Source organism: Zalophus californianus, chromosome 4 (assembly GCF_009762305.2).
Source record: "Zalophus californianus isolate mZalCal1 chromosome 4, mZalCal1.pri.v2, whole genome shotgun sequence".
In the NCBI taxonomy this organism is placed as follows: domain Eukaryota; kingdom Metazoa; phylum Chordata; class Mammalia; order Carnivora; family Otariidae; genus Zalophus; species Zalophus californianus.
In genome coordinates this window covers 85,716,280-85,788,368 of record NC_045598.1, presented here as the reverse complement: position 1 = coordinate 85,788,368, position 72,089 = coordinate 85,716,280, and the positions used below count along the sequence as shown (strand labels likewise).

The 72,089-nt window shown below is 38.1% G+C and overlaps 1 long non-coding RNA gene across 1 annotated transcript; it reads right to left on the bottom strand.

Annotated features, from left to right (window-relative positions):
* Positions 1-16,753: 16,753 nt before the first annotated feature.
* On the bottom strand, positions 16,754-68,539 carry LOC113924406. Its single transcript, XR_003520664.1, has 3 exons — positions 68,424-68,539; positions 21,720-21,833; positions 16,754-16,843 (listed from the first exon to the last, which is right to left on the bottom strand). It is a non-coding gene; the product is annotated as an uncharacterized LOC113924406 (long non-coding RNA).
* Positions 68,540-72,089: the final 3,550 nt, after the last annotated feature.

Here is a 72,089-nt window from a genome sequence, read left to right as displayed (position 1 = left end):
GTCTGTGATTCAACAGTCTTGCACAAATCTGACTCTAACAACACTGTTAAGTAAGATTAAGTAATATATGCAACATACTTAAAAGGGTGCTGAGCACACAGTACTATAAGAATGTTAGATGCTACTGTTTTTATTTTTATATTAATATGTAGCTCATAGGGACTCTGAGGATGAATTTAGATGACATCTTTACATCATTTAGTCTGATGTGTGCCACATATAGTAAATTTTTCATAAAGGTTAGTCTCTTGTTACTGTCATTATTACTATTTCCATTTTAAAGATGACATTAGGGCAGACTCTTGCTTAAAGTGGTATAAGTACCAGATTGAAGATTCAATGCCCAAACTTGCATCACCTGACATCTAGCCAGTTCATTATTTTCTTTTTAGCACCTTCTTCCAACACTTCTATTCTTTCAGGTGCTTTGGCCGTAAAGGGAGAGTTGGAGTTTACACTTACTATTCTAGAAATTAAAGAATGGAATCTGAAATGTGCTCACTTAACGCATTCAGTCACTCATTCAAATGCTATTTTTTTTTCTGCTAGCAACTCTGTGCTAGATGCTGTGCTAGGTGGTGAAGCTAGACAGCAATAAGAAATTGAACAGGGTTCCTATTCTTCTGGACCTTACCAATTAGGGAGAAACTTTGTCAAGGATTCAAGTTGCATAACTGCTGGTTGACAACAGCCACCAATGCTATGACAGAGATATACACTGTACCATAAGAACTTTCAATAGAGACAACTGATCTGGCCAAGTAGATCAGGAATTACTTTTCTAACAAAAAACTGAAGAAAGGAAGTTAGCTAGGCTAAGGTTGAATAGGGTGAGGCAAGTATACCAGGCAGAGGGAACAGAATATAGAAGAAGAAAATCTGCACTAAGAAGAAAAGAAAAGAAAAGAAAAAAAAAAAAAGATTTTAAAGCTAGTGTAGCTGTTCCAAATATAATAGGAGAAAGTGTGGTACCAAAATGGTCTGGAGATATACTTAAATGACATACCATGCAAGGCTGTATAGAAAATGTTAAGAATTCTGTTGTTCATCCTAACAGCTATGGAATTAAAAAGTGATTTAATGGGACAGGGGTGAGAAGAAATCAGATTTGCATTTCAAAAACATTATGCTGGCTTCCATGTTTTGAATTGGAAAAAGGGCAAGAATAAGTGTAGAAGACCAATCCAAAACCTACTGCATGATCCATGTGACAGTTCATGGTAACTTGGACAAGTATGTGATGGCACTGGAATTAGAAAGAAGTGAACAAATTCATCAGTGAAGATGAGAAGATATCATGTCAGATGAGGACCAGATTGGTATTTCTAACTCTTCTGCCTGCCTGTTATAACCAAAGTCATACACATGAATGTGTATGAATGAGATTGCCCACGGCAAGGTTTAGTGAGAGCCAAAGATGAAGCCCAGAAGAACTGTAATATTTCACAGTTGGCTAAATTACGGTTGTAATATTTCACAGGATGAGCTTGCAAAAGAAAACAGAAATTAGCCAGAGAGGGAGGAAGAACTCCAAGCCTGGGAAAGATAGTGTTTCAAGAAGGAGAAGACATTTAACAACGCTAAATATCCAGTAGATTTAATGGTACAGAATTCATTGAAAGAGCTGGTTCAGCAATGTGATGTGGAGAGAATGTGATGAGAGATGATAAAGACAAGGAGACAAAGAAGAAAGCACAGTTGATCATCATGGGAAGAAAACATTCTTGAAAGACTTGCATAACTCAAGACTGCTGTAACTCAAGACAGATTCTGACAAAGCATGATAGACATTTATGTATATAGCAAAAGTGGTATTGACGCATGAATAATAGAAGAAACTTATTTCCAGTTTTATTGAGATGTAATGGGCATAAAACATTGCATTAAAGTGTACATTATAATGATTTGATATATGCATATATTGCAAAATGATTCCACAGTAAGTTTTGTCAACCTCCATCACCCCACATAGTTCAAATTTTTTTCTTGTGACGAGAACTTTTAAGATCTATTCTCTTAGCAACACAAGATTTTACAACTAACTCCACACACCAACTTTGGATTAAAGTGATTCCTGACTAATATTTCATTTGTAGTGATTTGCATTATTTCAAATTTTGTGCACATACATACATTAGTAATAAATCATACCATACCATTAAAATTTGCCTGTTGTGAATTTTGTATAGGCAGCACTTTTGGAAAACTGGGCGATGAAGGGGATGGGTATTTTTTAAAAGTGAATGGAGTCAACTGTATAGGCAGCACTTTTGGAAAATTGGGCGATGAAGGGGATGGGTATTTTTTAAAAGTGAATGGAGTCAACATCAAACATATGTTATAGGCGCAACATCACTCTGTAAACTAGATGTTTGAGTTCATCTGCCTCCCTAGTTCTCCTGAGTTCAATGTTTATCAGCATATAAAACTGTCTTTCTGATAAGAAATCAGTGCCAACTTTTTTGGGAAAAATAATTCTAGGCACATTGTAAAGGATACCTCAATGCTTAGTAACTAGGTGATTGCTGGGTAGGGGGAGAAGGTCCAATTCTTTGAGGGGAAAAAAAAAACAAACAATAAAATTGAGAGAAGATTGCTCCATTAACAGCTTTTAAAAAATAAAACAAGTTTGGCCTAAGTATACCACATAATCCAATGAGAGATGCTTCCTTAAAAATTACAATAAAAGGGAGGGGTAAAAAAGCCCACACTTTTAAATTCCATCCTTTGTGGATTTTCTACAGTTAGTAAATAAGCTGGTTTCAGTGTACATGCAAGTTTTTTAATTTTCAATCCTATTTTAATATCAGTAACCACCATTTTTTGAGCACCTACTGCAGGTATGTACACACACTCTCATAAAACACTGAAATAGATATCATTTCTATTGGAGATGTCAAAACTCAAAGTCAACAAAACCAAGTAAAATGCCCAAAGCCATGTGGTTTGAAAATGGCAAAGCTGGCAAAGCTGTAATTCAACCCAAACTCTATCTCATCACAACGCTTCATCTTACAGTGCCAGTCTAGAGTTCTGGGTTGTGACACAGGACTTGATGAATTAGGATGAAGGTAGAGGTAAAGGAGAAAGAGGAAAGCAAAGAAGATATAAAATATAAGTAGAATCCTCATTCCTAATGATACCCCACCCCCACTCCATGATCCCTGCATTCATTTCCAGCAAAATTTTCACAAACACAGCCCCAGGAAGTCACTGTATATGTATGAAAACCAGCTCATGTTCAAAAAGACCCCTTCTTTGGGCTTCCCAGGGGGCAAGGAATGAACCAACACATCTGAATCTATGAATCAAAACTAGGCATATCTTCACAACATTAATATGTATTAAGACTTCCAAGGCAGAAGAAATTGTTGAGTACCAATAATGAGAAATGTGATGGCAAGTTATTCAAGAAACTTCAAAGTGGCTTTATCTCAGAGAACAAGTTATTGAAATCGATTCTATTTTAGCAAGACATCATCTCTAATGGAAACAGAAAATGTCTACTTCCTGATCCAAGTCCCAACACGCAGAACAAGCATAAGAACTTTACAAGGATTAGAGATTAGGAAAATTACCATCGCTGGAAGAGTTTAATAATATGGAAATGCAGAACCACAAAGAGTGCTTTATTTGTGGAAAGTGAATCATCCAAAATAGATTGATCAGATATAAACTGAAAATAAATATTACAGAAAAAGAAAAATGATCTTTGTTCCCATATGACTATTATTAACTCAGGAGCACAACTTCCTTTCATTTTAATACATGTATCATCATCATATGAATTTGTGAAGTTAAAAAAAATTCTTTTTTGACAAATTAGGTTGATTTTCAACTCTAGAGTAAGACATGTAAAGAATTAAAATAAAATGCTTGTAATCCTGGTATACAAACATTTTAAAAATTCTGTGTTTGAGATAACTTTTTATCATTTTTACATAAGCAAAATAGAGCCAATTAATGAATCTGGAGAATTATCACCCCCCTCCCCAAAAAAACCCAAATACACCTTCATAACAAATTACATAAATTTATTATTTATGTGTCTCTTAGGAGCCAGGTACTATTTTAGGCTAGATCTAGGTTACTTAGGACAGAAGGATAAACAAAACAATCAAATATCCTTATGCTCATGGAGCTTACATTTCTAACTGGGAAACAAACATCGTAAAGAAAGAAATTATATAGTAGGTTAGCAGGTGATGAGTGCTACGGACAAAAGAAAAAGTGGAAAAGAACAGGAGAATGTCCAGCCCATCTTCTCACCCGAGGTCCACCATCAGATCTTTTTCTATGGACCCCACTGGAAATCGCCACACAGAGACAATCACTTTCCTTAGAGTTTTCCACGAACAACCCCTTCAGGTTCGCGCCAGTGGTTGGGTGTGCTTGGTTTCTCAGATTTCCTCACAGAGCTCCCTTTCCAGATCTTTTGGTCCCTGGTTCTCCCACATTTGTATAACACTTATTTCCTATAGCAAATCTCTAATCCTATAAAATCATCATAGCACTGCTTCCTCAGTTGAACTCTGACCAATAAACAAACCATTCTTCACAGCGCAATCAAAATGTTCTAAGGACAAAGTGTGCTCATGTTCTTTAAGTGTTAAAAGCAGTCTATGATGCCCCATTTCCTTCAGGATAAAGTCCTTTTTTTTTGAAAAATGGGCTTATCAGGCCTTCAGGATGTGACCTCAACCTATTTTAATAGGCTTATCTCTCTCAAATCCAAAGGTAGAGACTTTCTACCCTTTCCTCAAACTCTCTCATCTCTAGGTCATCAAACATGCCTTCCTCTTCCCTGGAACATTTCCTTCATTTATCATTTGATGTATTTCTTATTCTTCAGTCCTCAAATGAAAGGTCAGTTTCTTAGATAAAGCCTCCCAATGCCAACATTACTAGTCAGGTTTTTCTGCCATATATACACAAAGTGTCCCACAATCCCCATTCTGTACCCTTTTATCATACTACCTGACAGTATGTCTTCACTAAATAATAAGCTCCAAAAAGGCAATAACCATGTCTGCTTTGTTCACTGTCATATCCTCAGTGCCAACATGGTTCTTAGCATATAATAAACAGTCCATCAACATTTGTAGAGTGGATAAACAGATGGGTGAATGAATAAATCAGAGGTATTTTAGGTAACTATTTCTGTGTAAAAAATTACAAACTTAGAGGATTAAAACAACACACATTTATTATTTCACAGCTTCTGTGGGTCAGGAGCCACATTGGGTTTGCTTCTTCAGGATCTCTCTCCCACAGCTCCAGTCAAGGTGGCAGCCAGGACTACCATTTCATCTGAAAGCCTGACTGGGATGTATCTGCTTCTAAAATCACATGGCTGTTGGCAAGATTCAATTTCTTGCAGCTTGCTGGACAGTCAGACTCAGCTACTTGCCAAGTAGAAGCTCTCCATATAGCTTGCTGATTCATCAAAGCTAGCAAAGGAGAGGGTCTGCTACCAAAACGGAAGTGAGAATCTTCTGAAATCTAATAGCAGAAGTGGCATCCCCTCAAGGTTGAGGTACAGTGCTGGTTAGAAGCAAATTACCTTAGGAAATGGAATTACACAAGGCTATGAATACCATAACAGGTGTGTGCCAAAAGTTGTGTTAGAACATTTATGATGAGTCTCTATTGGCTATCAAGTGTATGTATATGGGTGGCTCAGGCTGGCCTAAAAGTTTAATGACAAAATGATTAGAAGACATACCCTATGAATTGAGGTTGCCTCACATAGGTCCTAAGTTCACCCAGGTGCCCCACGGTTCAGGTATTTTAAATACATTTAGACAATACAAACTCATCATTAATGTTCTAACACAACTCTTGGCACGCACCTGTTATGGTGGGCAGGCCCAAAAATTGATGTCCAATAATCCCTATCTCCTGGTATTCATAGCTTTGTGTAATTCCAGAAAGTCACTACATTAAATTTTCCTGGAAAAAGCTCTATATTGGGAGATCACTGGAGCTAGATACTGACTGATGAATAAAAATGTGCTAAGTAATTAAGAGTGTAGTGTGGGCATTCCAAGAAGGGAGCGCAGCATGTGCAAAAGCATAGAGGCAGTGATGAGCATGAGACAGTTACAGTTTTAGAGTAGATGCAGCACAGGGTGATGGAGTCAGTGGAGCATATGAAGAGTCCCCACAATGACTCCCTGTATCACACATATATATATATAAAATGTTTAGTATTGCTGGCTTTCAGAGGATAATAAGACTTCTGCTGACTTTTTAAAAGTAAATACATGCTTAGAACCAAAAAGGAACAAAAAAAGATGTTTAAAGAATGAAAAAGTCCATTGATTTTTAGTGATATAAGCTTAAGCTCTATTTTTTCTTCTTAAAGATGTCTAATTATGTGCAAAGATTACATGCCTTAAAGTCCATGATCAACAAAAGTATGTGGGGAAAAAAATCCATAAATTACAGAAATATAAATTTGTGACCAAATATCATTAAAAGTCGCAGAGCAAGTGTGTTTTCTATACCAGAAAGGTGTTATATTTTTCAACTTAGTGAGTCTCGTCCACTAGACTAGCGGGGGCAGATAGAAGTAAGATAAAATGGTATGTCTTTATTGAAATGTGCCATATACAACCCAGAGCTGCTCTACAAATTCGTAAGGATTCATCCTAGAGTAACCAGATCTACCACTTTGACAAAACTTACACATTAAAATCAAGAAAGCAGTAGGTGACTTTTTCCTACTGGGAATTTAAGCAGTAGTTGACTTATTGCTACTGGGCTAACCAAACCAAAATAAGCTGATGCTATGCAGACAACTTCATTGGAAAAAGTGTTCCTCTAATGTAAGACAAAATCTCACAGGCCACTGCTAGATATATTCAAAGACTATAAAATAACTCCAGAATACAAGACTCCATTTCTGGCTCCCAATCTTAAGCCTGGAGTGGGTCAGTGTTACACTGGGAATTTGGACTTATATGACTTACATGTTTTTCGTAAAAAAAAAAAAAAAAAAATGTGTCTTACAGCTTCAAGGATCACAACACTTGTGAAAATGAGAAGTTCACATTTATTAGTGCTCTCTGGTATTAAGCTTTTCCCAAGGGCTGACTCCTTTAATCCTGTGAAATAAACTTTATCATCCTCATTTTACAAAGATAAAAACTGAGGGTCACAAATGTTCACTATCTTGGTTAGTCACAAAGTAAGTGATGATGTGTTGATGTTTTTAAAATCATGAGCCATGATCTCTTCATTCCATGATCTTTCTGTTCCACTGAACTATCATAGCTCTAAGCTGCAGGGTGAGGGAGGTGAGGCCAAAGAATACTTAGCTGCTTACTAACCAGGATGGCCAGCTTGCCCCCAGACTATCCTGATTTAACACCCAGGTTTCCTGCATCCCAGGAAATTCCTCAATCCTGGGCAAACAAGGACTGTGAGTCACCTTAACACGTCATCTTCTGACACTCATGTTGGATTCCATGGAAAGAAGCAGCACAGAGGGGCGCCTGGGTGGCTCAGTTGGTTAAGCGACTGCCTTCGGCTCAGGTCATGATCCCAGGGTCCTGGGATCGAGCCCCACATCGGGCTCCCTGCTCAGCAGGAAGCCTGCTTCTCCCTCTCCCACTTCCCCTGCTTGTGTTACCTCTCTCGCTGTCTGTCTCTCTCTGCCAAGTAAATAAATAAAATCTTAAAAAAAAAAAAAAAAGCAGCACAGAGCTCTAGATCCCCTATAAACACAAGTGGCATAAATGGTAGCCAAAGACACAAGAGGGAAGATTATGGCTTTTTCTGCAGGGCCTTTTTCTGACATGAAGTTATCTTCACATTCCTCCTTTCACCATTCACCTTCAGTTCTCCTGGCAGACCAGACTAAAAGACTAACAGACTAACAGATTTCAGGTGGGACACCTTAAATAGTTTCATTAGTGCATTTATCCAATAAAGGAAATTAGCTACCACTAGCATAAAAGTTACTTGAATAGTAAGGCTGCTGGTAAAATGGTGCTTGTAGACAGCAGTATGGCCATCCATTTAAAGTGGGCTTAAGAGAGCCTCCTTGTTCAGTCCCACCTCACAGTAGACTGAAAAGGTGTTGATATTCAGAACATTGGTCAGGGCTCCAGCTCCCAAGAATTTCCATCCCTGCCTTTTAACGTGCCTGAAATGCTACCATTAGTTGGGAGTTTTAAGAGGATGGTATAGGACAGAAGAAGTAGGCACACTGAGGGGTGGAAGAGAAGCTTCACTTGCAGTCTGACAGAGTGGCAGCCCCAGGCCTGTTGCAGATGCAGCAAATGTGCTTTTCTAGCAGTTTCTGCAAAGGTGAACTACTAGCCAGTGAGTCAAAGATACAACAAAATCATTTGTTTTATAAGGTTTTGGGTCTAAGCTCACTTAAAATTTTAAGGCAGTACTTGGTAGAAAAAATCATCCCAAGCAGAAAAAAAATATATATGCTTTTTATTTTAAAACAACTTTATAGAGTGGGTCAATTCACTGGAGACATTATAGCTGTTTTCATTGTTTAAGTCAAAGGTCTCTGTTCCCACAGGAGCTATTTTATCAACTTCAGATGACCTCTGTTGGGCTGGTATATACTATAAAATAATTATCCTGATCTTTGGCAATGTTTATTGCCTCCTTGTATAACTGAAAGAACAGTTATATTCTAGCATAATGAAGACATTTTCCAAATCTCAAGTTGAATATCTGGCCTTAAGGAAAGAATGAAGCCAAAGCAGTAAGAGAATTAAAGACAGCTTTGTAGTAATATTTTGTACCAAATAGTTCATTACAAGAACACTTTAATATGGAAAATTTGTTGCTAACATTGTGGTTTGTAGTGCTTAAACCACAGATGCACAAACTTTGCTTTTGTCAATACGTGAGATCATGAATTCTTTATTTTCCATGCCTTGGAAATCTGTAGCTGAGAAAATGTGCTATGTATACAGCCAACCTACTGCCCGCATCAGAAGTAGAAAAGAATATTTACAGATGAACTTCCTAAGTAAATGGATGATCTTAATTTAAAAAAATAAAATATAAAGATCTATAGTCAAATAAGGCTTGGAGAATCACAATGTATATGAGCATAATAAAGCTCTCAGATTTCTGATTAAATATTCACACAACCAACAACAACTTATTATTTGACCTCGGAATCCTATTTAGCATTTTTACTTCAGAACACACCTGGAATATATTTTTAGGAATCAAATATTTGCAATCATCCTTGTCTTATAAAATCACTTATAAAGTCACTGTGGTTATTAACACGGACTTATAACCGTTCTATGAGTGTGGCAGGTGTCCCTGGAAAGATATAGAATTAACCAAGACTTTAAATTGTTTTTATATCAAATTGTAGGACACTGATCTTAAAGTGTTGAAGCAACTCCCCAGGCTTCCAAAGGTGGCTTACTTTGGGCATCATAGTGACTTAACTATGGAGCCTCATTAACTCTTTCAGATAAATAGAACCCGTTTTCTTCTAGTCTATTAAACTGAGTTAGTGTAAGACACTTGTGGAATGTTGGGAAATTACCAATGAAAATAATCAATGATGGTTGGTTAATTTGGGGCCACAAGGCAAAGAAGCGGTGGCTCAAAGAGCACTAGGTTCCATTAAGGCTGGTAATGGGTACTCCCTGAAGGTCATCAGGCATCTTTCCCAAGAGCCTGATGGGGAAAATACCACCAGTCATGTTATCAACCTTTTCTACCAGAGAAACACCTTGAAAAAATGGCTGTGGAGGAAGATTAATATTCGTTTCATAATCCACCTGTGATTTGGAAGGGCTTTTACGAAACCTAGTTTTGTATTAATGTTATGTTTTAATGGATATAATTCTATCTGTAATCCGTCAGAAGATGTACAATAAGACAAACAAGAACAAGGTTCAAACCTCCATTCTCTAGGTGCTAAGGAACTCTGTATTACTGAATTAGAAAATAAAAATCACTGAGCAGAAAAACAGCTATAAATAATACCACATTTTACTCACATTTATTTATTTTTTAAACTCATTTGTCAAACATGACAGAATTCTTATATGTGACTAATGGCCCTCTAAGGAAATACTCTCCTATAAACTTCATTAAAATTATAAAAATTCTAAAACTCACTACAGGAGAATGTAATGACTCACAGGAAGAATTTTCTCATCATAAAGTGGCTCAGATTCCCTCAAAATATACTTTCTGTGTATTTTGGCACAGTCTTGAACCAGTACAATAACTTCAATAATCAATCAGCTATAATACTGCACTATCAGTGAGATCCACTTGGTGACAAATATTCTAAGTACAGCTCTAAGATCAGAGGTAAATAACTCCTTTTTTTTTTTTTCTTTTGAAATATATATCTCAGCACATTAGGAAGAAAAGATGCCAAATAATTATTTGTCTGGGTAACTTTAATGAATCCACAGTCAATAATTTCCTAATAGGTAATTTCTTAAATTTGCAAATAATGCTCAAGTAAATTTTACTATAAAATTTTATTTCACTATAAAATGGTGCTCATTTTATACTTAACCTATGACTAGATGTCTAAAGTCAGAGAGCTTTCAAATTTGTCCAGTTTGGTGCAAATTTACTGAAAACTTACTATGTAGTTAGAACTATAGTAGACAAGGCTTACTACAAAAATTAATAAACAAGATGCCTTTAGGAAATTATTTTCTAGGAACACAGCAAAGTGTTTCAAATACAGCAAAAGAGTTTTGATGCATGAGACGTCTTTACCAATATTTGACTTATAAAGAGCAAATTGGCATAATAGTGATGGAAAACATGTTTAATTCTACTGGTTTTTAACTTATGCATTTTTTCTACACTGCATGATATAAAATATATAAATATATCATAAAACTAGAGTGTTGTTTTGAAATCCACAAGAGACATTTTAGACTCATGTTTTGGATTTAATATCAATTTTATGGCTTTCTATAAGCTTTGTTTTCTTTTTTGAAATTGAAAAAAAACTTTATATCTGAATTCATTCAAATAAATGAGTTATAAAATGGACCGTCGGTAGTTTTTAAAGCCAATAACCTTCTTTTTCTTTCCTTGTGGTCCTTTTTGCATACAGCCCAATCTTATTTCAGTTTTCGCGAGCAGCCAAAAAAGCAATATGTTGGTGGGAACACTGCTGGGAACAATAATTGAATGAATCAAGTCTGAATCCTTACCCAGTTCAGGTCCAGCAAATAGACGACATTTAAGAATAACTGTTTCTGGGGCGCCTGGGTGGCTCAGTTGGTTGGGCGTCTGACTTCGCCTGGGGTCATGATCCCGGGATCCTGGCATCGGGCCCCGCGTCGGGCTCCCTGCTTGGAGGGGGGCCTGCTTCTCCCTCTCCCTCTGCCTGCCTCTCTGCCTGCTTGTGCTCTCTATCTTTCTGTCAAATAAATAAAATCTTTAAAAATAATAATAATAATAATAACCGTTTCTCCTTTGTAGCTATATTAGCTGCTGTACTTTCTTTTAGCAACATATACAACATTCTGAAGACAGTCTCCTGAATTTCCAAGCAACATCTGGCTGAAAAGCTGTTGCTAAGGATGACTGTTCTGGGTTTTGTTGCCTTTTTTTTTTTTTCCATTTTTCAATTACAAATTTTATATAGGAATTTGACCACGTCATTCAAGGCTGTCTAAAGTCTGGCAAGCAAATAAGACTTCAAATACCGATTTGTTTCTATTGTGGTTAAGAGTAAGAATAGAATTTATTCTAGCTTAGAGAATTCATAACTAAGTTAAACTCACAGACTACGACCAAACTTTGAGTTTACAAACCCAATCTATATTCTCTAATAGGATCTGGGGACTCAATCCTCTATTGAGAACAAGAGATACTGAAAATTTATACAATATGTACCACAGGAAATGGTATTTTGTTTCCTTTTATATCCCTTTCTAATTTATCTCCTTTAGTAAAGTGTATCTAATATCTTACAAAAGAAAACCAAAGTAAATACATACAAAGTTCTGACCAATTATCCTAGCCATGAAAATCCAGTATACTGCCTTGTCTATGGAGCTGCTCCTACACAAAAGAACAGATTAATCTCAGTATCTTAGGCAGGAAGAAAGAAGAAGCTACATATTTCTTCTAGAGGAGAAGTGAATAAGCTGGACCATGCAGAAGGTTTAAGGATAGGGTGCATACCTCACTCCCTTCTGGTTTGCCTAGGCATCAGATGAGGTGGAATAAAAACACCTCTACCATTCTTAAACTAAAATTGTATTTTGGAAATTTCATAAGTCAGCTGATACCTCTTAGAAAGAGGAATTAAATCTGTAAAAGACATTACCCTCCTGTTTTAATATGGAAATATTTCCTAAAAAAAGAAGAACTCTGGTCCAATGAAAAGAACATTATTTCCCATATATAAGAAGTCTTTCTAGGTTAGAGATACAGTTAATAGCTCCTAGAATTAATGTATAATTACTCTCTTCATTACCCTACATATATTTCTTAGTTAATACACCCCATAGTTGATATGAAATGTATAGTCACTGTATACATCATCCTACACAGATCACGTAGCTTAGAGGACAAGATAAACTAAGAGATAAGCAGCTTTCCATTTATTTCTTGGTTGTTTTCTATTATGGGCTTGGGGGCCCACTGGGAAAGTTATGATCTTAACCAGATGACAGTGTAGCTACTGGCAGGTAAGAGAAAGCAGATTCAGGCCAAGCACAGAAGCCTGCTTCAGGATTTAGGTCTTCAGAAGGACAAGAGCCCTCCCTTCCAGGTGGAGAAAGAATACATTCTTTAGCATGGGTGTTCCTCATGGATTTTTAACAGCACTAGGTATACCAAGAAATTTACATCTTTATCTGTTATTTGTGGCTTTATGCTTTTTTGCTGAACAAAATTTTGTCAAAAAATATTTATGTGGTTAAGGTTTTGCAATTTTTCTTCTGATTTTCATGTCTAGCTGAGAAAGTCTTCTTTGCTAAAATAGTAAAGAGTTCTAACATGTGTCCATGTTTGTTGCCTGCATCTTCTCCACTACTGGTCTAATAAAGACTCTCCCCCGGGTGCCTGGGTGGCTCAGTTGGTTAAGCAACTGCCTTCGGCTCAGGTCATGATCCTGGAGTCCCGGGATCGAGTCCCGCATCGGGCTCCCTGCTCAGCAGGGAGTCTGCTTCTCCCTCTGACCCTCTTCCCTCTCGTGCTCTCTCTCTCTCTCTATCTCATTCTCTCTCTCAAATAAATAAATAAAATCTTTAAAAAAAAAAAAGACTCTCCCCCTCTCATCAGGAATTCACCAAGCCTCCCCTTTTATGTTCCAGTGACACTGAAAGGCTGACTTTCCTGGCTTTGTGGGGCCATATCTAATCTGCATGACTTTACTCATATCCTAACTTTACTCTTTACCCTTAATTAGAACATCATTCCCTCCTCTCCTCCATTCTATCTGGTTAACCTTATTATCCTTAAAGATTCCACGGAAGTGTCACTTCCTCCAGGAAGACTTTCTTATCCATCAACAGTGTTAGGCCTTATTTTGTATTACCTAATACCAAGTGCTTAGTAATCTGTGTCATAGCTGTCTCTCCCATGTGACTGTTAATTGCTTATCACAGAGAACTCTCCCTTGGTCAATCTTGTATCTGAGCCCTTTACACAATACCTGGAGCCTAAAAGGGGATTGAGAGATAATTGACAAATCAACGAATAAATTAACAAAATGAAGAGTTTGTAGGATTACCATAACAACAGCTTGAGCAGAGGTAGAATTTCTGGGGCAGCTAAGCTTACCAGCTCCTACCCCTATAAGATGATATGAAAGCAAATCCCAGCTTCATAGATCTATAGTGCTCACGTTTTCCTTTTTATTATAATTTTCTTCTGAAATAATGTGCAGGAATTGGAGCTTGAATCCATCAGGACTTCAGTGGATCTCTTATTATATTACTCTGAAAAAGATTTGCTTTGTGCTTTATGCTTACATACAAAAAGGGCTTTTCCCCCCCTCCTCACTAAAGTCCCAAAAGCATTTCTAGAAAAGCCTGCATAAACTCAAATTTATCAAAGACACCAAAGGGAGTTTTAACATATTAGAAGCACGAGTGAAGATTTCTTAAGTATAAACTTTTGGAGGAATTATTGTATTAGAAACATAAGGCATGTTAGAAAAGAAAGCACTCTTCTAGAAATTTGTATTTTTATATACCCAAAATAATGTTTAAAACCAAAAAGAACATAGTGCCTTCTAGTGCAATGACCCTAATTATGACCCACATTATAGTGTTTAGCCTAACCCTTCTTCCTGGCTTCAGTATCTTTATCTTTAAGTCTCTAAAAAATAATTTCACCTTAAATGCACATGTCATAGCATTAATAATAGTAATAATATTAGCAGACACTTACCTAGCACTTGGCACATACCCAAAACTGTATATATTATATATATCTATATACATGTACTTATACATATATGCACGATGTACAACTGACACACACACACACACACACACACACACACACACATATTCATTTAAACTTCAAAAACCAACTCTATGAGGTAAGTACCATTTTTTCTCCTTTTTTTTTTTTTTTGTCTTAATATCAAAGAGAAAATCAGACACTATGTTTAAGGATTTCTTTCTGCGCACACAGCTGAATACTGGCAGAAGTGGGATATGAACCCAGGCACCCTGGTTCCAGAGTCTACTGACCCCCATGCCCATACTCTTCAGCTCTCATTCCTGGAAATGTGTGAATTATAGTCACTGACAGATGTGGGTTCAAATCTGCACCTCACTACCTCAATCACAGAAATTTGTTATTCACAAGAATTTGGCAATTTGATGAAGCTGGACCACAGGCAGATTCTTTATCCGTAAAATGAAATTATTAAATTTCATAATGTTGGGGGGGTATAAAAAGAAACAAGAGGTATAAAGTTTCCAGCACAGTGCACAGTAAGTGGTTAATAAATGTTAATCCTTTTCCCTCAAAAATTTCAAATTTTAAAATGTCACAAGGCCAATCTCCAGATCCTTGCTTCTCCTTTCACATGTCTGTGTTCAGTGAGAAATTAACACATGTCTAGGAAGCTCAATATAATCCTCCACTATTCTCCCTCTTTTTCCTACCACATCAAATCTATCATCTGTTCTATAACCTAAATATTTCTCAAATCTTTCTCCTCCTCTGTCCTCCAACCTCCATGCAGCCACCCTCTTCATGTGGGCTCCATGCAGCCTCCAACCTCCAACCACCCTCTTCATGTGGGCTCTCATTAACTTTCAGCAAAGTTGTAAGAGTGCCCCGGTTGGTATCTCTGCCTGTGGTCCCACCACTTTCCAGCTCTCAGTGGCTGCATCAGTTATTGATTTCCTAAAATACAAATCAGAACCAAGTCCCTCCGGTGCTTAATGACCGTCACTGCTTCTACATTGCAGTAGGGTGAGGTTCAGACACTAACAAACACAGCTGCCAGTACTCCATTTTCCACGCTCAAAGCAACATCCAACTTCTGTCATCTTCCCAACATGATGTACTGGTTGGTTTCCCTGTCCTTTGCACATGCTCTTCTCAACTTAAAAGGCTATTGAAATGTCTGATACAAGATGACAGATTGTTAGATAAACATATAAACTGATGAACAATAGATTTGTTAACTCCATATATCCAATTGTTCTCCAAACACATTCTTTCACACTTCAGATCTTACATCCTTTAGGAAGGAGGCAGTCTAAATATATATAGGATCAGAGTGAGAATAAAATCTTCCAGACGGGTAGGGTATCAGCCTAGAAGTAAGGCACTGCACTAACAATCCACAAAGATACATGAAAAGACAAAACCCTGTAATGGCAATATTCATCAAAGCTTTAGCAACGTCATTTTTCCCAAACCACATTTTTACTAATGGTAACATTCAATGGATATTGATTAGAAACCAAAGGCCTTTGAATATATTCCACAAACCCCACCAGAATACAGAAGGCCTGAAAACTGTAGGAAAAAAATGTGTCTGACTCCAGCCATATACCACGAATTCTGGGATGCAGGGGATATATTTCCTTTAAAAGAGGACCTGGCTCAACTGCCTTAGAATTATAACTCATTCACCCCAGAATCTGGTCCTCCTCTCAGCTGCTTCCCCACCAGATCCTTTATTTTCGAAGCCACAGAGAACTAAAGCTCTTAATATACAATGCACTAGTAAGCAGAACTATACATTTCTATGCGCTGCATAAGGAACTGTGAAAATAAATAAAGAAACCTCATTTAAAATGGGAGTCGGGAAGCCCCGAAGCAGAAACTCTCTTGTAAGCACCTCTCATTGCAGCCAACATCACCAGCAGGAAAAAGGAAGATAATTATTTCCACAAGGAAAGGCGCTTTTCACATAAGAATTTATCTCCTTCTTTTAAGAAAAGGAAGAAGCCCCCTGCCCAGCAACAATGCACTAGCCACCACCTGCAGCCAGTGAGAAACCGCCGCAACCTCAACTCTTGTTCTTCTCCAATAAGCTTCTGCTCAGAACAATCCTCTCCCAATTTCCTCCCACAACCTCAGAAAAGTTGACCTTCCCTTTGTCTCTTTGAACTTGCCTATGGTTACCCAGAGCTGGCTAGTGCCGAACTGCAATTCCTCTGCTATTCCCGAATAAACTCATTATCTTTACTTAAATAAAATTATTCCTTGCTCTGGTAAAAGTTAACAAAACTGCCAAACAGGATAAGGAAAAGCGCTAGAAGCAAAAATAGAAGCGCTGGTAACTTACCTTTTCTTTAGGAGAGGATGCCTGCGGGCAGGGCCTGGTCTGGCTGGGGGGTGCGGTGTTTCCCAGGAAGGCAAACTGCACAGTTGGAGCCTGATGTAGGAAAGACAACATTAGGGTTCAAAGCCCAGGGCCAAGAAAGAATTCTTGAGACATCTTTGGTGCAAAAGGTGATTTTATTAAAGCTCGGGGACAGGACCAGTGGGCAGAAAAGAGCGGCAATGGGGTCATGAGGAGCCGCTCATCATATACTTTCAAATTAGGAGGGGGTTAGGAATAGCGTAAACCTCTAAGGAATTTTGGAAGCAAGGTTTCTAGGACCTTAAGGGGGCTAGCTATTGTTGGGAAAAGGTCATTTATTACCATCTAATGAAACCTTTGTCATGAGACCCTTCAGATGTGTATCGGTGGGCCATATGCTTGGGGGATGATTGCCAACACATATTTTGGGGGGGGGGGTTAGAGATAAAGGAAGTTTCCAAAGGAATTTTTATATGTTAAAGTAAACTTACAGGGTCTTGAGGGTCGGGCTAAGATTGCCTTTTGCCCTTAGCAAAGTATCAACATCCAGGCAGCTTCCTTATCACTCTGCCTGTTTCAAGGACTTGTCAGTGGGCTGTAGGTAGTAAGGAAATTTAGTGATTTTTCTTCTGCCTTTGTTTCCTACATCAGATCCCCAAGGGTGAGCTTTGTGGTTTGGGGTGTGCCGCAGGGGGATAAGCCCAGGTCCAGATGATGGTGTAGGGAAAGGATGGGCTGGGGTGCACTGAGCTTCCGGACAGCTCAGAGAACAACTAAAATCAGACCAGAGATGAGGCTGCTCTGACGGCTCTGACCACTCTTCCCAGAGGAAGTCCTATCTGGCGGGATCTCCGGAATTCTACAGGTACGGGCAAGGGAGTCCTGGGCTGAGAAACATCTGGGTGCCCCAGGTACTTGGAGACCCCTTGTCCCAGACTCATCTGAAAGGAGCTTGGCTCAGGCCACCTAGCAAGCAAATCCCAGTCCTTGTCGATGCCTCCCACAACGCCCCAGAGTCTCACCGTGCTGCCTTGCCCCCGGTTCCAGCCGTGTATGGGGGGCCCTGGCTCTGAACAAAATTCTATGCAGGGGTAGGAACGCTCTAGACCAGAAGAGGGGAGTAAACTGTGCAGGCACAGGCTGCAAGTCTATCAGATTTCCAGGAGGCATCCTGTCCGTGACAGTGACACAAAATTCTCTCGCGGGCCATGGGGCAATCCTACGTCTGCTGAGTCCCAGAGCCACAACAACCAGAACATTGGTTCTGTTATCCTCCTTGGGCCTGTTGTTCCTTCCAGCAGCAGTGGGGTATTCTAGAATTGTCCCAGGAAACCACGCCTGCCTGTTCCTGGAGCCCTTCCCTTTAGGAATAGCCTCAGGGCATTAGTCTCTTTCTGATCTCCCCTGACCTCCAGCAGAAGAAGCAGGCCTCTTCACCCAAGCCCCTGCATCAGGTAATGTTCTCCTCTTTTGAACACCCAACGAGGATGCCCATTGGCCACAGCCGGAGCCTGATCCAAGTGGGTCGATTGTGGCATTTCTCAGGAAGGCAAACAGGGTGCAGCTGGGGACCAGAGGTATGCTTAGTGGGTCTGGTGGGGGTGGGGAGGACAGGGAGTAATGCCAGGTGCAGGTGGAAGGTGAGGGAGAGGATGGTCTAGGAGGCTCAGAGCATCAGGTACAACTTTTACACCCCTCACTTATAATGAAGGACCGCCAATGGAATATGATTCACTTACCAACAGGAAGATACTAACAGCTGAAGCTGAAATGAGCCCTCCCACAGAGCCTCAGTGGATGAGTGTCTATGCTGCTCAACAAATACAGCCTAAAGGCTGAGAATACAGAAGTGCCTTTCAGGGCTAGATGCCAGCGTGTAAGTGGACACTGAAAAATGTTAGGACACTACATCCTTTACCTAGCCACCTAGTGGAAAATGAAACATTTCTCTTCAAGAGTGAGTAGGTGGAGTGGAAAAAGGTCATGAGATTTCTGAAAAGATGTCTACAATCAAGGAAAAGGAGCCACTGCTTTGAAGGCTTAGAAGAAAAACATCACTAAAAAGGTTTTCTCCAAAAGATAGAAAAAAAATTTGGAAGATGCTCAAGAGTAGGTGGGTCCGTATGTAACAAAATGGATGGCCTGCCATGACAGCAGGAATACAGAATTATCTGTCTGAGAAAATGTCTCAAAAAATCTCAGCCACAAAACATAATTAAAGCTGACCGGGATGGCTAAGAAAGCAGAAGAGCCCACCACAGATTATCAAGTGAGTCTTAGGGAGGAAAATTTGCAGAAACTCTCTCAGAAAGTAAAGGCAAAGAACAAAGGTAATAAAGTAAATACGAACAGGATACACACAGGAACTGAGAGAGCTAATCTAACAAATAGAGGGTCTCAGAGAAAAAGCAAGAAAAATTGAAACAGAATGAAGAATCAAAGATATAACAAAATAAGCTTTCTGGCTTAAAAAAAGATACCGAATCAAAATACCTCACCAAATCATAGGCAAAAATAGTGGAGAACACATACAGACAAACACTCCTTGGTAATTAAACACACCAGCAGGGGGCGCCTGCGTGGCTCATTCAGTTAGGCGTCTACCTTCTGGTCAGGTCATGATTCTGGGTCCTGGGAACCACCCCCGACTGTGTCACTGGGTTCCCTGCTCGGCGGGGAGCCTCTTTCTCCCTCTTCCTCTGTCCTTCCCCCCTTCTTGTGCTCTCTCTCAAGTATGCTCTCTCTCTCTCAAATAAAAAAAAAAATCTTCAAAAAAAAAAAAAACAATTAAAAAGCAAACCCTGATTTGGGTTTTAAACAAAATAAAGCTAGCTATGTTTCTTACAAGAATACTAAAATAAACTGACAGAGAAAACTGGAAAATTTAAAAAAAGAACAAAAACACTTTGGACAAAAGCATCCCAAAGAAACAGGAATGATCATATTAAAATAAGGATGATAATGTTTCACAAAATATTATTTTTTCTTTCATAAATCATGTCCCATACCATATTAAGTGTAATTCTTCATGGGAGTAGAGAAAAATTAAAACCTAGGTTAGAGAAGTCACTGATCAGCGTTGAAACCACATCATAAGACTGGTCTGAGGGGAGAGTTGCTGCTATTTCTGCCCCCACCATCACTCACACTGGCAGAAAAGAAAGTCCCACACAGAACTTCTTTCTTTCTGAACTGACTTGCAAGACAAAATCTCAAATGGGGAAAATTTCTTTCACAATCCAGTGCCCCGTGACGAGGAGTTGGGCAAAGGGAGAAAATCTAAAACATTAAGCTTTTAAGCCGAAAGACATTAAAGTCTTAAAAATGCTAATTATTATATATAAGAATGATTTTACCAGATTAGACTGTTTAGTTATCTCTCTGTACTCAGTGTGTGTGTGCGTGTGTGTGTATGCATTTGCACTGGAAAGAGACACATAGAAATTCTTTAGTGTGTAAATTCTATCAAAGGAATCTACACTCTTTTTTTTTCAAGATTTTATTTATTTATTTGTTAGAGAGAGAGAGCATGGGCAAGAGAGAGTGAGCAAGAGAGAGTGAGCAAGGAGCCTGATGCGGGACTCGATCCCAGGGCACTGGGATCATGACCTGAGCCGAAGGCAGACGCTTAACCGACTGAGCCACCCAGGCGTCCCAGGAATCTACACTCTCTTTGAACATTAAAAAATGGAGTACAAAGTGACTGGGACTTGCCAACATGACACATAACATTTAAGAACATAGATTCTGGATCCAGAATGCCTGGTGTAGGATCAAGTTTAACCTCTCTGTGTCACAGTACCTTCATACATTAAATGGAATAATAATAATACCTACTACATAGGGTTGTGGTAATGATTTAAAAAAATGATTAAATAATACCTACTACATAGGGCTGTGGTAATGAAGAAAACTCTAAATTAGAGTAGCAGAGGCAAGAAGCAGGTTTGGCTCACCTAACAGAGCCACAAAAACATAACCCACAGAAGCACAAACAATGCAATAAATCTAAGAAACAATGGGAAACAGGGTTTTGTTTTTTTTTTTCTTTTTAAAGATTTTATTTGTTTATTTGAGAGAGAGAGAGAGAGAGAGAGAGAACACAAGTGGGGTGAGGGACAGAGGGAGAAGCAGACTCCCTTCTGTGCAGGGAGTCTGACCTAGGGCTCGATCCTGGGATTATGACCTAAGCTGAAGGCAGATGCTTAACCAAATGAGCCACCCAGGCACCCCGGGAACCAGGATTTTAAGCACCACAAAAACTTTCCCTCTTCACCTCTTCTACTTAGTTTATCCTTCCAGGTCAGCAATTACTAACAAGTGCCGGTGCCTAGCCCAATAACTACAATCCATGTAAAGATGGTAACTCCCATTTGAAATCACATGGGTAAAAATGATTAACATTCATCCAGTGTTTACTTTATGTCTGGCACCTTTCTAAGCATTTTACATATAATTCATTTATTGCTCACAATAATCCAATGAGATATTATTATTTCCATTGTAGGAAAAAGAAACAGACGAGAATAATTTGAAAATTTGCCCAAGGCCACACACCTAGTTATTGATGTAGCCAAGATTTTAAACCAGTCAGTCCACATGTCAATATGTTCTCAGAACCTAAGCTGTGGCTTACCTCAGATATCTTGAAATGTATAGTGTAGGCATATGAGAGGAATACACAAATGTTAATAATATCTCTAGGTTACAATATTGTGGGTAGATTTTTTAATTTTCTCTATATTCCAAATTTACTTAAATGTACATTATTACTTTTGTTAAGTGGATAAAAACAATAAAATTTTATTTTCAATATTCAGACTCCGATTCAAGATTGCACACAAAGGAAATGTATTTAGCTTATTAAAACACCAAATTGCAAAAAAAAGGAATCAACCTATTAAAGAAAAGAAAATTGGGAGAAATCAGGAGATAGAAATATACTTACAGATGAAACAGGTTGGAGGAAATTGTAATCCAGAAGACAGTATGAAGCAACTGCAATGGAAGTGGGAGCCATTCTGTCCATCAGAGTCTAGGAAAATTTCTGCGCTCAGAGACTCTAGGAACAAAGGAAGAACAGCTGAAAACAAGAGGAATTCCTTCAACATCTGCACACAGAATAACTGCATTAGTCAACCCACTACCCACTTGCTCATTTAGGGAGCAGAGAACAGCCAAGCATTTTCCCCAAAGAGAAAAGTAATTTTTAGATTCCATTCCAAAAATAATAAGGTAAATTTCCTTGGAGCTAAGAATTCTTATATGGATAGTGTTCACATGTGGGTGCCTGGTCCTACTATGATACCTCCCTAAATATAACAAACATGCTAAAATATCTAGGGTAACTACTTCAAGAAAAGAAATGGACATAGTCTCTAAACTGATCCAAGATGAAATAGAAAACCTGATTGGTCCTATAAACATTAAATAATCTAACTAAATGCCAAAATCCTTTCTACAATTAGAGAAGAAAAAAAATTGAAGAGAATAAAAAGAAAAAGTTTCATTGATACAAATAAATGAAATAAAAATATATACTGAGAAAATATAAATTAAAAAGTGGAAAAAACAGCACAATATAAGAGGGTAGAAATGAGCCCAAATATTTAATAATTAGAGCAACTATAAAGGAGCTAAAATTTTCCAATTAAAGGCCTGAGATTTTTTTTTTCAGATTATTTTTGACAATTCGGCCAAAAACTGTTTATAAAAGACACACTTAAATATAAGGACATAGGAAAGTAGAATATAAGAAAAATTGGTATATATGAATCAAAAGAAAGCTGAAATAGCATAATTGATATCAAATACAATAAAGTTTAAGGCAAATCACATCACTACAAATAAAAAGGACCACCTCTTCTTTGCAGGAGGTTAAATTCACTAGGAAGACATCATAATTTTGAAGTTATACAAACATAATAATAGTTTCAAACAGAGCCAGTCTTCATTATTCATGGATTCTATATTTGCAAATTTACCTACAGGGAAAACCTAATTTGTAACCCAAAAGCAATACAGCACTTTTGTGGTCATCCATAGACATGCAGAGAAGAAAAAAATTTGAGTAGCCCGAAATGCACATTTCCAGCTAAAGTTGAACAAGGTGATACTCTGACTACTTGTTTCAGTTTTCATACTGTAACTAGGTATCTTTTTCATAGCCTATTTAATGCCACGTTTTTATTTTTGTGCTTTTTGTTGGTGATTTTACTGCTTAACATTGCCCCCATGTATACGCCTGTAGTTTTGTAGTTTCTATAAGCATTAGAAGGGTGCAATTTGCCTCACAGAGAAAATACATGTGTTAAATGAGCTTTGTTCAGGCATGAGTTCTAGCAATGCTGGTATGAATTCAATGTTAATGAATGAACAGTATATATTAAATAAAGTGTCTTTAAACAGAAACATACATAAAATAAGGTTATATATTGGTCAGCTCACAAAGATAGTGTTATCAGAGGCTCACAGGTAACCTTGTATTTCCCCAGGAGTAATGGTTCAATATTCAATGTTTCCGTATTCATGGTAAATTTATAGAACGTAAGTACCAAGACCAGTGAGAATTGACTACATATAAAGCAAAAACTGACAGAATTACAAGTAGAAACTGATAAACCCACTATCAAAATGAAAGATTTAATACACTTCTTCCAGTTTCTGGAAGATCAAACAGACAAAAATAACTCAGTAGGAATATAGGAAATTTTAACAACACAACTAACATATTCTGTCTACAGACAAAGCAACATCAAGTCATTGTGATAGGATATAATGACAAGAATTCAGTGTCATTTTTGTGTTATTCTTATAAAGATATATAATCTGGTTTTAATTATGAGGAAACATCTGACAGAACCAAACAGATATATTCTACAAAATAATGAGCCTGCACACTTCAAAACTGTCAATGTCATGAAAGAAAAGGACTGAGGAACTATTCCAGATTAAAGAAGGCTAATAGACATGCAACTAAAAGCAAGACATGATCCTGAATTAGAATCTATGAAGTCATATAAAATATAGCTATAACAGACACTATTAAGAGAATTGATAAAATTTTAATATAGATATTATTAGAATAGAGATAATATTGGGGAAATTGATGATACTTGATTATGTACCGTGGATTAGACAATAGTACAGTACCAGTGTTACATTTCCTGATGTCAATAATTGCACTGTGGTTATATAAGAAATTATTGTTGATTTTAAGAAAGCTCCACCGGAGTACTTAGGGGTCATGAATATGATGTTCACAACTTACTCTCAAATGGTTAAAAATGAAATATAATAGGGAAGGGTGGGGAGGAGAGAGAGAGAGGATATCCTGAAGTAAATGAGAGAAGAATAAATAAATGGTGAATCTGAGTAAGGGGCATACAGGAATCCTTTGTACTACTCTTGAAACTTTTCTAAGGTTAAAATTATATCAAAATTTAAACATTACAATAACAAAAAATTTAGGTACAGAAATGAGGCTAGAATAACTGGAAAAGCATGATACCTGAAAATGATCGAGTACCACTGGTAGCCATTAGGCTCTGGAAAAAAAAAAAGTATTTATTCATTCAAAGAAATTAATTGAGCACCCACATTCATCAGGTATTGTGGCCAGGCACTACAGATATTAAAAATCACATACACACTTGGGAGAGTATCTTGACATCAGAAGAGCAATTTTCCAATCTCTGCAAGGCAGACCAGTAAGAGCAAAACAGAAGGCAGAGCCCCATTTGGAGAGCATCATTAAGAGGAGCAGTTCAATATTCACTTTCAGTATTCATGGTAACTTTATACAACACAATTATCAAGACTGATGAGAATTAACTACATAAGGCAAAAACTGAAAGAACTACAAGTAGTTATCAAATATAAGACTTAGAGCCAAGGACCCAAATGGAAGCCTCATTATAAAATTCAAGAAACAAGGAGCCCCTGGGTGGCTCAGTTGGTTAAGCATCTGCCTTCGACTCAGGTGAGGATACCAGGGTCCTGAGATCGAGTCTCACGTCAGGCTTTCTGCTTAGCTGGGAGCCTGCTTCTCTGCCTGCCCCTCCCCCTGCTTGTGTTCTCTCTCTCTCTCTCTCTCTCTCTCTCTCTATCAAATAAATAAAATCTTTGAAAAAAAACATCAAGACACACAAGATAGGTTACCTTAAAAATAAAGTGTTTTTGTAAAGGGCTTAGGTGTGAAGAACAGTTCAGCCAGAATGTATAGATCAATTGATAACTACTGTTTAGAAGGGCAAGAATCAGACTTGCCCTGATACTGGGAAATAATCAGAGAGTGTGATGTATATGAATAATCCAATAAATTAAATCAAATAAAATTTAGCACACTGTGAGTTTAAGACTCAGCTCATGGCTTAACATAATTGTGCATTATTCCTCAAAATCATCCTCCCACCTAATTTGGTCCTTTATCACCCTGTACACAATCCCAAAGACACAGGATCAGAGTATTTGCTACATTATGGGAAACACTGGTATGTATATATATCTCCTCGCCTAAATTTTCCTAGGGCAAAAATTATTTCCTTTTCATCTCCCCTTTCCAACATCTTATGCTGTGCTGGACACAGAATAAGTTCTAAATTAATGTTTGATGAATGAATATTAATTCAAAAGACATCAAAATTATAGCAGCTGTTACCAAAAAAAGGGAAAGTAAGAAACAACCACATTATTCTTTTTAAGATTTTAATTATTTAAGAGAGAGTGTGCACGCACACGTAAGCATGAGTTGGGGGGAGGCAGAGGGAGAAGCAGACTCCCTGCCGAGCAGGGAAACCAAAAAAAGTTTTAAATGTTGAGAATCCAGGGGTGGCTCAGTCTGTTGAGCGGCTGCCTTCGGCTCAGGTCATGATCTCCAGGATCCTGGGATGGAGCCTCGCACCAGGCTCCCTGTTCAGTGGGGAGCCTGCTTCTCCCTCTCCTCCCTCTTTCTCCCGGCTCGGCTCGTGGTCTCACTCTCTCTATCTCAAATAAATAAAATCTTAATAAATAAATAAATAAATAAGAAGAAGAATAAATGTTGAGAACCCAGAAGAAAAATGCACTGGATATGAAAGAGATGTTTTCTCTTTCTGGCAAGATCCAACATCTCCTTCCCTCACTTTATTAGCTTCACAAAAGAACTGAAATCTGAGAAGCCATGTTTTTGAAAAAGATGAGAGTTCCTTTAGCAGCGAAGACTTCCTTAGTGCATTAATATTAAGTTCATGGTTGAATGTGTAATATAATTCCCCTTGATGTGTAACCACAAATTGGTTACCACACTTGATATCTTGAATGCGACATAAATAGTCTTAATCCTTCCAGCTGAAATAAAACTTAGATCTAAACAGCTAAAAAATCAGAACTGAAATTGAGAAGTAAATATGGACAGAGTCCAAGATCTTGCAGCTTGGCCTACTCCTTCTGGAAAGAGCATTATCATTTGTTATTCTGGCATTGTGTTAAACATGTTTTCATCTGCAGAAAGCCTGAGTTCTTTGCTACAGACCAAATATTCGGATTTGATTCCCCTTGCTTCCTTACACAGACTTAAAAAGCCAATCGACTTATTATGAAGTAGTAGCCTGATTTTGGAGACAAGTTCTCAGAATGGCCAGAATACAGAATACTTTGCCCAATGCCAAAATTGAGCATCAGAGTAGAGTAGCAATGATATAAGAACTGGAAGCATGAATAAATGTTAATCTGTATTTGTCCTCTTTTCTATCATTTAGTTTCTACTTTTTTAGTTTCTAATAATTTCCTCCTGGGGAAACAAAAACATCTATCTCAGATCTTTCCGTCCTCCATGGAGCATCATGCAATCTTACAGTTGGATTATGACTTTTGAGCGATGTTCTTCCAACTCATGCCACACAGCACAACGGTGCACACTGAACAGGATAGAGGAAGTGGAGATAGTCTTTCCCCCATCACCAGGGAATATGATGGACTGAGCTCCAGCCAGTTACCTCCAGAGTTAATTAGCTCATTGAACTGTGTGACACAAATATAGTTGTCTTTTGTGACATGATGTAAAAAAGGTTGAGATCCACTAACTTGGAGATCACATAGTCTAACTTCCTCAAAAAGAAACACTTGCTACAATTCTGGCACAGGATTATTTGAGGTCTGTTTGTATGTTTTCCATGACATATTTTTCTTCATGAAATAACAATTCTTTTTGAAAAATCTTCCAGAGAAAGAAGTTAAAAACAATCTCCATCTATCTTCTGTGAATTGATGCAAATCTTGACATTTGGACACATAGTGAATACAACTTCACGTGATACAGTTTTGAATTTCAGGATGCAGATATTAAGTCTTTTGTTAGTTACTGCTTCTTCAGGACATACATTTTTAATTACCTCAAGTGTTTCTAAAATGACAAGGCTCAAGAACCTTTCACAATTTAGCAATAATCTCATTTACATGAAAATGTTTCTTCTTAAGATGCAGGGTCTAATATCTGAATACCAGATGTAATTAGATCAAAGCTTATTAAAGTGTGCCTATTATTTCCTCAATTTTATTTAGTCAAGAAGAGAAAGGGATGTTTTTCTTTTTTCTTTTTAGAAATTTCATAATTTTTGTTTGCACTGAATATGTGGTCAATGAAAAACCTCAGCATATTTTATGTGAACCACTGTTGAATCAAATCATATCTTCTTCACTGTGTACTGACTCATTTTTTAATTAATGAGCTTTATTTTTATAGAAATTTTAGGTTCATAGAAAAAGTGAGCAGAAAGTACAGCGTTCCCATATACTCTCTCTCCAAACACATCAACAGCCTCTCACACAAGACATTCCATAGCAGAGTGGTATATTTGTTAGTGATGAACCTACATCAACATCATTATCACCCAAAGTCCATAGTTTGCATTAGGGTTCACTCTTGATGTTGTACAGTCTATAAGTTTTGACAGATGTATAATGATGTGTATCCACTATTACAGTATTGTATGAAATCATTCCACTGGCCTACAAATCCTCTGTGCTCTACCTATTCATCCCTCTGACATCCCTAACCTCTGGCAACCACTAATCTTTTTATTGTCTTCACAGTTTTGCCTTTTCCAGAATGTCATGTAGCTGGAATCATACAGTATGCGCCTTTGCAGATTGGCTTCTTTCACTTAGTAATCTGCATTTAAGGTTCCTCCATGTCTTTTTTTTTTCTCATGACCAAGTAGGTTTATTTCAGGGATACAAGACTGATTCAATATTCAAAAAATCAATGTAATCTACCATACTAACAGGGAAAAATAAAATTCACATGATCATAGTGATCAGTACATAAAAAGCATTTGACAAAATTCAATACTCGTTCACGATAAAAACTCCTAGAAAAATTAGAATAGAGGGAATCTTCCTCAACTTGATAAAGAGCACGTGCAAAAAAACCTGACACTAACATACTTCATAGTAAAAGACTGACCTGTTTGCCCTGAGACTGGTAGAAGACAAAGACATCGTTTTTGCATTGTACTGGAGCTTCTAACCAGGAAAATTACCCAACTGAATTTCTTCCACGAGTTTTATTGAGATATATTAACAAATAAAAGTATAGCAGGAAGGGAAAAATGAAGGGGCGGGAAACCGGAGGGGGAGACGAACCATGAGAGACTATGGACTCTGAGAAACAAACTGAGGGTTCTAGGGGTGAGGGGGCTGTGGGGATGGGTTAGCCTGGTGATGGGTATTAAAGAGGGCACGTACTGCATGGAGCACTGGGTGTTATATGCCAACAATGAATCATGGAACTCTACATCAAAAACTAATGATGTAATGTATGGTGATTAACATACATAATAAAAATAAAATAAATAAATAAAAGTATATATATTTAAGGGGTACAACATGATGATTTGACATTGACATGTGTATACATTGTGAAATGATTATCACAATCAAGTTAGTAACACTTTCATCACCTCACAGTTACATCTGTGTGTTTGGTGATGGTGGGTGGGGGAAGAACACTTAAGATCTAAATCTTTTAGCAAATTTCAAGTATACAATACAGTGCTACTAACTATAGTCACCATGTACATATTGGATCTTCAGAACTTATTCACCTTATAACTGAAAGTTTATATTCCCTTTGACCAATATTCTCCCATTTCCCTGCCCCCAGGCCCTGGTAATCACCATTCTCCTCTTCATTTCTAGGAGTTTGACTTCTCTTAAAACTCATTTTATTAGGGGAGTCTGGGTGGCTCAGATAGGTAAGCATCTGACTCTTGGTTTCAGCTCAGGTCATGATCTCATGGTCTTGAGATTGAGCCCCAAATTGGGCTCCACGCTCAGCATGGAGTCTGCTTGAGATTCTCTCCTTTTCCCTCCCTTTCTGCCCCTCCCCACCATCACATTTTCTCTCTCTCTCAAATGAATAAATAAATAAATAAATAAAATCTTTAAAAAAACAAAACTCATTTTATTAAATATAAAGACAGTAATATCCTTTTCTTCTGTCATATTTATATTTACTTCTCACCTGAAAATAAAATTTTTATCCCTGTTCTGTATTCAGTTAGTTTTTAATTGTTGATAACCTTCTGAACATGACCTTTTTTAGAGTTCTTCAGTCAGGTAAAATTAAACTGCTAATTGCAAAGCATGTCATACCAGATAGGACAGTATCATATGGCACACCAGTAAGAACTTCTCCACAACTTGGCATCTAACCACCTAAATATCACCAAAGTATTTATCTGTAATCTTTCCCCTTATTTCTTTCTTTATTGTGTTGTAAATAAAAACAAAGTCATACAAAGTCATACAGAGTTTATTAGTTAAGTAATGCCAGCTTACTGTAACAAACCAACCTAAAAACAGCTCAAATACATTAAACTTTTATTTCTTCCTCCTATAAAGACTAAAAAGTATTCCTGATTTACTAAAACTGTCCTTCAAGCAGTAATACAGGGATACAGACTCCTGTCTTAGGGCTCCACCGTCTTCAATATGTGGCTTCAAAGGTTGTCATGCTCCTCTGTATCAAGTTGGAGAAATATAAAAAAGCAAATGAAGAAGGCATATTAGACTGTTAAAAATCCTGACCTAAAATGTGAATCATACGGGGCACCTGAGTGGCTCAGTCGGTTTAGCATCTGCCTTCAGCTCAGGTCATGATCCCAGGATCCTGGGATCGAGTCCCACATCAGGCTCCTTGCTCAGTGGGGAGCCTACTTCTCCCTCTGCCTGCCGCTCCCCCTGCTTGTGCTTGCTCTCTCTCTCTCTCTCTCTCTCTGACAAATAAATAAATAAGATCTTTAAAAAAATAATAATAAAAATAAAAAATAAAAAGTGAATCATAAAATGGGTAAAAATAATTGTTAACTGGAAAACCACATCCCAGTGACAACTCCACATTATGGAAGAAGGGACACAATTTTGAGGGAGGCTACTTTATTTCTTTAAAATAGTCCATCCCTTTGGCCATCTTTTTCTTCAAGTCAAGCTCTCCCCAGGGGAGACCATCCAAAGTCCATCCGGTAGCCATCCACATCAATGTCCAGAACATCCTGATGAAATGCAACTTCTTCACCACGTCCAAATGTGGCTCCTCATGATCCTATAAATTAACAAACTAGCTTCTACTCACCACACATATTTTTTTCTCTCTTTCACTCAGAAAATAGAGGAGCAGGGACAGGAAAACTATAATAAAAACTCCCAACAGGGAAAAAGTCACAGCAACAATTAACTCCCGAGGGATAGATGTTATTAATGCCTACATCTTACCTGATGGTAGAGGATGTTCCTAGATTAGACTATAATCCTGCTCTTTGGTAGGAACTCTTTTGCCCATTGCTGTCTATTGACACTGGCTCCAGCCTTAGAAGGTTTGTCCTTGTTCCTTACCTCTCTGAATACTGAGGTGTAAGCCTTCTTTGGGGTCTGTACAACTTGCAGAGCCTATTCCCTGCGGATGCAAGTTTGGGGGTCCAAAAATGGTTTTACAGTTACAGGTCGTTTCTAGGCCGGGTTCATGGAGGGGCTGGGAATAAAATCCTTCAACATCTGGGGCACCTGGGTGGCTCAATTGGTTGGGCATCCAACTCTTGATCTCCGCTCAGGTCTTGAGCTCAGGGTCGTGAGTTCAAGCCCTGTATTGGGTCCAGCACTGTGCCTGCATTAGGTTTGGAGCCTACTTAAAAAGTAAAAAATAAAAAATCCCTCAACACCTTAGTAGATTCCAATTTATCTATTCCCACTCAGTTCCATGTGATGGAAAACATGGCCAAATTTCTTTCCTAAGTATAATTTTCAAGCCAACCTGATTTCTTTAGTTCTTCACTCTCATGCTATTCTCTTGAACTCAGTGTTGTCTACCTTGAAGCCATATGATACTTTATGCTTGACTGAGAAGAAAACACCCATAGTCTGATCTTTGTCCCACTATTGTTTACCTGGAAAAATCTTAATAACTGTTACTTAAACCCTTTTTCAGTTTTATTTCTTCCTGTTCAAGAATGTAGGAACAGGGGCAAAGAACTAAAGAAATCAAGACCCACGGGGCACCTGGGTGGCTCAGTTGGTTACGTGTCTGCCTTCGGCTCAGGTCATGATCCCAGTATCCTGGAATGGAGTCCTCTGTTGGGCTCCCTGCTCAGTGGGGAGTCTGCTTCTCCATCTCCCTCTGCAGCTACCCCTGCCTGTGCTCTCTGTCAAATAAATAAATAAAATCTTGGAAAAAAAAGAATGTAGGAACAGACATCTTTTACAACTTTGCAAGACCCAAAATTTCTGGAATCTTTCTATCCCCTTTTATTTCTGCTTTCAAACTGCCAAGTCTTCCTGTACATGTTTTGTTTTATAATACCTTGCCAAATGCAGTAAAAAGCAATCAACACACACAAAGGTGTCTACACTCTTAGAGCTATAGATTTTGTAAGTAGTTGATCCACTTCCAAGTGATTACAGTTTTGCCAAATGTTTATCCCTTACATAAAGATTTCCATCTTTCCAGCCTTCAGTGTGAATTTTCTTGCCATCTCGTGACTATTAAGCCAATGCAACATATTTTAATTATTGTTAAAGAAGTACCCTTTTTCAAGGTTCCAATTTTCATATTAATTAAAAACAAGCCAGTTGATATAACAAATAAACCACAAATTTTAAATGGCCCAAACACATTAGAAGTTTATTATTCACTCTTATAAAGCCTAAAATAAGTGTTCTTGAATCTATGGAAGACTCTCCTTCCCATGGTAATTTAGAGAACTAGGCTGCTTCCATCTATGGCATCACCATCTTCCAAGGTCACCATATTGATCTGCAGTGTTAATAGAAGGGGAAGACCCAGTGGATAAACCATATCTTAAAAACTCATATCCCCTCTACTCACATTTAATGGACATCATGGAGGCCATATAGCCAAACGGCCATATCTATTTGCAAAAAGGGTTTGGTTAGCCTTCTCTGCCTCATTCATCAATAGGAAGTTCTAAAGGCAAGTAAATTCCAATTCCTGAATAAGTCTGAGAAAATATGCACAGAACATTCATTCTAAATTAGCATATACTCTAGTACCCCAAAACTTTACTGTGAAATTTTCAGCAAATCAATACCACACCAAATAAAACAGGATAAATTGTTTGCATAGTTAATTCAAAATTGATATCTGTATTATAATAAACACACAATTAAGGAATAACAATAACAGGTGGTATTTGGTTACTGAAGTTAGACCTAAAAAAATAGAAGAGGGGAAAAACAGGAAAACACACTGTTAGAATCTAGAGTATCATTAATACTAAACCAAAATGCATTAAGAGAGGAGGTATGTGAGGGGATGGTAGCTGATGCAACACTGAAATACCACCACACGCCCTCCAGAATGGCTGAAATTTTATCGATCTATCCATCAATCAACCTGGAAATACTAACTATTAGGATGTGGAACATGTGAAACTCTCGTACTAGTAGTTAAGTGAAAATTGTGTGGCAGAATCTACCAAATCTGACCACATGCCTTCCTATTGCTTAACGAGTCCACTCCTAATTATGTACTCAACCGAAATGTGTACAGATATGTAACAGATGCATATGAGAAAGCTAATGGCAACATTATCAGTACTAGCCAAAACTCAGAATCAGCCCATATGTCCATCAACAAGAGAACACCTTTCTTTAAAGTGTATTCTCAAATAATGAAGTGCTATAAAACAATGATTAAAGACATGCTACTACTATATGCTGTCAAATGGGTAAGTGGCGAAGCATAAAATGGAGTGTAAAAAGCCAGACAAAAAAATACATGAAGCACTACTTGATTTCATAAAGTACACAAAGAGACAAATCTAATCTGCAGTATTAAAGTCAGAATAACAGTTAGCTTTTGCCTAGGGCGGGGGTGTACAGTAGGTAACAGGAGAAGCATGAGGGAGGTTTCTGAGTTGCTGGTAATGTTCAATATATTTATTTGGGTACTTACACCGTGGTGTGTTCACTCAATAACAGTAAGTTGCTATGCCCTTAAGATTTATGCACTTTTTTAAAGAGTTAACATTTGCATCACTACCTTTTCCTTTTATTATTTGTTTTCAGCTGTGGACACGATAATCTGAAAGGATTAGTCTACTAACAAAACTACACTTATTAATTGTTGGCACTATTTTTCTTCTTACACTCTTTCAAATTTTGACTAGTGAGCTATACGTCTGAGTTCACAATATTATTTACAATATTACATAAGTCAGGACAGCAGCTGTGATACTCATCAGTAATAAAATTAAGTCCACAGACACTTAGCACTTTTTAGTGCTACCAGTTACTCATGTCACCTGTCACTTGGGCACTTGTATACAAGGTTGATCACCCACAGAATGTGTTCACTTCATTAGAGTGACCATCTGACTGGTAATTCTAGTCACAGTGTCTGATCCACTAACTTGTTCCAATAATCTCGGGGGATGGGTGGGCCCGGTGATGGGTATTAAGGAGGGTACGTATTGCATGAAGCACTGGGTGTTATACGCAAACAATGAATCATGGAACACTACATCAAAAACTAATGATGTATTGTATGGTGACTAACATAACATAATAAAAAATTATAACAAAAAATAAAAAGTTAAATTAAAATTACAATAATAATAATAATAGTAATCTCTGTGTTGTCACCAAGAGCGAGTCATTACTTCTCAACTTCAAAATGTGCTTCTTTACCTTCGGCCCACAGTTTAATTCCAGGGAAGTGAACAATATCCAAAAGATTATTGAAATACTGAAAACACCCTAGATTTCCACATCCATAGTCTTGGACCTTTAGAGATCTGGGAACAATTAGTACATTGTCTCTACTTGTAGGCTTATATTAAGAAGGGAAGAGCCTGTTCCTTAATTATCCTCAATAAATGGTTTGTTGTTTGTCGCATGACTTCAAAGCGCTGCTTAAAGAGATGTGTAACAGTAACATTTATATGTTTTATATTTCAATTGAGAATCTGATCCTCTGTCTGTTTGACTGCTTTTTTCAAAGTCCTCTCTTTTGCGTTTACTCTCTGCTGTCTTTACGAGCTTTGAAAGCGAATGAGACATCTTTCTAGACTTAAACACCTTTCATGCCAATGTATTAGTTTTAACTCAAGCTTTTTATTTTTCTTTTTTGGGGGGTAGGTAGTGTTCAATTTACTCTCTTGGGCATTTTTCTAAGTGCTGGATATACAGCAACAACTGAGACATAACCTTGCCCCCCCAAAAACTCACAGTATGTGGAGAAAAAATTTAAAAGTAAATGCAATTAACTCTGAGATACGCACCAAGTACAATGAACGCACTGAGAAAGTAAGAATCAATTCAACTTGGTGAATCAAGTAGACTTTAGAAAATAGGTATCATCAGGGCCTTGAAGGATCTGTAATAATGACTTACATCTGTGTAGCGCTCATTTGCAAGCACTTTCATATGTATTTCATTTTTCCTTAAGGACAAAAAAATACCTCTGAATTTTATATTGTCATTATTATTATTATACCTAACCTAGGTGGTTTGACAGGGCCATTGAGAACATGAAATATTAGGATTATGTTCAAATCTCTTGAAGGGGCAGTAAGATTTAGAAGGAGAGAGTGCTTTGTAATCAGAGGAAACTGTCTTTGAAATACTGCTTTGACACTGCTATGTGAGAAAATTACGTATCCCTTCAGAGCATTGGTTTCTTGATCTATAACACCAGATTATCTTCATATCTGGATTACTGTGCACTTCATATGAGATAACAGATATATGTCAAGTGTGTAGCACTTAGGAGAGTGGGCCCTCAACAACTATTTTGTTTTCTTGATTAGATGCTGGGGGGTGGGATGATGACATGGTAAATTAATGTTGTACAAAAGTAACTAGGGCAGAAATGTGGAGAATGGATTGAAATATCAAGAAGCACAAGAAATGTACCATCGTCAGGAATGTTTTGCACTAGTGTAGCCAGAAGATGAATTGGGAACTAAGACAGTATCAGCTGGGATAGTAAAAAGACTTATGAGAAACATTCAAAAACAGAATTGTTTTGATGATCGGTTGACTGTCAGAAGTAGAAAGGAGGGACAAGACAACCTGACAATTAATAATTTGGGAAACTGGTATATGATGCTGCCAGGACTGGAGCTGGGGAACACAAAAGGATAAGACGGTCTGAGGGTGGACACTCTACTATTTTAGACATATTGATTTAGGCATGCCTATTGAGAAGAGACATCTGAGTAGGTGGTTGGAGACACAGGCCTAGAGCACAAGAAAGATGCCAGGATCATTTCTTTAGATTCTCAAGTCAAGACACACATAAGAATTGAAGGAATGCTAAAAAATGCGATCAACCCGGTAGAACTTACGGACCAGTACAAAAAAAGACAAAGACTAAAAACATGAGAAATAATAATATTTAAGAGTCAGGGTGGAGGTGGGGTGGTAGGAACCCAGGAAAAGCCCAAACATAATTAATCAGATATTTAGAAGAAAAATAAAGGAATATGACACAGACACCCAGAGAGGAGAGACTTAAGAGGAAGAGTCAACAAATAAATTATCACAGAAAAGATTAAAAACGTGAAGACTAGTGGGAGGCCACTAGTAAAGTTTGACAGCTTCAGTGGATTAGATGAAAAGAAATTTATAGGGCAGAAAGAGGTAAGGAATCTACAGAAGATAAGCATGAACAAAGACAAAGATGCAGGAAATAGTAAGGTGTGCCTGGTGAACATTGAGTTAACAGGGTCATCTCTGGCTTATCTCATTTTTGTGCAAATTAGAAAAAGGCACTCCTCGGAGCAGACACAACCCCAAATATGTTCAGCTAGGCCAGAATACAGGCTGCATTTCAGCTCCCTTACCCATATGCTTCTGTGCAATACGCAGGCTGTGCAAACATTTGCAACAGCTCTGGGTGAATAGTCCCATTTAGCTGAAGTGCAGAGTATATGAAGGATAGCCCTAGGATATAAATGTGGAAAGACATCTTAGAGATCACACTGTGGAGAATCTTGAACGACAGTTGAGACTTGTGTACTCAATTCAGGGGTCAATGGGGAACCATCCGTGTCTGTGAGGTGACTCATTAGGGAAGATGAGTTAGGCAGCAAAATGTAGGATGGTTGGGAGAAGAGATGCAGGCGGTCAGGAAACTACTTAGAAAGTTATTGCAACACTCTAGCTTAATGCACGGGTTCATTTTCCTTTTGATCTGATTTAAGAAATTTTTAACGAAGCCTAGGGGAAAAAAAAAAAGCAAAGGGGAGGGTCAGAAAAAGCACTGTGGTTTTCATGAAGCTTTGGTTTCCACATATAAAGAGAATTAGTTCCTCCAAAAGCAAATTAGGCAGATGCGGAGAAAGGTAGACTCTATTCAACTTGGCAATATGATTTACTGCCCTGCTTTTCCATTTCTTTGAGAAACTTCGGTGCTTTGAACTACTATGTGTGGCCTTTCCCTTGGGTCTTCCTCATGTTTCCCGCTACTGTAACGGAAGTTGAGTCCTAGAAGGCCAGAACTTTTGTGAAAAGTAAAAAGTTCAGTCAAACTAACTACTTGGCCCCACACAGATTGTCTCTCCTGCTCATGCCATAAAATGCTCACAAAATAACTACCGTCTGACTTGTAATTACATACCTGACTATTTTAATAAACAGGTTAACATGGCTTGATGAGTCCAAAAGATATAAAAGATTTAAAAGAGAAAAAAAAGAAAAGAAGAGGAAAAGAATGAAAAGATGAGGAAGAGAAAAGTTAGAATAACCTTTTGGCCGGGGAGGGAAGTGAGGACAAGCACCTCCACACACAGCTCTGTGAGTTTTGCCCTGAACAGGCCAGGCTACTGGAGAATGAAGATGGAAAAATCCACTCCATACTCCAGGAATTATTGAGTGTGTATTGTGCACCTTGCTCCATGTGAACAATATGAGACACATTATGTAATTCTCATAATAATCCTGTTATTGCCATCAATATTTTCCAGATAAGAAATCTGAATTATTTGGAAAACTGACTTGCCCTATTATACTACTGGCAACTGATTCAAAAATGATGCCAAGTCACTAATAAATAAATATTATCATGATATGCCTGCTGAACAACAGTTAAAATGAATACACTAATTCTATGTAAATCAGCAGGGGTAAACCTTAACATATACTGTTGAGTAGGAAAAAGTAAGTTTCTAAAGAATATATACAGAGTGAAAACATATATGTAATATTCTTTAATTAAAAAAGAAAAATAGGGGTGCCTGGGGCTCAGTCAATTAAGCGTCTGCCTTCTACTCAGGTGATGATCTCTGGGTCCTGGGATCTAGCCCACGTTGGGCTTCCTGCTCACCAGGGAGTCTGCTTCTCCCTCTGCCTCTGCCCCTCCCCCCCAATTGTGTGCACTCACTCTCTCTCTCAAATAAATAAATAAAATCCTTAAAAAAAAGAAGAAACACTCTTATAATAAATGAATGAATGAATGAATGAAAGAAAAACAGGGACACCTGAGTGGTTCAGTCAGTTGAGTATCTGACTTGATTTTAGCTCAGGTCATGATCTTGGGGTTGTGGGATTGGGCCCTGCATCAGGCTCTGCACTCAACAAGGAGTCTGCTTGGGATTCTCCCCCTTTCCCCCTGCCCCCCCACACTCCCTAAATAAATAAATACATACATACATAAAATCTTAAAAAAAAAAAAAAAGGGTGCCTGGGTGGCTCAGTCATTAAGCATCTGCCCCCGGCTCAGGTCATAATCCCGGGGTCCTGGGATCGAGCCCCGCATCAGGCTCCCTGCTCAGCGGGAAGCCTGCTCTCCCTCTCCCACTCCCCCTGCTTGTGCTCCTGCTCTTGCTGTCTCTGTTTCTGTCAAATAAATAAAATCTTTAAAAAAAAGAAAGAAAGAAAGAAAAAGAACATCCATTTCATTCCCTTTCAGCCAAGATAGAGTAACTGTGATCAGATTTATCCTTTACCCTACTTCCTGAAACAATTAGAAAAAAACAAAATCAAAAAAGGAAATAAATGAAGTGAGCCACAGCTTACTGCCTTAAAAGAGGTTTCATTCTATGACAGAGAAAGAGCTAAGTGGACTCCATGAGTTAAGGAGACAGAGCTAAGATTCCTCAGAGATTAAGGTGACCAGATTTCATAGGACAAAGTGTCAGCAAGGACAGAGGTACACAGAGAAAAGAACCTGAAAATCTTCAAAGGACCATTTTCCACCTTCCCATCCCATCCCCATGAGCACTCGCAAAGCACTGACGAGGGCAGATATATGAGAAAATTATCCAAGCCTAGGAAAAACTACTGAAAATGATTAGTGGGAATAATGCCCAGCACTCATGTTAGGTGAAGACCAGTGTCTGTTCTGACCAGCCACATTGCAAGACCTAATTCACAGGGCACTAGGGAGAATGCCCAGGAAAGTGTTGCCTCACTGGTAGGGAATAATTAATTCTAGACTGAGCAGTGATCCCAAACTTACCTGGCAAATCATAAGCCAGATGCAAAAGAAAACAAATCATTTCCAAGTAACTAAAAACAAAGCTGAAAAATATTTATAGAAATACAAAATTATTTAGTACCAAACAAGGTAAAACTCACAATATCTGGCATCTAATCAAACAGCACCAGGCATGTAGAGAGGCAGGAAAACACAATCCATAATAAGAACAACAAATCAATTGAAATTGATCCAGAATTGACATAGATGCTAGACTTAGCAGACAAGGACACTGAAACATTTATTATAAATATACTCCATATGTTCAAGAATTTAAATAGAGACATAGAAGTTATAAAAGAAAGACCCAAATTGAACTTCTGGTGATTAAAACTACTATATCTGAAGAGAAAAATACACTAGCCAGAGTTAATGGCAGATTAGACATTGCAGAAGACACTGAACTTGAAGGCATAGCAACAGAAGCTATCCAAAATCAAGCACACAGAGGAAAAAGGAAATCTGTTTAAATGAAAAGAGTAGCAAGAGTGCTGTGTGACAACTTCAGTTAAAGTCTTCAAAGGAGGGGAGCAAAATAATATTTGAATAAATAATGGTCAAAATTTTTCTAAACTTTATAATAATATTCACCTAACATACCAAAAAGCTCAATGAACCCCAAGTCCAAGAAACATGAAGAAAACTGCAGCAATGCATATCATACTCAAGTTGCCGAAAACCAGTGATAAAGGTGAAATCTTTAAAGCAACCAGAGAAAAAGGACATGTGACATAGTGAGGAACAGACCAAAGGATTACATCAGAGTTCTCATCTGAAACAATGCAAGTGAGAAGACAGTGAAGCAACATTTTAAAATACTGGAGGGAAAAAAAAAAAGTACTGGAGAAAACAAACAAAAACCTGGCATTCTAGAATTCTATACCCAGTGGATATACCTAGAAAAAAAATGAAGGCAAAATAAAAATATTTTCAGACATACAAACATTGAAAGAATCATCACCAGTAGATCTGAACTACAGTAAATGTTAAAGAAGGGGGCCTGGGTGCCTCAGTCAGTGAAGTGTCTAACTCTTGATTTCAGCTTAGGTCATGATCTAAGGGTGAGATCCAGTCCCACGTCAAGCTCTAAGCTCAGCAGGGAGTCTGCTTCTCTGCCTCTCTCTCCCTCTGCCTCTCCCCCTGATGCACATGCTCTCTTGCTCTCTCTCAAATAAGTAAATATATGTCTTTTAAAAAAAGAAATGTTAAAGAAAATATTTTAGGAAAAAAAATCCATGTTTTTATGAATGAGCAATATTAACATATTGATTTAGACCACAGAATCTAAGGACAGACTCCATCAATTCCTAACTGTGTGACTTTGGGCAAGTAACACTTTTGTGTTTCAGTTTTCCCATAAGTAGGAGATAATGACAGAATCTACCTTACAGGGTTGTTGTGAAGATTAAATTGTGTGATGTGTATGTGCGTGTGTAACATATATATCTGCAGTAAATGTAGAAAAACACAGATGAGAAGGATATATATATATAGAACAACTCCACTAATAAACAGAGCCAGAGGAAAAGAGCAAAAGACAGCCAGAGATTATATGCCTCATAACTAAGTACGTGATGAGTAAAGGAATGGAGCAATCCTGATCTTCACCAGCCTTATGGGAAAAAGAGAATTCTGACAAGCAAAAGAGAGGAGATGCTCTTCCTATTTCAGCTACATGTGAGAGAGTAAAGGAAAAAATCCCCTCAACTATGCTTAACCTTTCAATCACTATGGAAGTTCAACTCCCAGGGACTGTGGACCCACAAGGATGAGCATCCCTCCTCTTTTGGGATGGCTGGGCATGAAATAAATCTAAGCATTGCTTAGAGATTTATGCACAAACTACTGCCAGAAAGTTCTTAATTTTCAAATCTGTGAATGAGCTTCAGGGTCCCAAGATCCTTTTGAAAATGTATACAAATCAAAGCATACAGGGCGCCTGGGTGGCTCAGTTGGTTAAGCGACTGCCTTCGGCTCAGGTCATGATCCCGGAGTCCTGGGATCGAGTCCCACATCAGGCTCCCGGCTCAGCGGGGACCCTGCTTCTCCCTCTGGCCCTCTCCCCTCTCATGCTGTTTCTCTCTCTCTCTCAAATAAATAAATAAATAAATTCTTAAAAAAAAAGCATACAGGAAAATGGTGTGTGTGTGTGCGTGCGCGCGTGTGTGTGTGCATATTTGTGTTTCGAGAGAGATCTCATAATCTACATCAGATTGTCAAAGTAAGATTTGCACCCAAAAAAAAATGATATACAAACTACTGAACCAAGAGAAGTTCAACTGAATCTAGGAGGCACATTAATAAGTAGGTGTCTCATTTAAAAAATTAGTTCTCTGCTTTAAAAGTCCCTGGGATTGTCAGTCCTGATACTATTAAGCCAACTGAAATGCATTAAAAACTGAGGCAGATACCAGAATGTAATTTATTAACTGACCATGAGAAACACAATAGCTATAAAATCTAAAATTTAGGGAATGCATCCACAGCATTCTTTCTCTTATAATTCAGTTTAAAGGGGAAGCTCTTATAATCCCAAAGTTACACAAATAGCATCAGGACTGAAAGCATGTAGATGATTTTGTTAAAAATCCTCCAAATAAGATAGTTTAGATGGGAATAGAAGACATTAAATATTCTGACCCTAGGAACATGCTCTTTCCCTTGAGAATAACTAGATGCTCCTTGGTCAAGCTATTTAGGAGCTCCATTTTTGTTTATTTTTTTAATGCTGTCTAGACTGTCTTTCATTACTGCTTTTTTTCTTTATATCTTTTAATAGTTATTGTTTATGCTACTGCTCTCAATTGCTAACATAGTCTGGGAAGGAAAAAATAAAACTTTTAGCTTCATAATGCAACTCTAAAAATGCAATGCTCTTGCTTTTACCTTCAAGGTCTAAAAGAATTCTCACATAAATTCAAGTGCCAATCATAACAATAACTTTATTATTACCACACAAAAATATGCCCCAATGGTCACCACTGAGTGTTTTAATAGTGCATCATACTTATTGACTAAATCTCAACAATCTGATCCATCTAATGTCCCTCCCTCCATGTCCGTCTCACCCACAGCTTCACCATGTGCCCCAGGAGAAACAGGAACTAGTTGTGCACAAATAAACAGGATCAAGTAATAAGGTCTTTGAGGTCAAGATTATTACTATCTCGCTAATTACTCCTGGGACTACATACACCCGTAAGAGACAATCGGTGACTCTTACCACTAACTTAGAGTTGATCTAAAGAATAAAAAACCTCTGTTCTTCATGAAATGGGAATAGTATTTACTGCAAAGATGCTGATTTGCCTTGCAAGGATGATTTGAATAACATACTAATGATGACAAATCTTTAAGAAACAAAAATTTGGGGGCGCCTTGGTGGCCAAGTGCTTAAGTCGGTTAAGCGTCTGACTCTTGACTTTGGCTCAGGTCATGATCTCAGGGTTGTGAGATCATGCCCTGCAGCGGGCTCTGAGCTCAGCTCGAAGAGTCCGCTTGACATTCTCTCTCCCTCTCCGTCTGTCCCTCCCCAGCTCTCTCTCGAGTGCACGCTCGCACTATGTCTCTCAATTTCTCTCTCTCTCTCTCAAATAAATAAAATCTTTTAAAAAAAGAAAAGAAACAAAAATCTGAACCATGCTGAAACGTTTCCAATGCACTATTTCTATGTATGTGCTCATTAAAAGAAATTTCTAGACTTTTTCTGCCAAAAATTACTTTAAAGACTCTTTCAATATTAAGTATTTCTTACAGGCACTCATTAAGTGCAGAGTTGTAGAACCATCCTAGCTATTCCTAGCTATTTCTCTTTCCCTACTGGAATGGAAAAGGTCTATGAACAGGACCTGAGCCATTTCTTAATTAACTGGGGAAGAAAGGTTAGGGATGGGAGAAAGGGATTGAAATATTAACCAGAAAGTAACACTGCCATCCTTTTAAGCTCTGTACTAGTGCAATCAGGGCTTACAAAGCCCTCATTTCAAAAGAGAAACTCTCTGCCTAGATAACAAATGAAAATGACTCCAAGATAGGCACAATCTCCATAATATTAAAAATGGAAAACACTGAACTTGAAGGAAAATAAGAGCTAGAAAAAAAGGATACAAACAAGGGACTATTATAACCACTGAGAGAGAGAAAGGGAGAGAGAGAGAAGCTTTTTAATATAGGTCTCAAGATGTTCAAATGTAGAAATCATAACAAACTGAAATGGGAAATTGGTTTGGAAAATAAAAAAGGGATAAATAGTTCAGATAATCCCCCCTTTGGATCCTCACCCACACCCATCACCCCCAACCCCATCATCCCTTGATCAGAATAAATATGCTTCTACCTTTCAAAGGTTGATAGCATAAGGTAGAATCAAATTTTAGTGGAGCTCTGTCACTGGTCAATAATTAATCAAGCATGGATTTATTGAGCACTCTCTATAGGACTCTGCCAGGAACCAAAGCCAGAGTTCCTATTCTAAGAAAGCTCACAATGCATTCATTTAACAAACACTTAGAGTTGCAGCATACCAGGTCCTTAAAGGTATATTTGCTAACAGAGTAGACATTGTCCCTGATCCCATGGAGATTGTATTCTAACCCAGAAAACATACTTTAAACAATTTATTCATTATTCATTACAACTGTGATGAGACTTAACAGCACACATACCAACTGCCTTGACCTAATTTTGAGAAACAGAATATTTTTTTTCTAATAAAGGTCTAAGCTTTGAATGATTTTCCCCTAAGTTCAAGCTCCACTACTTCTAGCTCTATAATCTTCAACAAGTCACTTCACTTCTGTAACTGCCCTGTATTTCAGTTTCTTAACTGATGAAATGGAGATAACAATAGAACTTTCTGTGTAAGCTTATGGTAAGACCGAAGTAAGTTAATATATGCAAAGTGCTTAGGATAGTGTCTGGCACATAATAAAACCTCAAATAGAAATGCTAGCTAAAATTACATTTATCAAAAAGATGTGGCATACCGGAGAAGGATAGGAATAGGAAGGAGAGGGAGAGATAATTCCACATAACGAGAATAGCATGTGCAAAAGTCCTGAAAAAGGAAACAATACATTTGAGGAATGAAGGAAATTACAATGGAAAATAATGCAAGATCGACCTGGAGAGATAGGAAGGGCCCAGACCTGACAAGGTCTTTCAGGCTCTCAAGGACTTTAGGCATTAATCCAATTGGATGTTATCAAGAGGTTTTTTTTTTTTAAAGAGATTTTATTTATTTAGTTGAGAGAGACCAAGCAAGAGCGAGAAAGCACAAGTCCGGGGGAGCAGGGGAAGAGGGAGAGGAGAAGCAGACTCCCCACTGAGCAAGGAGTCTGATGCGGGACTCGATCCCAGAACCCTGGGATCATGACCTGGCTGAAGGCAGACACTTAACTGACTGAGCCACCCAGGTGCCCCTGTTATTAAGAGTTTTAAGTGGCAGAGGTTTTTTTGTTTTTGGTTTTTAAAGATTTATTTCTTTATTTTAGAGAGAAAGAAAGAAAGTGGGGATTGAGGGGAGGGGCAAAGGGAGAGGGAGAAAGAGAATCTCAAGCAGACTCCCCACTGAGTAGAAACCCAACACGGGGTTCAAACCCAGGACCCTGAGATCATAACCTGAGCCAAAACCAGGAGTCGAATGCTTAACGGGCTGAACCACCCAGGCGCCCCTTAAGTGGCAGAGTTTTGTTTTGTTTTCTTTAAAGATTTTATTTATTTATTTGACAGAGAGAGAGTCAGTGAGAGAGAGAGCATGAGCGGGGGTAGGGGCAGAAGCAGACTCCACGCTGAGCAGGGACCCCGATGTGGGGCTCGATCCCAGGACCCTGGGATCATGACTCGAGCCGAAGGCAGATGCTTAACCGACTAAGCCACTCGGGTGCCCGAGTGGCAGAGTTTTAAGTGAGAACCTTACTTTTAATTTTTTATGGTTAATTTTTTTTTATATTTTATTTTTATGGTTAAATTTTCATTTTAAATAAAATCTTCAGTGCAAAGAATGTTTTATAAGGGCAAAATGGAGAAAGGGAGCTAAAGAAGCTATAGTTGTAGTATCAGTGAGAGATGATGGTGGCTTTGAAATGAGAGGCGGTAGTAGAGATAAAGAGTTATTTAGGATGAAGATGCAGCCAAAGGTTGAATGAGTCAATCTATATTAATTACTATGTTTAATCAGATTTCAAATTTCTACAACTGAATGCGGATGGTACCATGTACCGAAATAAGGAAGATAAGAACTGGTTTGGAGGAAAATAAATGATTCAATATCTGGGCATGTGTAATAGTTTCCAGGACTGCCAAACAAAATACCACAGATGGGGTGTCTTAAACAAAAGTTAATTCTGACCGTTCTGGAGACCAGAAGTCCAAGATCAAGGTATCCACAGGTTTGGATTCCTTCAAGGCCTCTCTCCTTGGCTTGCAAATGGCTGTCTTCTTGCTGTGTCCTCATATAGTTGTCCCTCAATCTGTTGTCTATGTCCTCATCTCCTCTTATAAAGACACCAGCCCATTCCAATGACCCCATTTTAACTTTATCACCTCTTTAAAGGCCCTATCTTCAAAACAATCACATTCTGAAACACTGGAGCCTAAGGGCTTAAACATATGAGTGGGCTGGGGGGGGCATACTTGAGCCTATAACAGTATGTTATGTTTGAGGGTACCTGTGAGAAAACGGATGAAAATGTTCTATGAGCAGGATATGTAGATCTGGACTTCAAAGGAAAGGTCTTGGCCAGAATTATAAATTGATGTTACCTATATATTATCGGTAAGTGAAGTCAGGAGTGTGGATGATTTCACCAAAAATATAGAGATGGAGAATGGAAGAAAGAAAGGGAGAATTGGTTATCCAAAGTTTAGGAGGAGGAGGAAGAGGAAGGGGTGAAGGTGGAGATGGGGGAAATTTTACAGATGGAAAAACCTTCAAAGGACACAAAGACGCAGCAGCCGAAAACATGAAGGGAACAGAAAAGTATGAGGTCATGGAAGCCATAGAAAGGGAGTGTTTCGAAAAGGATGAGTGAGGGGCGCCTGGGTGGCTCAGTCTGCCTTCGGCTCAGGTCATGATCTCAGGGTCCTGGGATCGAGCCCCGCATCAGGCTCCCTGCTCAGTGGGGAGCCTGCTTCTCCCTCTCCCCCTGCTTGTGTTCCCTCTCTGTGTGTGTCTCTCTCTCTCTGTCAAATAAATAAAATCTTTAAAAAAAAAAAAAAGGATGAGTGACCAACTATGTTAGATGCTTCAGAAATGGCAAAAATTATAAATTATAAATCTAATAGGAGATATTGATAGGTAAGGAGATAAATAATAATACAAGGCAGTGTTAAAAGAGAAATAGGACCATGGAGGGCTTTTGTTTATTCATTTTTTAGATTTTTTTACAATTTTATTTTTTTAAGTAATCCTACACCCAACATAGGGCTCGAACCCACAACCCCGAGATCAAAAGTTGCACATTCCATGAACTGAGACAGGCAGGTGCCCATATTCACTTCATACATATTTACAGAGCAGGCACTGCAATCATATTTGGAGCATAATAGTAAAAAGACAAAAAAAATCTATCTGCCTTGATCAACTTAACTGTCTAATCAGATTTAGAATAAAATAATCAGGCATTTAAAACAGAGCATAAGTGCAATAACAGGTGTATTTAACTTCTGAAGAATTAGAAAGAGTTTTTTCTAAGAATAAAGGGACAGAGGGCATGGGCGCCTGGGTGGCTCAGTTGGTTAAGCGACTGCCTTCGGTTCAGGTCATGATCCTGGAGTCCCGGGATCAAGTCCCGCATCGGGCTCCCTGCTCAGCAGGGAGTCTGCTTCTCCCTCTGACCCTCTTCCTTCTCATGCTATCTATCATGCTCTCTCTCTCTCAAATAAATAAATAAAATATTTAAAAAAAAAAGGGACAGAGGGCAGAGGCAGAGACTAAAGCTTTCCTCATAAAAGGAACAACTATCCCCCCAAGCACTGAGTCAAGAGAGAGCCTAGTGCTCCAGTGAACAGAGATATATTCAATATACTCAATACCGAGAGAGCTGTAACATGAAGAGCAAAGAAATATATGTGTAAATATGCATACCGAAGTCACATTATGAAAGAATTTCTATGCCAAACTAAGAAATTTGCATTTTTTTCATTATCAGTTGTGCCCAACAGAAGTTTTTAAACAGGAATGAAATAGTCAATTTTGCGTTATAGAAACATCATTGACAGTTAGCTGGAGGATGGATTGGAGCGAATAGAAATTACTAACAGGCACACCTATTAAGATTCTGTTGCAGTAATCCAAAAGAGAGGTAATGAAAGCTTTACTGAATTGGTGGCAAAAGGATATAGAAGGGCCAACCAGAGCAACATTTCTTATATAGAATTGTCACATTTTATTCCCGAAAAGAGTGGGAGGGAAGAAAAAGGAGTCAAAAAAGAGAAGTCTGTAAAACAATAGAACAAAGCAAATGAGATGCTTTTATTGAAGAACACAGGAGACTGAAATAGTCTGGATGTTCAAGAATGTAATTGAGGTGAGATAATATTTTGAAACAATAATCATGCTTCTCTCCTGCATTCAGGCCCCAGGGAGGGCATTCTACACTATCCTACTCACAGTTGGATTGTTACAGCAAAAATGCAAAGAAAGAAAAAAGAGAGAGCACATATTGGCTTCTTCTTTCAAAACAGAATTTTGAAATACACAGTACAAACAAAGTTTTTGATGGAAAAGCTTTTAAACTATGAGATCTTGATTTTGCAGATCAAAACCCTATGAAGGACATAAATTTTAAGCTTTAAATAATAAACAGAAAAATCTAAGCTTGGTCAGAGCCAACATTTTCCACCTACCAGAAAGGAAGTAAACTTTTCTTGGGCTGGGGAAGAAGAAAAAAATCAGACAAGGAACTAATATCTATATACTGATATAAGAAGAAACAAAGATTTATATTTATATGAGACTCTGAGATGCAGAGCCCCTGTGATTAAAATCTTTGAGGGGGTGGATGGAAGTAATGTAAGGACAATAAATAACCCAGATTGGGGATTCAAGAGCAGTGAAGACCTAAAGATCTATGCCAGCTTGGTTTAGCTTTAACAGAGTACAAATGAAACCATCAATCTCCCATGTCTCTGGATTGGCATGAAAGAACATCAGAACATTTCTGTGTCTACATTGGGAAGATCTCAGCAGTAAATGACAAAGGGCCGAGAGATGTATTTTGTGTTATAAATGACTGGGGAGTGACCTATCTGGGTGCATAACAGAGACCAGATAGAAATATAGCCATCTCAGCAGATGCCCAACAGGACAAATTCTGATGACCAGGAACCAACATTAGTGAGGCTGCCAAGCAGACATCAACAAGTATGGGCATAAATCAAATAAAGTCCTACCTTTCCCTCCCACCCACCACACCTACTTATGCCCCTAGAGTTTAAAGGCAATCTCAGAGAGAGAGTGGCAGAGGGAGAGATTCTGAATCCAGGGAAACTAATCTGAAATATTCTGCCACTAAGCAAGTTTGGTTATAGAAAAATAAGTATCTATTTTTGTTTGTAGTATTTCAGTAAGTGATGGAAAGTTTCTTCTAAAACTCAGAAGAAAAGGCTGGACCTGAGATCCCCGTTGGGGGGGGGTGGACCATGATCAGACAAATGATACAATGAAGCCAGAGGAGTGGATGAGATAAAGAGTAAGGAGGACAGAGCCCTCAGCGCTGTAGCATTCAGGGGACCAGCATAGAAGGACATAAAAATAGAGATAAAAACCTCTTCTCCAACTCATTCATTCAGAGATGAACAGAAAAGAGTACTGGTAAAAGAGAGGACAAAAAGTCCAAGGTCACCAGAATCAAAAAATCATTTGGGAGGGATGCACGATACAGGCAGGCGACCATTGACCTGACCAACAGAGGTTCATGGGAATGGCAAAGACAGAAGCCAGATTCAATAGGCTCAAAAGAGAATGGGGGAATTTGACAAAGTGAAGACATCAGGTACAGGTTGTGTTTTTCAGGGAACAGTGTAGGAAGGAAGGAGAGAGATAGGGAAGAACGTTGAAGGCGATATTCAGTTTAAGGCATGCTTTGAGTTTTCATCTGATCTTTATTTTCACTCTGAAGATCCATTTTCATTTCATTTTGTGGTAGGCATGAGGAAAGGAAGTATTACTGAAGATGGAAAGGGAGAGAAAAACAGATGAAAGGGATGATGAGTGATTTATGAGAGTAGTTGTGAGACTGTCAGTGCCAAGTAAGAGATATGGTCTTGGAACGGAGCAATATGAAGGCACAGATGAGTGAAATCAGAATGAATACTGTAACAAGGAGTGAAGAAGTGAATTCAGGGGCGCCTGGGTGGCTCAGTCGTTAAGTGTCTGCCTTCAGCTCAGGTCATGATCCCAGGGTCCTGGGATCGAGCCCCGCATCGGGCTCCCTGCTCGGCGGGAAGCCTGCTTCTCCCTCTCCCACTCCCCCTGCTTGTGTTCCCTCTCTCGCTGTCTCGCTCTGTGTCAAATAAATAAATAAAATCTTAAAAAAAAAAAAAGTGAATTCAGTAAATTCCACTTTATGTTCTCCAGGAAGATGGCACGGAGGAGTCACCTGGGGGTGAAGAGGATAAAGGGAAAGGAGGGGTGCCCAGGAACTTGATAATCCCAGCATAAATAGGAATGAATAAAGGGCTGCTAAGCTGTTGTGAAAGTGAAACCCTAAAACCTTAGCATCAAAAAAAAAAAAAAAAACCTTAGCATCACCTGTCAACACAGTATTTTCCACAACAAAATTGATTGATCACTACACATACAAAGGAACCTAAGACACAGGTTGCTCAGTTGGAGTAAACAAGTAAATAAACAATTGCAGTTCCATGTGATAAGTCCTTGACAAGAGGGGTATATGAGATGCTATGTATGTAACAACTAGCTGTTGTTTGAAAAGGCTTCACAGAAGATATGACATTATATTTAGGATTTGAGGAGGACGTTTTATAAAGGAACAAGGAAAGGATTTCTAATCACAAATACAATATACAGAAATAGAATTATAAAAGGAGCTGGAAATTTCAGAATATGGTGTAAATTTGGTATGATTCTAGAATGGGGTAAGGAGAAGGGATAGCTGGAGACTGTTTTTCTAGAAAGGTAAAACTAGAGACTGCAATAAATTATTTCCAAATTTCCTTACAATTTTTCTCCAATGATTTTGTTCTTTTTACTATGTTGGAAAGTCATAGGAAAGGAGGAATCACTGCTATGGTGAAATAGTATGTTCTATGAGCTCAGCAGTAGAACATGTTCAAAGGGAGAGGTGGAAAAGATACTCTACCACGGTGCTGCATACAGCCAATTAACTCTTCAGGATCAATAGCTGGGTAGATACAGATAGCCACATAGCTGAGGATTGAGAGGGAAAGTGAGAGAGAGAAATTGAAACTCCTGTCATTCCTTGGTTTTCTCTTTGGAAATCATAGTTGAGACCATATTGCAGAGTTGTACGTTGAAAAGAAAATGTTTCCTTTGGCTACAAATGGGGAGATATTTATGTTGATCCAGAAAAGACAAATTTGCAGATAACGGCACACCAGATGGTAGCAAGTGGTTTGGGCAACAGTCTATTATAGTTTGATAATCACCATGTCCTAAGTATGTTCATTCCATAGTGCATCACTGAATGATAGAATGAAGAAACTGTTTAAGAATACCATGCCTAAAAAGAATGCATTGGATTTCAGCCCTAAAGATCTAGAGATACAAAATATTCAAGAAAAGAGATCTCTGAACCACTTTTGCTAACCTGCCAGGGTCTAGCTCAGTCTTCACTCTCTGGAAATTGCACTGTAATCCTAATCTGACCAATCTCTTTCACGACGTCAGATCACCTCATTCTATTCTTTTCAGAAAAAGTAAATTGCCACCTCTACATTTGTTTTCATTTCTTTTTACTTCAGAAATGTGAACAAATTTCTTAAATTACCAGTCAGATTTGTAAAAATGAAACTACCTAATCTCAAATCCCCTTTGTGTTTTCTTAGAATTCTTATTATTTTTTTAATTTTCACAGTAGATATTTCCCTTACCAAAAGCAGAATTCATTTTATTAGTCTACTAGTTACTACTGCTGTGTTAAAAAATCCTCCAAGACTAAGCAGCTGAAAACAGCCATTTTATTTAGCTCAACAAGGACTCACAGTCAGAAATTTAGGAAGGATACAGGGTGGCTGGCTCTCTTATGCTTTACAATATCTGAGGCATCAGCTGGGATATGAATGAATTACTAGGCATATCTAGAGAACTTGGGGCTGGGGCCAGCTAGTGGTGTCTTCACTCTCACATCTGGGGCTTGAGTTGCAGCTACTGACAGGAGCTTCTACACACGGCCTCTCCTTGTCTGGACTTCCTCAGATGGCGACCTCAGTGCCCTCACACTTCTTACATATGAGCAGGACAAAAGTTCCAGCATCTTTAATGACCTGGCCTCCTAAATCATACAGCATCACTTCCACTGAATTCTTCAGCTGTGAATGAGTCCCTAAGGCCAGCCCCACTTTTCCATGAAAGGAATGTCAAGGAATTTGTAGACATGTTTTAAAACCACCACAAAGAAGTAAAGAATTGAGCCTGTCCTCTCATTGTTGTTCAATGGGAATAAAGTTTCAGTTATACTAGATGAATAAGTTCTGGAGATCTGTTGGTCAACATAGTGCCCATTCTTAACAATATGGCATTATACATTTCAAAATTTGTTAAGAGAGTAGATCTCATGTTAAGGGTTCTTACCACAAACACATACACACATACACACACACACACACACACACACACACACAACAAACAAAGGCACACATGAAACTTTGGGAGGTGTTGGGTATGTCTATTAGCTTGATTGCAGTGAGGGTTCCACAGCGTTTGCACTTGTCCAAACTCAACAAATTGTATACATTAAATATGTGCAATTCTTTGTGTATCAATTATACCTTGATAAAGCTAATTTTAAAAAGAGTAAGAATTAAGTCCATAAATAAAACCAGATCCTTCAAAGTAAGAAAATGTATCTACCATACAAAGAAACTTTTCAAACATTTTCCAAGGCGATGTGGGTATTACATATCAAATTCTTACTTACTCTGAATGAATAGGTACTGGTGCTCTGAATTTACCTGGTTCTTACTTAAACATTTTCAGAGAATTCAAACTTAATAAAATGTACTCAGTCCTACATACAATATGAAATCTCCTACCATATTTACTGAAATTTTTTTTCTGAGGCAATGTCCATAATGTCATTTAGAGTCACTTATAAAAGTTCATGTTAAAAAATTCCTTTAAGAATTCAGTATCAAGGGGGCGCCTGGGTGGCTCAGTTGGTTAAGCGACTGCCTTTGGCTCAGGTCATGATCCTGGAGTCCCGGGATCAAGTCCCACATCGGGCTCCCTGCTCGGCAGGGAGTCTGCTTCTCCCTCTGACCCTCTTCCCTCTCGTGCTCGCTATCTCTCATTCTCTCTCTCTTAAATAAATAAAATCTTTAAAAAAAAAAAGAATTCAGTATCAAGGGAAAATATGTGTGTCTTTTAGAACCAGTAAGCTTCCTCCTTTTTTATAAGGGTGGGAAAACTGCTTTTCACTGACAGTTTAGAAGCTCAGAGTCAAGTTTTACTCTCCCATACAAGATTTATGTTAATGCATTACAATTACAATATCAACTTCCTTCATTTTACCTTTTTCTGATTTTTCTGATTTCCATCTATGTCTATTTTATCAGCCTTACAGTTATGTCCTAATTTATAAAATGCATCAAATCCTTTTAGAAAGGGAACAGAGTATACTAAAATGGAAATAAAGGAATACTTACATTAGGGTTTCTCTGAACATAATGTAATTTTCTTCAATAACACCAAAGATTTTAACAGCTTATAATATCATGGGATCAATATGATCAACATCTATATTTTTAAAGTGAATTAAAAAGCTAAAAGGGATTAAGTTAAATCTATGCTAACCTTGTGACGTATCTTAGAAGTTGTTTCATTTTGATCTATCTTTATAGCTACTCTGTTTTCCATGTTTTTCTCATAAAAAAAACTGGAAGACTGGAAATCTGATTTCTAAGAGTTCCTTTCTGCACTCCACAGAAGAATGATCCACGCATTTCTTATATGTAAAGTTAGAGACTGGGGAAGAAAACTGGAGATTTTTGACCTTTTAAATTTTTTGGATTTCAGATAAGTGAGGTTTGGATGTGATGGGGCAGAAGGGAGGCATTTATTTATCATATATGGGAAGTTTTTATCTGTATGTTTAGTCCCCACAAATTCATACTTTGAGGAAATAAAGTAGGGTTAGTCTTCCAAATGACAATGAAATAATCATGATTAAACATATACTCCATGCATTATAATTTTTAGAATCCAAATTCATTGTTACTAGTGCTTAGTAATAAATGTAAGAACTGTAATTCCTTATCACTTTTTTTAAGGTTTATATAATCTCTATGCCCGACATGGGGCTCTAACTCACAACCCCCAGACCAAGAGTCGCAGGCTCCACCAATGAGCCAGCCAGGCTCGCCTGTATTTCCTTATCAATTAAGAGTATATTATATGTAGACATAACAAATATCTTCATAAACTCACTTGTTTACAATTGAATGATGGGATTAAAAACCTCAAAGTGAGGGGCGCCTGGGTGGCTCAGTCAGTTAAGCGTCTGTCTTCAGCTCAGGTCGTGATGCCAGGGTCCTGGGATCGAGCCCCACATCAGGCTCCCTGCTCAGCAGGGAGCCTGCTTCTCCCTCTCTCTCCGCCTGCTGCTCTGCCTACTTGTGTTCTCTCTCTCTGTCAAATAAATAAATAAAATCCTAAAAAAAAAAACCTCAAAGTGAACATAAAAACTTTTAGTATTTTAAAATAAGAGTTGGAGTTCCCTTAATATCAAACCAAGTTAGCTAATCTATTTTTTATCATTTTTCTGTCATTCAGCAATATGAAATGTACCTTTTTTGCCTTTACTGTATTCTATAGCTATATGTACATATTTCCATCTTTATTCTCTTGGATATATAGTAGAATAAGAATAGGTAAATTCTTATTTTATTTTTTTAAAGATTTTATTTATTTATTTGAGAGAGAGAATGAGATAGAGAGCATGAGAGGGGGGAGAGTCAAAGGGAGAAGCAGACTCCCCACCGAGCAGGGAGCCCGATGTGGGACTCGATCCCGGGACTCCAGGATCATGACCTGAGCCGAAGGCAGTTGCTTAATCAACTGAGCCAGGCGCCCGTAAATTCTTATTTTAGGCAAAGCCCGTTTCTAACCATTGTACATATATTAACTCATTTAATATTTTGGGAGAATGATTTAGCATTTATATACATTAGTTCCCTAATAAGGAGGTAGGATTTTGCTAATATCCATCACTGCTCAGAAATCTAGAATACTACATTTTTATTTTCATTTACTATTTCCTGAGTTTCGTTACTCTAAAATTTATAAATATGGGATCGAGGATTATATATGCTTAAATTTCAATTATCCATGCATTTCCCATCCTTCCAGAAGATTCAGAATCAAATTGGTGTTCTGATTTATACCTGTACATAGGACACTGAGCCAAATAAAGCAATGAACAAACAGTCTTTGCTTTCTTTACTAAAATCTTTCCTATGCTGGTTTCAATAGACATACAAAGATTCCTGAAACCATTTGAGTTGAAAGTTTTCCAAAAGATCTTGACTCATCTTCCAGATCTCTTGCTCCTTGTTCTCTTGATTCTTAAAGTGTTACAGTGTGAAAGAGACTAAACATAATGAGCAATTATGAATCTGAGATCCATTTCATTGTGGAAGCCCTGAGCAAACAGAAATCCAGTAATTCTGATTTAACCAATCATAAAATCAGTGTCAGAACTTTAGGAAACAAGGATGATAGCTTGTGTATTTGCTATCAGAACAAGTCTTCCACTACTACCAAATAGATTTGTAGTCAAAGATGAAATGCAGCAGCAAAGAGCACAAGATCTGATTAGACATAGACAGGCCTGGTATGAATCCTGGCTCTGAATCTAGACAGAGTGGGTGGCCATCGTCCTGATACTGAACCTCTGCCATTTCAGTTTTTTACAGTGAAATTGAAGAATAAATTCTGCTTCATAGAGAGGTGTTGAGGAACAAAAGAGAAAATTTATGAAAGTGCCAGGAACCATGCTTGGCATATATGATTGTGTCCCATAAGAAAGTTCCATACATATTGATAAATATGGGTTAAAGCTGTTATATTGTTTTCTGTTCTTTCTCCATATCACACGTAGAAAAAACTATGTGCATGGTATTATACAATAAAATATCTTCTAATATCTCCAAGAATTAGATTGAGAATATATGTTACTTAATTTACATAGACCTTAAAAGACTTAAAAAGAAGTACCACAGCAACTTTCACTCTCAGCTCACTCTTTTTCCTCAAACCATCTTACAGAGGGTATCTGAAATCTAGTGGCACTTTGGTAGCATTCTACTTGCAAATGAGGAATATGAAGCTGCTAAACCACTGCTCACTCAAAAATTCCAGCAGCCATAACATACAATACTGGGGCGTGGACAGTTTTGGCTGCAGTGGCCAATTAATCCTTGAAATTTTGAAGCAAACTCAGCTGACCTTCAGGGTAAGAACTGGCTAAATCCTACGGTTTCAGAACCAACATGGAAGGGTCCCAGCCCCAAAGATTAACCACTCAACTCCTACTGTGCATGGATGTCTAAAATATTCCTTTCATAATTATTCATAAAGCTTAACTACCTTGAGAGAACTACTATTTATTGAGCACCTACTATATGGCAGAGACTTCCATGCTTTCCATTTCATTAACTCATTTAACCAAAACCACAAATCCTTGGCATAGAAACTGCTATCATTTCATTTTACACACAGGGAAACTGAAGCACAGGGAGGATAAGTTACAAGCACACTGTTCTAGCACCATAAGTGGTGGAACCGGGATTTGAATCCAGAGAGTCTGGCTCTTCAATCTCTGCTTTTAATTATGATGCAAAATAAGGGGCAAAAGATTAATGGAGAGTTTCTTCCTGAAGTTTTACTAATGGACAAGAGGAAATATACCGAGGGAGCGGGAGGAGACACAAATTGCTCAACAAATGCCAAAGAAGAGAGAAAATGACCCAGTAAAAATTGGCAGTAGGTCAGGTCACAAGCTAACACCTCAGTGAGTTCACAGTGTTGTCAAGGGGCTATCCTGGAGTCTTCTTGGAGTCATTCTGGTAGACTTCTTCCATTCCCCAGGAACGTATTCATGAAGGCAGAATGTCTGAAAGACACTATCTGGAATATTTCCTCAAGATTTCTTCCCCATCAGCACTGAGCTAGCTCTATACTTCAAACTGTATTTTTAAGTATAGGCTAACTAATAGCACCCTTTACTGATAATTTATTAGTTTGTAACACAATCCATTTTAGAAAGTACCAAACAAATAAAGTATAATCGGTTTTTATAAATTTTCTGTTATCTCTGCAAAAGACCATAGTTAGAGCTAATTACCATTTATTATACTCTGACATCTTCACACATGTAAATTTTAAGTGCTACCCAAATGTCCTATTTTTTTTTTCTAAAGCAAATGCCAGGTTGTTGATAAATGTTTTATTAGAAATAAGCTATGCATGGAATTAAAGAATACTCTATTTTCATTTCAGCAAACAAGAGCTATTTAAAGCTGAATTCTAATGGGCAGCATAGCGTTCCTAAGTGGCTTACAAATCTTGGAGTTGTGTAAATCAACATCAGAAACTTGCTAGGCTACATTTCCCATGACCCAAGAAGCTTCTTAGAAAACAGCAGAAGATCATCAGGAAGAAGACAGGAGTCAACTATATCTTGGCAAGTTTTTAGTCCTAGTAAAGATCAACACAGGTCATGTTGGTCTTAAACCCTGATAGGAGTCAGTGTTGAGAAAAATTTTATTATTATTCTTCATTGATAATATGTTCTACCATCAGGTGAGGTGACAAGAAATATATAGTATTAAGTGTCCCACCAAATTTGCTAATTTTGGTTTCACTTATTAGTGGCCAGTCCCTTGAATAGAGAATGATAAATGTGATGCCAAGTCCATGGGCTACATTCCCATATGGGTCAACTTCCTTACATCCCATATTTACATTGGGCTGAAATACTAATCAAACCACTTTGAAATATTTTCCTTTAATGACAACAAAATATATTGTTGTTATAATTATTTCTTGATGATTCCATCTTACACATGTCCTACTAAAATTCTCAATCAGCAACATTATGGTTCTATGTCATGAGCATCATTTCTTATTCATGCATTTATTCAACAATTATCTAACTAATGCAAGCTACAGCTCTAAAGTATTTACAGAAGTGAGCAGGAAAAGTCCCTGTATTCATGAGTTTTATATTCTAGGAGGAGGCAGACAGCAATCATCTATACACAAATAAAACTTCAGAGGGCAACAAGATAGGGTCATTAAAAAATGTTCAAAGCTGCTTATGCTTTCACTGGGGTTGTCAAAGAGGCCTGTCTTAAGGAGCTGGCAATTCAACTGAGACCTAGATGGTGAAATAGAGTCTGACACATCAGAGAGAAGGTTCCAGGCATAGAAAACTGCAATTGCAAAGGCTCTGAGAAATGTACATGCCTTGCCTGTCAGAAGCAGTGAGAAGGACCAGAGTGAGAGAAGCAAAAACCCATTGGAAATGCCTCCTCCATTGTGTAGAACTTTGAGGGACATGGTAAGAAGAAGGATTGTGTTCCAATGATAATAGGAAGTCTTAGGAGGGTTTTACAAAAAGGAATAATAAGATCTGATAAACATTTAAGAAAATACCTTTGACTGCTGATTGGATAATGGCCTTGAGGTTTGAGGATAGGGACAAGTATGGCAGTTGAAAAGTCCATTAGGAAACTTTTGATGTAGTAAAAGTGAGGGATGAGTTGACTTCACCAGTGCAGTAAGGATGTTGAGAAGTCATTAGATTTGGGAAGTTGTTGGAGACAACACCAATATGACTTCTTGATGCATTATGTATGGGATGTTAGAGAAACTGCATCACACAGCATTAGCAGCTACTCTAGGCTATAGGGTACTCACTGAGCTACTTACAGCAACAACAAAAAAAAAAAAAGAAGAAGAAGAAAGAAAAAGAAAGAAAGAAAGAAAGAGAAAGAAAGAAAGAAAAAACTTGACTTCTAGCAAAAGAACAAGAAGAAAGTACATAACCATGAATGTAATAGAGAAATGTAGTGGTGTGAGTTTTCTCTTTGTTTTGTATTGCTAAAAAGAATTATACTTAGAGATCTCTGTATGAGCTGAGTATAAGTTAATCTGTTTAAGGGATAGCTTTCAAACTATTCTGAAATTAAATTTACTGGAAGTTTTCATCTGCTTCATTCCTATGGCATTAAATGAAAATGCAAAATTCTCAGAGCATATGTGGGAACATACTGGATTCTCAATGTCTAACTCTTCACTGGTTTCATCATAAAACCTAATCTCTAGATTCTTGGCCAATTAAAATGTTCTATCTTCATTTTCTCTTGAGGTTTTTGCTCTAGCAGTTGAATTCCTATTCTTTGTACACAACGCATACAACTGCTAAAATGGATTTTTAAATTGACCATTTTCAGGGAAGCATGTGATTTACATCAAGATGTGAGAAGGTCAAAGCTTGTCAAACATGCCAACTACAGCTAATATTGTACTGATTCTAGCGAAAATCATTTTCAGCTGTTCTAAGCATATATCTTATTATGTTTCGTAAGTCCAGACAGACCAGTTCAGAGCAGGGTACCATCATCCTGGTCCCCAACAGAATTACTTTCATATAATTGCACTTTGGTGTATGGCCATCAACCTACACTGAAGGTTATCATAAGAAATAGTTCTCTGAAATTCACAGTTCCATTCATGTTCAGGATTTGTAAAAGAATTTCTTTATTACATCACCAACAGTCCTTTTATGAAGATCTTCCCAGGAGATATTCCTGTCTGACCAGAATATTAAAATTAGCTGCTAATTGTACTTTCACAAAATAAATGATTTTTTTTCTTACAATTACTATGAAAGCAGTGATTCAATTTTCCTTTTTGTAGAAGTTGTTAAAAAAATTCTAAGATATTTTGGGTTACATAGAAAATACTTAAATAGGTCATTACAGAATGCATGTTAATATTTTTTGTTTTCCTTTTTTTGTCCCAGGTTTTATAGATTCCCTATTATGTTTATTTTATGTAACTTTATATAAACTTCTGGAAAGAAGTCAAGATTAGACAATGTACTTGACCTCTCTGGATCTTAGTTTCCTCATTCTAAAACTTGGAAATTGGATTACAACACCTCCAAGATTCTTTCTTTCTGTAATTGTGAATATTCAGAAGATGAAATATGTACTTCAGCTTCAGAGAAGAGGGAAAGGATTTTAGGACTCCTCAAATCCCAATACAGAAGCAGCTGCTTACTCTGCCTACATATAAAACCAGCTCTGCCTTCAGGAAATGGAAAATCCAATTTCTACCCCATCCTGTTAAGTTGCAAAGTCACACTCATTAGAACTGTACGCTTCAAGCAACATCTTTGAGTTCTTAAGAACTTATGAGGTTATTTTAGGTGGCTGTAGTTCTATGGCAGTTTTAAACTACACTACGTAGTTCAGTTTATAATTGAACCCCCAAAATGGATAAAGAAACAAATGTTTTTGTATCAGTCATAAATTTCGGGGGAGTATTTTATTTTGGCTTGAACTATTGCCAGTTACCTCTGTTCTCTACTTTGTGAACCCAGAAAATCACAAAGTAAAATTGTTCCCCAGACAGACCAGATACTGGTTCTCATAATGCCAAGCTAATACAAACACAAAAACAAACAAACAGGAGATGTAAATGAGCAAAATTTTGAAGGAAATGCCACTCTGTAAATCAACAAGGAGCTATAAAGCAATGCAGTATTTTTTAAAGCTACTTCATGCTGTGCCTATGCCAAGAGCGCAAATTGCAGCTGGCTCCAAGCACTAACTATATTTCACTATCATATATCTTCCACTTGAGGTTTTTAAAGTGATTTGCAGACTGAAAAATGTTGGGGATGATGGCTTTTGAGTCTCCAATAGTACTGCAGTCGGCGTGGGAATTGAGAAACTGCAAGCCAACTGCCTCAAGACGTGTGTCTTCCACTCCATGGTCTTGTCTGGAGACTAATTATTGTTTTAGACATCCCTAGGCTTTCCTGGGCACCTTGTATGAGGAGAACCTATTAAATTTTATGCCTTGGGATTTCTGCCCAACTTGTGAACTCTGACATTAAACCAAATCTTTTTTCTACCTTCCTTGCTCCAGCCCATGCCTTCTTCCAAGAAGGGAGTTCACTTAATAGTAAACGCCCCAGTGTTTGGTAGTAAAAAGACAAAAAACTATTCTTGTCCTTAGGATATCAATAAAATAGACATGCAAAATTTCAATTCTTGTTCCATATTTTTTATTTGCCATCTTTCTTGCTGATTTTCCCATATTTGAGTCCAATGTTTTCAGTTCTTTCATTGCAAAAGCAATGCCAAGTAACAAACTGAAAAACTACAACACAGATGCCTAATCATTGACTCTACTCTAATTTCTTTTAATTGCACTCTTTTGGTTAGACTCCTATGTAGAAACTAATAAAAAAAGATCGTCCACATTTTATAAAGCCTGCACATGTGAGCAGATTGTGTATGTGTGCGTGCGCCTGCACGTGTGCACGTGTGTGGATAAAACAGCTTATTAATCCTGACTTCCGGAACTGCTCCTGTTTTCAAGTTGGATTGATAATACAGTTTCCCATCAATTCTTTCTACATAAGAAACCTAGGAGGGGATAAAAACCTTAGGAAAAACCTAGGCTTAAGTAAACTAAATTCAGAGTTTTTTTTAGCTATCTCCATCTGAAACTGCAGTTTCTATCACATAGAATATTCTACAACTTAGAACAGTGATATTTTATATCACTAATATATATGTAATTAATAATACAGTATAAGTTTAAGAAATTGAGCAAATCATTATTACTGTAAATAACCGCTTCTGAACGACTGAACATTCATTAAGTTTATAAAATGTTCCCAATTTGCATCACTCTTACTTCCTAACTTTGAGATAATCTAGAGAAACAGAATGAAGTATTTTATTTTATTTTTTTATTTTTTTAAATTGCAAGTCTCACAGTTTTCTCACCCAAGGTGACTTGGAAGTTTATTTTCTTCCATTTTGCTGTCCTTCTATAAAATTAGAATTTCAGGATATATATCTCAAATTCACTAAAAATTTTTTTAATGTACCTTAGTAATCAAATACCTGTCTTGAATACTGAATCAGGATCAACAGGGAGATTTTATTTTTTAAAATACAGGTCTATATAACTAACTCCAAAAACTATGATTCAAAAAATCTGAGAAGAGTACAGAAATCTGTTTTGTTCTGTTACTTACATATTTTAAAATACATTATGTTAATTGTATAATTAATATATAATAATATTTTACACATTATATATGCTATATTATTATATGTTAATATCAGATAGAGTAAACTTTAAGATAAAGACTATTAAGAGAGATAAGATATTCATGATGATATAATAATGACAAAGGGTTAATCCATATCAAAGCCATAGCAATCATAAATATGTGCGTACCTAATAAAAGAGTTTCAAAATACATGAAGCAAAAACAACAGAATTAAAGAGAGAAATACACGAAGTTACCTAATTAGCAGTTTTAACACCCCTCTCTCACCAACTGCTAAAACTAATTTTAAACATTAAGCAAAGACATAGAAGTTCTGAACAACACTATCAACCATCTTAATTTAATTGGCATTTACAAAAATCACACCCAACTTCACAAAACACTTTCTTTTCAAGTGCACATGGTCTGACAGAAAATACTCTGGGACAAAAAACAAGTATCAATAAACTTAAATGTAATCAAATAGCCATGTGTTCTCTGACCAAAATAAGATTAAATTAAAAATAAATAACAATAAGACATCTAGAAATACCCACTACTTTGGAGGAAAAACATAATTTTAAATAACCCAAGGGTCAAAGAAGAAATTACAAGGAAAATTAGAAAATATTTCAAACTGTGTGATAATAAACATATCAATATTAAAACTTAAAGGTAGAGCTACAGTAATCCTTACAGAGAAATGTATTTTTTTTTAAGATTTTATTTATTTGAGAGACAGAGAGTGACCTAGAGAGTGAGAGAGAAAGAAAGAGTGCACACAACCTGGGGAAGAGGCAGAGGGAGGGAGAAGCACACTCACCGCTAAACAGGGAGGCTGATGCAGGGCTCAATCCCAGGACCCTGGGATCATGACCTAAGCCAAAAGCAGACATTAACTGACTGAGCCAAAGGCAGACACTTAACTGACTCAGCCACCCTGGTGCCCCAGAAATATTTTTTTTAATGCTTATAGTAGAAAACAAGTAGAAAAACAAGAGTCCGACTCTTTATTTCTGCTCAAGTCATGATCTCAGGGTTCTGAGATTGAGCCTTGCGTTAGGCTCCTTGCTGGGCTTAAAGCCTGCTTGAGATTCTCTCTCTCTCCCTCTGCCCTTCCCCACTCTTAAAAAAAAAAAAAAAAGGAAGAAAGAAAATAAATAGAAAGGTAAAGCCGGAAAAAAGAAGTGCAAACAAACCCCAAAGTAAGCAAAAAACAATGGGCCAGAAAATAGGCAAACAATAGAGAAAATTTACAAAGGCAAAACTTTGTTCTTTGAAAAGATCTATAAAATTGATAAACCCCTAGGAATAACTAAAAGAAAAAAGAAAGAACACTATGTTTATGTATGACTGAGGATCCCTAGGTTTCTATCATAACTAATCAACATAACGACTTTGCTAATATAAAGTGTCCCCATTATTTGGATACATCAATTATCTCTTCATATTCACTTCTGAACAAGAAGCATTCTCGTTGTAACTTAAAAGTAAAAAGTTTCCTTATAAGCCTCAAATTTTTGAAATTCTATCAGGTAGTTGAAATATAACCTTATTTATGTGTGCATGACAGAACAGCTCCAATAATTAATTGAGAGTGACAGCTATTAATTTGTGTACAAAACAATTATTAAGAACTTCCAATTGTGAAATAGACTAACAGTTAATACAAATATTAAAAGTTCATTACCCAGACAACTTTAAAAATCATTATATTCTTTTGAGCCTAAAAATATGTATGAAAATTATAATATAAAGCAGAAGAATGAAGATTAGATTATATCTAATTCTAATATTTGTAGAATTAACACAAAACAAAATAACACGTAAGAACTCAATTTGATATTTAGTTGTTTAATTCAATTTATGCTCTAAGTATTCTAAGAAAAACTCCTGTTAGAATATTTTTCATATCTTTTGAGGAAAAATTCAAAGTAGATTATCTGCTTGCCCCTCAAAATTTTCTAGAGGGGGAAAAAACTCTCCAAAATCATCCATGAGAGTAAACTAATAACCCCCTTAAATCCCACATAATAAAGAATATAAGGAGTGTAGAGAAAAAATAAGGCACTCCAAATATCCTCATTAAACTTCAAAACAACAGACCTTAGCACAATGCTTTAGAAAAAGGCATTCCCGTCCCCTCCCCATACCCCCCCCCACAAAATGGCATTCCCGGAAGTTTGGAGTATAGGAAATCTCTATCAACATTCTACAAAAGCTTTTTAGAAGACTATTAGAGTTTGTCATTTATTTTCAGTAGATAAAGACAAAGATTTTTTACGACCTGCTAAAGTTTGAAATTCTGCTAGAAATTATGCTACCTCCCAGGTGGAGCTAGATCAGGGCAGCCTTCCTGCAACCCTCAAACTCAAAACTTACAACATAGAAAGGCAAGAGAAACAGAGAGAGAGAGAGAGAGAGAGAGAGCGAAGAGGGCCTAATGGGCAGCCCAGGTTCTCCTTCCAAATCCCCTCCGCTCCCAAAGGATAAAGCTTTTAAAAGGACAGAGGCCAGCAGTGTTGCAATAATTGTTATCTTCCTCCACGGAAGGAAACACCAAGTGTGGGAAAGAAGCTTTCCTCCAACGTGGTGCTAAGGCCTTCTATGTGCCAGGGCCTGAACTGGACACAGAGGATACGGAGAAGAATCAGGCAAGGTCTCCGCTCAGGAGGAACACACAATGTAGTGAAGAAGGTGATTTTCTCAACAGCCATCTATATACCCTCTGGCTTTACTTCACTTCCAACTCCAACCTCCACTCAGTGCAACTAGGTTCTGCCCTGACCACACCACTGAAATGGCTCTCACTGATTTGTGTGAGACAAACCCAGTAAGCATGTGTCTGTCCCCTCTGCCCTTCCCTGCCTCTGTGGTGCTGCATATTCCTGACTTTTCTTCTACCTCTCTGGTCATTCCTTTCTGCTTTCTCCTGCTAAGCTGGTTATCCTGCTGGTGATTCCCAGGGCTCTCTCCTCCACCCTCTTGCTAAGTGGTATCAGCTCTCATAAGTTGCACCCACGTTATTTCCATACGTGGTGCAACAGGAGAGAATTATTTCAAGACCTAGAATGGAGGGATAAGGTAAACAGACCGGAGTAAGGTTCCTAAGTTAAACATTTATTGATTCCTCAAAATATGTGCATTCATTCAGTTATCACTTATACTTGCTTGGACTTTAGCCATTCTCATTTAGTTTTTTAAGTTGTTACACACTTTTTTTTCTTAGTGATCTCTCTACCCAGTGTGGGGCTCAAACTCACAACCCCAAGATCAGAGTCACATGCTCTTCCAACTGAGTCAGTCAGGTTCCCCAGCCATTCCCAATTTATTATCAAGCATCACTCAGATTTTAATCAGTATTGACTCAGTAATGAAATGTTAAACATCAGGCTTCTATTACACACATGGATAGAGAGTTGTTTTGTTCTTACATGTGAATTAATTAACAAGTGAATTAGTTAACAAGTGAATTATTATGGTAACAACTTTTTTTTTTTTAAGATTTTATTTACTTATTTGAGACTTACAGAGAAAAAGAGCATGGGGTGGAGGGAAAGGGCTCATTCCTATCATCAGCAGAATTCAGTTACTTCTTTATTTTTTAATTTTTTATTGTTATGTTAATCACCATATATTACATCATTAGTTTTGGATGTAGTGTTCCATGCTTCATTGTTTGTGCATAACACCCAGTGCTCCACGCAGAATGTGCCCTCCTCAATACCCATCACCAGGCTAACCCATCCCCCTACCCTCCTCTCCTCTAGAACCCTCAGTTTGTTTTTCAGAGTCCATCGTCTCTCATGCTTCGTCAGAATTCAGTTACTTCTGTTTATAGGACTGAGATCCCTCTTTCCTTGCTGGCTGTGAGTCAGGGGCTGCTTTTAGCTCCTAGAGGCCACTCACTTCTTTGACATCTAAACCCCTGCACCCCATCTTCAAGCTGACAGTGGCATATTGAATCCTTCTGACCTTCTTTAAATCTCTGACCCTCTTTATCTCTGACTTCTAGACCTAGATTTAAAGGACACATATGATTGACCAGGCCCCCCTGGATAATTTCTGTATCTTAAGATCAACTGATTTGGGACCTTAATTACATGTACAAAATCCATTTTGCCATTTAACATAATATCACCATATTCATAATCCTATGAATCATACAGGGTATGTACATCAAGGAGCAGGAATCTTGGGGTCCACCTTTGAATTCTACCAATCACAACTACTGACAACATAGTAAATTGTACTAAACAAGATTTCCTTTTTCTGAGAGAGAGAGCATGCGCCCACACTCGGCACATGAGTAAGCAGGAGGGGCAGAAGGAGAGGGAGACTCTTAAGCAGCTCCACACTCAGTGCAGAATCCAATGCTGGGTGCTCATCTCACGACCCTGGGATCATGACCTGAGCCGAAATCAAGAGTCCGACGTTTAACCGACTGAGCTACCCAGGTAACCACCAAAACAATATTTCATAAATGGAAAATGATTTTAAAAATTGCGTGTAATGTCATTGACAATGTGACAAAAGTTGTGAGGGATTTAGAAATTACCTAAATAGATGTTTGACTGTGGTTCAAAAATTAATTATAATAGAGCATAATAAAACAAAATTACTAGCTGTATGCAGAAAAATGTTGGGCCACTTTTATCTTTCTTCTTGAGTCAAAGGCAAAAATCAAGACTAACAAGAGATTTTGGAATTGCCATTTAAATCAGATGGACAAACAGCTATCACGTATTAAAATCTGCTTGAATAGAAGAAAGCCTTGGGATGCCTGGGTGGCTCAGTCGGTTAAGCGTCTGCCTTCAGCTGGGGTCATGATCCCCGGGGTCCTGGGATGAGCCCCACATCAGGCTCCTTGTTCAGTGAGGAGCCTGCTTCTCCCTCTGTCTGCTGCTCCCCAGATTGTGCGCTCGCTCACTCCCTCTCTCGTGTGTGCATGCGTGTGTGCACATGCTGACAAATAAAATCTTTAAAAAAAAAAAGAAAGAAAACCTTAATATTTTATGTTGCAGATAAAAACACCAACATAGCAGGTCTTAGTTAATAATGATTGGTTGTTTGCACAGAATGTTATTCATAAACTAGATCAGGCCAACTCTGTGCCTTGAGATTGCAGCCATCTCTTAAATGATATTTAATGCTATTAAAAAACATTCTCCTATCACTCTATCAGGAGATACTAAGATCACAGTGTAGAGGTACAAACTGGAATGCAGGCAGAAATTCAAACAAAATTTTGTTAGATAACAAAGCCAATCACGTTGCTCCATTGCTGAACTTCTAATTCTAAGGTTTAAGGACAAATTTTTCTCAAGCAATACTGTAAAGCAGGAAGTGCCTAAAAATATATAAATAAAGCAACCATAAGCCTGCTTCTGAAATATTCAGAAAGTGGTTCTCCCAACAAAGTACAAAACTTCTGTGTGCCAAACTGGATCATTTGGAACATCAGCAACGACACTGATCAAATCTGAGTCCCGACTTTGAAGAGGAGTTCACCGTTCATTAGACTCAGCTATCATTAGAGAAGAAGAAAAGCTTAATTACTTCGTGGCAATATCACAACCCAGAAGTATCCTATTCTGGAAGCAGTACTTGAAACAGATTTTGCCCCAACACTGACCTCGCATAAAAGTAATTCATATTGCAAAATGCACAGTATAATGAACTCCAGAGAAATCAGTAGCTAACAGTGCTAAAGAGTTATAAATCCTGGATTTTAATGCCAAACTTCTAAAATAGATCTAGTAAAAATTTTAGAAACAAGATTGTAGTAATAGTAAACCTTTTTAATAAAATGTCAGATTTATTTTTGAATCATCTTTGGCCAAAAGGCAAATCTGGTCCACCTCTAGCTATAAATTTCATATTTTTCATTACCCAATACTTTATTTTTCATTTGTTAAAAAAAGTCAGTCGTATCACTGTGGATTTCTGATTGATGAAGGAGCAGAAGGCAAGCAGAGGACAAAGCACAAGTTGATACTCCGGCAACCTCCCCCCAACTCCCGGGTGGGATACACTTGATTGACATTCCTCAGGCACTCCTGGCTGCCCAAAAACTAAGGTTAGGGAAAAACAAATGGTTAACTGATAGAGATCACAGTCCTGCAGGACATGAGTCTCCATCAGTTTACCAAAGTCTTAGTGATTGACAAGGAAAAAGCATTCTCATCAATAGCCTAACTTCCAGAAGCCCATAACTCAATTTCCTGGAGCCCTAACATCACCCTCTCCTCCATGAATGATGTGGGAAACAGATGCAAAAAGGTAATGTAAATAAAATAAAATTTCTTTAGGACCTGCAGCCCACTGACAAGGACTTGTGATAGGAAGAGTATATAACATTCCTCCAGGAAGCTCCCAACTGTCTTAATGTTAAGGCTTTGCTAGGGGGAAAAACAACCTAAGCTTGACAATTGCCAAGGCCTCCAGGAGCCTGAGAGTCTTCTTTAGCAGATGAAAGTTCTTTCCAATACCTCCCTTTCTCCTTACCTCCCCCAGCTCCCAAGTATATAACCAGCCATTCCTCACAACCCTGGTGCAGCAGCTCTTTCTGCCCAGGGGTCCCATCCCTGTGCTTTAATAAACTCACCTTTTTGCACCAAAGACTAATTCTTTCTGAGCTGTTGGCTCCAACCCCAACAGCATTCCAAAACTACATCATGATCATGACAATGAAATTTCTGGTGAAAAATACACTGCTTTGAGAGTTACTGGTTAAGCATGCTCCTTCTTACATCATGGGTGGGAATTTTTATTTTGTGACAACCAGCAATACACCATGTCTGCATTCATCCTAAATATCTGCAAAGAAATACCTAAAGCCAAGCCAGAATTGCCTTATGAATTCTATTTTCCCCATCACACTCTACTCACCAGTCATTCTCAATACTTCATTTCTGGTCACCAAGAAATATGTGGATTTTTTCTCATGCCAACCTCTGCTGACACTAGATGGGTATCCTACAATGTAATACAATTCTGCCACTATCTATCTGGAGATCGCTTCAGGTCCCACAGGTTAAGGTCTCAGACCCACAAGACTGCCTTCCCTCCACTTCAGACAACAATTGTCAATCCACGTTTTCACCTATGCTCTCGCCTCAGGTTCAGTAGTTTGCTAGGATGGCTCAAGAAATCAGGAAAGTATTTTACTTACTGATGTGGTTTTGGAATATAGATGACATCTGGTGGGGTGAAGTCTGGAGCCGATGACCAAGAAAGAATTCTTGAGAAGTCTTTGGTGCAAAATGGTGGTTTTATTAAAGCCCAGGGAGACAGGATCCACAGGCAGAAGGAGCTGCTGCAGCAGGGTTGTGAGGAATGGCTGGTTATATACTTGGGAGCTGGGGGAGGTAAGGAGAAAGGGAGGGATGCAAAAAGATTTTCATACGTTAAAGACTCAGAGGATACCGGAGGCCTAGCCATTGTCAAGTTAAGGTTGTTTTTTCCCTTTAGCAAGGTATTAACATTAAGATAGTTGGGAGCTTCCTGGGTAAATATCACACGTATTCCACCCAGGAGTGGGCACAGGGGTTGCAGGGTGTGAGCTTGTGCTCTGTCCCCCACTAGCCTTCTGCTCCCTCATCATTCCTATTACCCATTTATGATATAGGGATACAATTGGGAAATGCCAGATAAAAGAGATAATGTAGAGAGCAAAATGGAGTCTATCATGTCAAGCAGGGGCCTGTGTCAAGCTATGACACAAGCAGTTAAGGTACTGTAGCTACGCGATATCCCCGGGACCAGTATCAACTGACACCCCAGAACTGATAAGGAGCAGAACCAGGAGGTCTACAGGGACCTAAAACCAATTAAATCCCTTTAAAAAGGGGAGGATTTGGGCAGCAAACTCTTCAGATCTGACCCCTCTATGCCTGACCGCTTGTAACAGGCAGCTGCCGCCAAAGGCTCTGCCCAATGGATCTCCCAACAGAACCAAGAGCCTTCCCTGCTTGAACATCAGAAGCAGTAAGCGCCAAGAGCTGACCCGGACCAGACCGAGGCCTTATCTCAACTGTGGGCCCCTAGACCAACTCAGCCTTTGGTTCTTTAACTTCCTGCACCCCTTCTGTTGTCTTGCTTGTTGTGTGGTTTGTCTTCTGTCCTGCTCTGTGTGCTGTCTAAGAAGCCAGGTGACTGAGTTTGGAATCCTGAACCTGCTTTCTAGTTGTGATTTAACTTTGCTTTATGATTGAATAAAGCTGACATTGTGGAAAGACACAACTTGTGTGCATGCCTTCATGGCGTGCTCTTGACAGATGCATAGGCCAAGGTATGGAGATTGGGGTCACTGAACTTCCATGCCCTCTCCGGGTATACCACCTTCCCAGCACCTCCAAGGCATATGGATTTTATGGAGGCTTCATTACATAGGCATAATTGGTTAAATTGTTGGCCATTGATTACATTGATATCCAGACCCTCTTCTCTCTCAGGGAAGAGGGAAGTGGCAGTGGGTAAAACTTCCAACTCTCTAGTCACATGGTTGTTCCCCTGGAAATCAGCCCCCATCCTGAGGCTATTCTGGAGCCTCCAGCCATCTGTCATCTTATTAGCATACAAAAAGGCACTCATGACTTGAGACATTCCAAGGGTTGTGCTCTAGGGAACACCTTAGCTGAAGACTAAAATACTGATTTCTTCTTCTATCGTGTTATACCCTAGCTTTTTAAAACTTTTAACACAGTTGATTTACATCTACTATTAACCCATTCTGCATGTGGAAGCGTAGGAAATTGTGTTTGTCTAAATTTATTTTGCATTAGGCTTTACCCATGAATTAAAGTAAATTAACTTCAAAAGCCAAAGAGCAATGGCTTTCAGGAAGGGATTTATTTGTGGGTAATGGAGTCATGGCCAGGTTAAGAAAAAAATTTTATGTATTTATAAAATAGCCATAAATATTGAGGACTTGGAGGAACAACTATTTCCTTCAAAAATTGGATTGAACTAATTGGATATTTATGCTTATATCAGAGTCTAACATTAAATTAAACTTACTATAAGTTTCAAAAAACCCCTGTAACACACATGGCAAACATATAAATATACTTTATATTATATCACACATATGGTAAAAAAAAAAAAAACTCTTCTGAAAAAATATAAAATTGCTCAAGGGCTTTTAGAAAAGTCTACCTAACTTTTAATGCTGAATGAAGTAGGGTTTGATTCGATTTTCCCTTAAATTTACTTAACAAAGGGAAAGAAAACTAGAAAACAATGACTCAAAGGAATATATATATTGTATTCTCTCTATTTAAGTAATAAGTAAACGGTGGTGTCTAAATGGGGTGTCTCTTGATCAGATGGGGGCCCCCAAATGTGGGGCAATGATGGGGTGGGGAGCCAGTGGCGTAGGCCGTGACAAGAATTCACCTGAGGCCAATAGACACATGAAAAAATGCTCCACATCACTTGCCATCAGGGAAATACAAATCAAAACCATAATGAGATACCCCCTCACACCAGTCAGAATGGCAAAAATTAACAAGACAGGAAACAACAAATGTTGGAGAGGATGTGGAGATGGGGAACCCTCTTACACTATTGGTGGGAATGCAAGCTGGTGTAGCCACTCTGGAAAACAGTATGGAGGTTCCTCAAACAGTTGAAAATAGAGCTACCCCACAACCCAGCAATTGCACTACTGGGTATTTATCCTAAAGATACAGATGTAGTGAAAAGAAGGGGCACCTGCACCCCAATGTTCATGGCAGCAATATCCACAACAGCCAAACTGTGGAAGGAGCCAAGATGTCCTTGAACAGATGAATGGATAAAGAAGATGTGGTCCATATATACAATGGACTATTACTCAGCCATCAGAAGGGATGAATACCCACCATTTACATTGACATGGATGGAACTGAAAGGTACTATGCTAAGTGAAATAAGTCAGTCAGAGAAAGACGATTATTATATGGTTTCACACATACATGGACTATAAGAAATAGCACAGAGGATCGTAAAGGAAGGGAGGGAAAACTGAATGGGAAGATATCAGAAAGGGAGCCAAACCATGACAGACTCTTGACTCCGGGAAACAAACAGGAAAGGGGTGGGGGGATGGGGTAACCAGGTGATGGACATTAAGGAGGGCATGTGATGTGATGAGCACTGGGTGTTATACGCAACTAATGAATCATTGAACACTACACCAAAAACTAATGATGTACTATATGTTGGCTAATTGAATTTAAATTAAAAAAAATAAAAGAATTCACCTGAGACAGAACAAAGGAGACAGAAGTTTATTGGATATACCGCCAGGGATCGGCACGCAGGACAGCAGAGAGGCGATCTGCCAGGAGGCAGTGGGTGGGGGAAGACTTTTTTTAGAGGGAAGATTAAAGAGGGAAGATGAAGGAGGTATGGCGATGTATGGAATTCTCCCCTTTTTGGTAACTGTGCCTCGTTGTAAGTAGCCCATTGGTCTGTTAGGGCCTATGGATATTTTAAGGTGGATCGCCTGATGGGCCTTTTCTACATTCCATTGCTCAAGTCTGTTTGCCTGAAAGCGGCCTCCACAAAAGCTTCTTATGATTCTAAAATGCTCTCAGTTTATCCCTACTGTAATGGGTGTAATTGTTCTAATTACCTTGAATTTAAAATTGAACATCTTGCTGCATTGGACCTTGGTTGGACTGCCAACTATGTCAAAAGGCTATTGAGAAAAAGGAGCTTTTTAAATATTTTAATAGTTTCTCCTCTATTTAGATGATTAGGATGGAATAGATAGGAGTCTTTAAAATAGATTCAGATTGAAATTTCAAAGAGTGGATGACGCTTTCTTTTTCTAAATAAGCACGTGAAACTG